This window comes from Phytophthora infestans, genomic scaffold, assembly GCF_000142945.1.
Source record: "Phytophthora infestans T30-4 supercont1.10 genomic scaffold, whole genome shotgun sequence".
In the NCBI taxonomy this organism is placed as follows: domain Eukaryota; phylum Oomycota; class Peronosporomycetes; order Peronosporales; family Peronosporaceae; genus Phytophthora; species Phytophthora infestans.
This window is the reverse complement of record NW_003303749.1, coordinates 2,209,147-2,275,634: the sequence shown is the minus strand read 5'-3', so window position 1 is coordinate 2,275,634 and position 66,488 is coordinate 2,209,147. Positions and strand designations below refer to the sequence as shown.

The following is a 66,488-nucleotide window of genomic DNA, read 5'->3' as shown; positions in this document are numbered from 1 at the left end:
CCACCGCCTAGGGATACCGTCCTTCGCTAACCATCGCCCGATCTCCTCATAATGGTCCAGGAATAGTCTCTTATCGCTGACGTTCGTGACCTGGAGGTATTGTGATCGACCTGGCCCCTGAATTACGGTAGGTACCCATTTCTCGCCCCGAGTGACCCACAGTTTCTCATGTTCCACCCACTTTAACCGGTCTGGCAGCTCCCAGGTTTCCCCGGGCTCGATCCAGGTTGTCTTATCCGCCCTTATGATCCTCATCTTTGCTCCATACAACGGTCGCCGTCCGCTGAGCTGGATCCGCATCTCGTCAGGGAAACAAAGTGTCCCATCCGCTAGATCCAACCTCACTCCGGCCGGTACCATGAAATCCATCCCGAGGATGGCGTCTTGACCCGCGAGATCTCCAACCCAGATGTCAAACCAATACACCAAACAACCTGCCAGCGTGATTTTGATCCGCGTTCTCCCATTCGTACGGTACACGCCTTCACCAATCCCAACACAGTCTTGGATCCGACTCCCATCCACTTGGCACCCAACCTTACGAGCAAAGGCGGTATCTAGTATAGACACCTCGGCACCACTATCTAGGAGTAGGATTGCTTTTTCATTGTTGATATTGCCCCCTACCTTGGCTTGTCTGAACCACTTTCCTGGGGCATGGTACTTCCAGTATCCACGGGACTCCCCGGTTAGCAGATCCATGGATCCAAACATCCTCAGATCCACGGGATCCAGTGACCTGACAGACCCTAGGTGGATCTGCAGTGACCTCACCCTTGGTAGGCTCAAACCATTCGGCCATGTTGGCGCTTCTCCCAATAACCACGTGCCTCTCCCCTTTGTAGATCCAGGGTTGAAGAAACTTCGGATCTGGCAAACTCATCCACTTGGCGCAAACTAGAGATCTTGGCAACTGACACTTCATGTTTTATCACATGTATTATCGACTGGATCTAGGGTCCTGCTACCTGGATCTAGCGATGTCTTGTTCACAAATGCATAAATGCAATACCTAGAACGCTCGGCTCGTACCGGATTCAAACCCGGCGAGCGTCCTAGTTTAACATCTTCTCGGCCACTTCTGGCAACATCCCTCGGTGCTTGGCTGGATCAAACCATTGGCGGATCTGGTTGTAGAATTCTTCCATCGGGCACTTGCCGACGTCGTGAATCTCGCCACACCCGCGACACACGTAGAAGCAATGATCCCCGGGATGACCTTTCTTGCCACACTTCTCACAGACCAGATGTTTCCAGCATCCAGATTCGGTGTGCTTCCGGGATCCGCACTGTGAACACCTGACTTGTGCTGCCCCGTCCATGAGATCTCGGGATCTGTACATCCCACGGTCCCCGGGTACGGTATCCCCCGGTCGAGAGTTGTCTCCTGTCTTCGCCGTTCGATCGTTGGACGCAGTGAGACAGACCCGACGGTAATCTTCAGGGTCAGAGTCCGAACCGTCGGATCCTGATTCAGTTCCTGAGTCAGGCGCCGTGACTTGGTGGACACGTCGAGCTGGGGCCGTAGGCGTCGGAGCCTTTTGGTGATACTTGCCGGATCCGACCGCCGCTTTCTTCTGGCGGTGTTTCGCGCGATCCACCGCCCGCAGCACTTCCTCAAGCTCGTCTGCGTCGGGAAGTCGTAACAGGGTCAGCCTGTCGGCCAGATCCACGTTCCCCACCGTCTCGATGAAGTGATCCACGTGTTCCCGCAGTACCTTGGATATCCCATCCTTGATCTTCAACTTGGCCCGTAGACCGGCCACATTTAGTCGATGTAGGATTCATCCGATCTGCGGCGAGCGTGGTAGTATTGTCGTGCCATTGACACTCCCAATCCACAGTACTGGGTCTGGAAGCTGCGCAGCAAATCTGGCCACTTGTTCCTGGTGGATCTGCCCAGCTGCCGATACCAGCTCCTGGCTGGCCCCGCTAGCAGATCCGCAAAGGTCAAACACTTCTCAGCATCCGACGCTTGATCTCTCATGAGGGCCGACTTGACTCTGCTGATCCATGTTCTCGCTCGGTCCTCATCTTAATCCTTGCCCGTGAACTCCTTTAGATCCGATATGGCTGAGATCCGTACCCTCTGGATCATGGACGATCCACCTGCCCCGGCTGTGGCTGTTGCTACCACTGCTGACGAAGTGGATGGGCCATCCAGATCATCTGGGTCGAACTCATCATGGGAGTTGTCTCCCTCCACGGACTCCATCTTCACGTCTCGTGCTCCATGTTCGTGGAGCACTTGCACTTGTGGCCCGGGCGCTCTCATACCCTGTTCGGCCAGGAAACGACATCGCAGCTTCGAAGTGTCGCTGCAGGGTGCCCGAGGAAGTGTCAGAAGAGCCTGTGGCCGTCTGATCCACTGGCGAGACCGGATCCGTGAGGCGATTACCTTGAGCTCGATCTGACGATAATCCCACTGGCTTCTTGTCGGATCTGGCTCGATCGTGGCTGGATTGTGTCAGATCACGCGTGGGGCCTACTGGATCCCGAGCCTTCGCGCTCACAGGGACTTCCTGTCCTCGGCTCCTCGCCCGCGCTTCCAGCATGGATGCCCCGGAGGGTCCTAAAATCATGCGTCGGGGCTCGGACGACGTGTCGGAGCCATCTTCCGCCGCGGATTCGTAGTTAGAGGACGCAGCTTGGCTGATCCTCGGTGACGACACTGGATCCATAGTGCGCGACCTTTCTCCGGTGATGGACTTAACTCTGGCAAAGAGGTCCCGCGTCGCGGATACTATGAGATCCAGGTCTAGCTCGAAGATATCCTCTGCGTCGAACACACCAGCTACGATGCCTGACTCCGTAAGCAAACGTAATAGATCTTTGACTGCCACCAACTTGTTCGCCGTTTTCGTTGGTGCTCTTACTGGTTCCCTTGGATCGTCGATCTGTCGTGGATTCAGGATCTGCATGACAGGATCTTGATGCAGGAAGTCGCGTAAAGCTTGGTGGCGATACACAAACTCGAGATCCTTGTCTGACCAGCTTGACCTGGATCCAGCTTGGTCTTCTTCCGACTCTGGAACTTGCATCTTCTTCCGCGTAGTCTTACTCGTTTTCGTCTTCTTTCTCGTTTCTTCGACTAGCGGGGTTGGGTTTAGGTACAGTGTTGGCTTAACCGGTGAATCTGCAAATGCATACCGTTTCGCCTTCACTTTTCCTTGTTTTGTTAGCGGATCTTGACTTGCGTCAAGATCCGCAGGGGTCCCCGAGGGGACCTGGGGGAGGATAGAGAGGTTTTTCTTCTAGATCCGGATCCGGATCACCTCTCTTCCGTCGACAGAGTTCCTCCCAAAACTCCATCGATCCGCGGATCTTGTTTCATTCAGCAGCGTCTTCGTCGATCCGACTTCCGACGACGCCTCTTCCCCTGGCTCAATCTTCACTTGAGCATCTTCTTGGGACTCACGGTGAAATCCCGAGTCACCAAAAGATCCGGGCACGCGCACCATTGTGGTGTAGCGGGATCAGCAAAATCTGCGAGATTGCCAGATCCAACTTACCAACTGCGCCCAGACACCGACTAACGGAGGGGGTCCCCCGATGATCCGTGTTCTGCTGAACTTTCCTCACCTTGTGTACCCGTCGGTAGGGCGGGATCTTGCTCTCTCGGTAACTTCCGAAGAGTTCAAGTGGTGAAGCTTGAGTGTCTTGGCGAGACGTGGAAATGGGGTGGAGCAGCAGTGGAAAATCTTCACTCTGCGTCCGTGGATTGTTCCGAATCCTAAGCGAATATTCGAGCTTATGGATCCGGGGCCTAGATCGTGGATCTGGCCGTAGGGTTGCCTTACGGGTGTGTTCCCTTGCCTTTGTAGTTCCTTTGCGTCGTACTTGCCGCCTCCTGTGACGGGATCTTGAAAGTTGGGAGCCTCTAGGGTGTAACCGACCAAGTAGTAAATTCGGCTAGCCTGTCGGATCTGCACAAGTAAAGGAAAAGCTCACTAGGTTGTAGGATCTGGCCAATGTATTATCTAGTTATCACTACCAACACTAGATTCGCAATTCCCAACCTTCTCCGAGCTCGTACGGCCAATGTAGCTCCGGTTCTTGAGGGCAGGAAGGCACTTGCGTGATACTGTGCAAATTGAGGTCTGTATTGATATTTAAGCCTATACCTGCCTGGATTTCTACCTTCTATGTCTTTCATCTGCTAAATCCCTTACCGGGCTCGGCTGCATGTCCCTTCTTTCCTTGACCCATCATCCCAGCTGTGTTATCTGCAGATCCACCGGATATATGACGTAATCATCATGGTCACCCTGTTATGGGTACACTCATCCGGATCTAGGTCGCTTGGATCCACCTCGCTGTAATTGTACACTCGCCGTGGATCCGAGCTCTCCAATTATCCAACATCATCTTGCAACCTTCTGTGATCTCCCTGGTCCCACGAAAGCTCGAGATTCACTGCATCCATCATCCCTATACCCTGGATCCAGGTCCCTCAAGGCGGGATCCTTCCTCCATGGATCTGAACTCGGAGGTATGGGATCCGGGGTACCTCGCGGTGGATCTTGACTCCTCGTTAGCCGTGGCTATTAGATCCACCTTCGGATGACACCTACCACCATTCCTTCATAGGATCCCCACTCGATCCACTGGTACATAGTGTATCCCATATCCACCTAAGTGAATCCAGGTAAGGGTGGATCCGAGATAAGTCTTGGTGGATCTTGTCTTCCCGTACATCGCTCATACTAGATCCATCGTCATTCCATACGGGGTGCCGCTCGTCATGGCTAATCCACCACAGGCAACTTGCATCCGTGCCACCAACCCAAATCCTCTCTAATCACTTGAAATTGTCACTGATTCGGGATAGTGACCCCGCGTCAGGCCCATTCTCTTATTTCTGAGAAAGCACTTCACCACACTCGTCGTATTGGAACTAAACCGACTAAACTATCGCTTGTAGTTCGAGTCAACCATGTTGATACTGACGGAATCGACTCAAGTATGAACTGCAGTATTGCCTCTCGACAGGTTTTATCGAAAAGTACTGGGACAGAGTACATCATGCTTAAATTCCTTTGGCTTTGCAACAGCCAACTAAACCGCATGATTCTGGAATTGGAGTAGTATTTGGTATTATTGATCGCATTTGGGATGGATATAACTATCTTTACAGAGTTCAGTGGCGGGATGCGTCTAATGGTTTTCGATGGCCGGACTCGTGGGAGCCTGGGCAGTCGTTGCGTGCCGATGGATTTGATGATGCTTGTGATATTGTGGATACTTGGAAACAGTCTCGTACACCTTGCTTTTTTAAATATTGTAAAACAAATGGACAAGCTAGTCGAATTGGAGCCTCTCCTCGTAAGGATTGTGCTTTCTATGGCATCCGAGTCGCCTCTAACTTAATCGGAAGTGCTGATTGGTGTACCGATACTACGGTTGCGTCTTTCCGCGAGCATTGTGAGGGGCGAGGTCGTCCACTTTCTGAGAAGGGGATCTAAAATGGGGAGCTTCGGTACTTTATCAAGTTTGCAAATGAGAAGTGTTTGATACCCGAGCAGAGACTCAGTTTGCCCATTCTCGATAAGAGTATAATGTCTGGGGTGAATGGCCACGTCGCTGGGTCACAACTAGTAGCCCTAACGCTGGAAAATGGTGTTTATATCTGTGCTGCCTTCGATTCCAAACGTGTCACGCATTGCTTTGTTATTCAAGTAGTTGAAACCTTGAAGCGTGTGCACGATTATAAGCATGATGGCGTTACGATTTCAACATTTGATACTACATGGATTTTTGGCGTTAAGCATTGTACCCGACGTTCCCCACAGCGATCCTCATTTTATGTTGCAACAACAAGAGTGACATCTCTCCGCCAGCTCTATATGATGGAACCGTTATCACTCGAGAAGTTAAAATATTATACTCCCAATTCTGCTGCAATGGCGGAAACGCAACGCCTGGAAAGCCTTGAGGCAGCGCAAGATAATTATCCTAGCATATAACTGAATTTTTTTATGACTCTACTAAGCCGCCATTTCAGACGTTTCGTAGTCAGTTTGGGATTTCGATGAAATGAATATCAACCGGCGGCTGGCTGTTCTTACTTCGTTTCATTTGCGTGCTTACCTCTATCGACTTGCTATTAGCATCGTTATAACCTTTGGTGTGCACGTGATAACAATAAACGTCACTTACCGGCATAGCTCAGTTTGCAGACCACTAGCAAGTGGAGCGATGCAAATGCTTGTCCTCATTGCCTTCCAAACGTTGGTCTCTTAGTCCTGCAGGCGGTCAATATCCTCGTTGTGGCAGACACCAACCAAGATTTCGTTCCAGAAGCAGATGTCACGAACGTCACGAAGGCAAAGCTTCGAACCAACCACAAACTTGGAATCGGTCACATCAGCGCCCCACACCGTCACTCAAGCTTTGCTGGTCAGCATGCATCAAACCTTGAAGTCCTTTGCTAGATTGCACAAACTCATCTCTGCTGCAGTCATCGAACACCGTTAGGTGCACTCCTCGTGCAAATGGTGCTTTGCCATAAAGGCGCATGATGGCTCAACCTGGGTCCTCAATCGGATTGGTCGCAATAACGCGTAGCTCGTCAGCTGTCGTGCACTTGCGAGCGTGATCCTCTTAGACTTGAAGCTGTTGAATACGCCGAAGCATCCCATCGAACACCGTTAGGTGCACTCCTCGTGCAAATGGTGCTTTGCCATAAAGGCGCATGATGGCTCAACCTGGGTCCTCAATCGGATTGGTCGCAATAATGCGCAGCTCGTCAACTGTCGTGCACTTGCGAGCGTGATCCTTTTGGACTTGAAGCTGTTGACTACGCCGAAGCATCCCTTCCACTTCTTTCTTGTTAGTTTCGTGGGAGCTTGGGGGAAGGGAAGAAAACGAAACTAGAATAGTGACAGATGAGTGCCTGGGAGCAAGTATGGACCAACACTCTTTTAATGTGTATTGAGGTGTATTGAGGCACACGCGACATAGCATTTCGTCTTGTAATGATTGCAGTATATTGTGATATAATATTATGTTTCCGTGTGCTATCATTTAAAAATTTGACCTCCAGTCAGATTGCCATAACAACTCTGGATTAATATCCTGAGAACATAGCGGTATTAGTTTCATAAAAAACAAGTAAAAAGATAAAATTAGACTAAAAAGTGTAATCTAATATTAAAAATAATAATCACATATTCCCACACCTTCAACTGATACCGGTATGCAGAGCGAGGTATTCTTGTCCAAGTGCTTCGCTTGGGCTGATCGCGATGACAAAGGTGAAAGACCGTACGCCGCAGTCGCAGTTGTGGTTTGGTTTGGTTGCATATTTACTACTTCTAGTTCTCTATTTGTCAATATCTAGGATTCTTGGCGGAGCACGATCTCAAGTGTGGCGTGGCAGCAGCGCTTGGCGTCCGGCCGTCTAAAGTGGGAAACAATTTGGTGCAAGTATCGAGCGTAAAGAACTAAATGCAAAATATGAAGCTGCTGCTGACGCAAATGTTCCGAGGATGCGAGGCTCCGAGTCACGAGCTCCGCGTCACGCAGAGCGAGTTTGTGTCGGTGATGAAGACGAGAGTGGCCAGAACGGACTTGCTGGAGGACGTCAGGAGACTCTTTAAGGCGCTCGACTTGAGAGCCGAAGGATTCATCTCGCTACGCAGCTTCCAGCAGGTCGGCTTACAATTATTTTCTTTAGTAAAAAGCGATCTGCTCACTGTGTTTTCTGCTAGGCGTGCGAGATTGCGCTGCCTCTCACGAACCACGAAACGATGCTACGTGCTTTCCATGAAGCGGATCGTGACGGCGACGGACGGGTGCGTCGCTTTCCGGTGGCTTATGTCTATTAAACAAAGGCACGCTAAGCTAAATGGTGTTATCAGGTGACTTATCAAGACTTTGAGCGAATGTGTCTCCTCGCAATTCAGATCGACGCCATTAACAACAAATAGAAAAGAAACGGATTCTGAATTAACACTAAGCGCGACGGCTGCAGCAACAGCGTGTCGTGCCAGTAGCGTAAGCTGTTGGTCACCTACTACGGTAGGATTACACATTTAGGAGCCAGGTAACAAAATACGATGACCCCTTCAGTCTTGTCTCTGCTCTGAGAACGAAATCTTTGTGAAAGGATCAAGAATGGCTTCCCCCGGGAGCTCCGACGCGCAGCAAGAAGCGATCAAGTCTCGACTGTTCGCTGTGCTTCGACGACCCGAGAATGATCAGTGCGCGGACTGCGGTGCTGCCACGCCGAAGTACGTTTCGAGGCTCCTCGTTCCCGATTCCTTGGAGTTTTTAACTGATACTTTCGCATCAGATGGGCCACAGTGACACATGGAGGCTTCATCTGCACTCAATGCGCAGGCGTTCATCGATCTCTGGGTGTTCACGTGTCATTCGTACTCAGCGTCATGCTCGACAAGTGGACAGATGAACAGGTCGACGCAATGGACAAAGGTGGCAACGTTAAACTCAACAAACTACTCGAACGTACTCTCCCTCTACAACTTAAACTCAACGACCTAACGCCCAAGAAACCCGAAGCACAGACGCCACGAGCTGAGCGCGAACTCTTCATCCGAGCCAAATATGAAGAGAAACTGTTCTCTGGAGGTGTGGCCAATTCCCCTCCCAAGTCTCCCTCCAGACGTAGTCCCACCAAATCTACAGCTACAACCCAAGGAATGGTCGAGTACACTGGAGTGGTAGTGATTGACCTCAAAGAAGCCAAGGAGCTTGCTGGCATGAACATCAGTGGCAAATCAGACCCGTACGTCACCTTCCGCTTAGGTGAACAAAGTATCAGTAGTAAACGCGTGGACAACAGTGTCAATCCTCAATGGAACCAGCAACTTTTGCTCTCGTGGGACGGTACTTCTCCTCTGGAGATCGAGTTGTACGACTACAACAAAGTCAACGCAGATCGACCCATGGGAGCCTTCGCTATTAGCGCTGAGCAGCTCTCGTCTCTACCTGACGCTGGGGACTCGGATGGTCCCTATGAAGATTGGTATCCTGCCATTATGCCTCGAGACTGGGCTACCAACTTCAGTGAGCACATGGTGGCAGGCGCTGAAGGTGTCACGAAGGGAATCTATCGCGGTATCACTGGAGTGTTCAAAGACCCGATCAAAGGAGCTCGAGAGAACGGACTTGAAGGCTTCGCTAAAGGCGTCGGCACTGGCGTCGCTGGCGTAGTTTACCGTCCCATTAAGGGCCTTGGGACGATGGTCAAACACTCGGCTTTATCTGTCGGAGTCGGCAAGAAACACCGCAGCAACAGCGTAAGCAGCGAGCACGACGGCAGCTCGTCACCACACAGTCGAGACTTTGTAGCTGCGGGGTCGGTACGCATTGCCTTATCCCTGCAGAAATTCTCGTAAGATATCGAGTTGTGCCGTAAAATACACTGAATAGCATGGAGACAAAACGTGTAATTTATTCGTTCACCTTGGTCGTGGTGTCCTACGTCACACATCTTGGGTGTTTTGTTTTATCGTGTCTGGTCTTTAGATTCGAGTTTCCTACATGAGGGTTCGGAAGTTCAACAGTTCGCTCTTCACCCGACGGAATTGCTCCAGCAACGTCGATGCCTCTCCGTTTCCATCTAAAAAATAAAAATAAAATACCGTCAGCCTAGAATAAAAAAAAACTTACGAAGACAGTGTACGTACTCTGTGATGTGGCGCGTAGATCCGTGATAAATCCATCGCAGAGGTCGACTAAGTTCGGGCAACAGGCCGCGAACTCTGCGAGTTGGTCCTTCCCGGCACGAGGAGAGATGGCGTGTTTCTTCCAGATAGTAATAATGGCCAGCATCGACTGTAGCAAGTGCAGCGTCCAGCCTTCCCGGTAAAGGCGTTCCGGTTGTTCACGATAGAGCTGTTCGTAGTAGCTGAGCAGTACTCGGTGGGGCACACCGACGTCCAGGAAGAGCTTGAGCACCCAATTGAACGTCGTAGCGTCAATCGCAGCAGCCGACGCGACACTTCCAGCGAACGCGCCCATACCCGATGATCGAATATACCACAGAGAGATCCACTCGAGCACGTCGGCCAGGAAGCCCACAGGGAAGACAAACTCTCCCACACCAGTCGAGCCGCCGTGTCGGTCGTCGCCTTCCAAGTACAGCGATTTGCCCAGTCTCAAGAACTTGCACTGCATCTGGCCAATCCAGTTGCCGCTCTCGAACGAGGAACCGCCTCCAGTCCCGCTCGAGGTGGCCAGCAAGCCAGCCTTCTCGCATTGATCCAATCGCCACGCATTGAACGCTGCGTTGTTGGAGGATTGAGGCAAGAGACTGAAGACGATCTTCCGCCACAGAGTCGCAATCACGTCCGCTTCTTCCGACTTGCACACGTGGATAATGTGCAGACACTCGGTCCACATGTCGTACTTGGACGCGAACCGGTTGTACAGGGTGGAGGCGTCGAACAGCTTGAACGTCAGCAGCTGCAAGTCTGTCTTGCGTTGTCGTAGCTGTTCATCTGAAGAGCGAGACACTTCCAGCTCGACAACCTGCTGCTCCAGCGCCTTGAGGACACGAACCTGCAGCTGCAGCACATCCAGCACGTCGCGTACTTCTTTAATGGCCTCTGACGCCTCGCCCACGTCTTCCAGACTCTTGAGACAACTCAGCGCCTTGGACACGTAGTACTGCCGCTTGGTAATATCCGGGTTGCTCGCCACCACAAGAGCCGACGACGACGCGTACTCGTCATCCATAGAGTCCTCGTGTGCACGTGCCCACCACACTTTGGCCGCCACGAGATACTTGTGCTGATCCATGTAGAGCTTGACGAGCAGATCTTGGTCTTTCTCCTTCAAAAACACTTCAATGTACGGAGAGCGGATAGACGTCAGCAGATGAGAGTGGCCACGTTCATAGAGCCACGTGTACAGCAAGTTGTGGAAGCTGTCGTCTTCCGAAGCCAACGCAAAGTGGAAGAGTTCTTCCACGCACTTGTTCTTCGTCTCATCGTCCAGAGTCACCATCTCCTCAACAGCTTGAGGACTCGCGCTCGCTGTCTCTCCGCCCAGAAGTTTGTGTAGAGCCAGCAAGATGCAGCCAAAGCATCGTCTCTTCCAGGTCTGTTTAACACCGCTGAGATCCGACGCTGCTGCGTCGTGGAAGTGCTTAGCGCAGGCCAGAGAGAGCTTCACGACGCCTTCGTAGTAGTTGAGCAGCGTGTAGTCTTCACAGATGCCCTGGAGGACATCCAGACAGTCCTCGGTATCCCACATGTGGCACGAGTTCAAGAACTGACCCAGAGATTCCTTCAAGAAATTCTTACGTGCAACAGGAGAGCCGCTGAGTTTGGCGTTCGACAAGCTCCGGTATCCTTGATAATGCCACAGATCCGACACGGAGAAGAACGTGGGGCACTGTTCGCGCAGCTGCTTGATCAGAAACTGGTTGTTCTCGTTCCGGCCACGCATCAGAGCCTTCGTCATGGTCTTGGCGGCTAGCGCGCCGTCCGTCGTTGTCACCAAGTCGCTGAAGCTGAGACGGGCTAGAGGTTCCTCCAAGGAGACCTTGTACTCCTGAGCAATCCGCAGCAACGAGATGGCCTCAATACTACGCAGCACCAGCTGGTACAGATAGTACAGAGATCGCTGCTCGGCCTTGAACCGCGTCTCACGTTTAAGTTGATCTTCACTCAGTGATTTTTGGTGCCGCATCACGAGCTCCGACACACGAGAGAGACCGGCCTCCGTACTCTCACCTAACACGCCGTCCAAGCTCGGGTTGTTCTCTAGTGCCGCGCCACCACTAATGGACACGGCGAAGGGGCCAGCGCTCTCCATCAATTGACGTAGCTGGAAGAGAATCTCGCGGATCTCGTCCAGTTTTTCCGTAGAATGAACATTCTCGAAGCTCGTCGCAAATCCAGGAGACTTAGCCGACGGCTTTGAGTTGACGGCACGGGACACCACACGTCGGCCGAGTGTCTTGGAAGTCCAGAGCGGACGCAGCACACGACACGCGAACGCGACCAGGCCATCGTGCTGGTACGACATGCCGAACTCCGTAGTCAGCACGATACGCGTGCTCGAAGACGTTGAAGTCCCGTTGGAAGTAGAGGAAGTAGGCTCCACGGCCACGTTGTCAGGAGGGCCTTGAGCGATCTCGAAGATACCCTGCACAGCGGCCGTGTAGATATAATCATCACTCTTCATACGGGCCAAACCGCCAGGACGCGGCGCGACCAACGAAGCGGCCGTGGACGTCTCGCTTACTAGAGGATCAGTGGGAACTCCACAGGCCAGGGCGATGAGCATACACACCACCTGAATCTCACCGAAGCAACGAACAAATGGCGCCAACACTGCCATCTGTTCATGGCCACGGGACAGCAACAACACACGGTGAAGCTGGTCTAGAGGCCGGATCTTCTTAAACACCTGTATACCAGCGTTCGTCAGACACAAAAAGTGTCGCGAAGGTTGCGAGTACATGAGCGCCATCTCTCCGACGACAGGCGCGTTCTCTGACGCACTTCCAGCAGGGATTCCAGTACTCATTTCGTCGAATGAACGCTTGCTACCACTACTAGCGCCCTTTGTACTGGCATTAGCAGCTGCGATTGCCTCAGCCTGCGCTATCCACGAACTCTCGGGGCCTTCGCTCGAATACGGATCCAGTTCTTGAATATCTACCACCTTTCCGATGCAGGTGTCTAAGGAGACAGCTTCGCGGATCGTAGGCTTCCTAGCTGCTAAGCCTGTCTGTAGCGGTAGTGCTGTGGTGCTAATAGGGTCGTGTGCAACGCCCACAAGTTGGTCCTGCTGGTCTCGTCGTCCTTCAATGCACAAGAAGACACCCTTTCGATGGAACGCGACATGTACTGCGCTTGGGCTCTTGCCCGGCGCGTAACCTGGCTGCATTCCTTCCTTGGCGTGATAGGGCGGTGCATCGCGCAGTGAGATCGCCGGAGGAGGCAGACGGATGTGGAGAATCTCAAGTCTCGATGGACGTTTGGCTCGGCCGTAATTGCCAGCTCCTGAGTACGTGTATCGTCGAGAAAAAGCTGTCAAGTAGAAGCGGATACCGTTGGACGTGACGGCCACCAGCGTCACCACCTTGGACTCATCCGGCGCCACTGAAGACAATGCGACAATCTTCAAAGGATTGGGCGATCCGGCCACGGCCGGTTGGAACAGTCTCTCATCTGGACAGGAAACGCGCGTCCGGCGGTTCTCACGCGCGTACTTGGCCCCGTCGGCCAGCAGGTTCACGGCGCAGACGGCCTTGATCTCGTCTCCATTGGCCCCAAGGTCAAACACGCTCACTTGGGCGTCGTCGTGCAGCACGTAGAGAATGTGTCGCGAGTGGTCCACACACATGTCCACCACTTTGCCAGGCGCACTGGCCAGGCCGGCCAGGAATCGAGGCAGATACTGCGCGTAGCTGAACGTGTGGATCACTTTCCTGCAGCAATCCCACGATCCAACTCCGGGGACATTCGTCAGCGCCGATCCGAGCAGCGAGTTGCGGTCGGCCGCGGCCTTCTGCTCCGGTGCGTATAGGAACTCATACAGTGCGCCGTCCGAGCCTCCGAAGAAGATACGGCCACTGCGCGTAGTCGCAACCTTGCGGACCACACACTTGTCCGTACTGACACTGAGCTTTGTACTCTGCAGCTTGAAGCTCATGGACTCGGGCTGGTTATCGTCGGGCCACGACGGCCAGAAGCACCACTTCCACGGTAGTGGCCACCACGAGCACGTGGCGGACCTTGGGGGTAAACACTCCGGTGGCTGGCCGGGCCACGAGCCCCACGGCCACGATGGCCTGGTCAAACTCCTTGGCGGCGAAGCGGCCGCGCTGCGCGTAGCTCCAAAGGAAGAGGCGGTTGTCCACGGACGTCCAGGCCGAGCGGATCTCCGGCAGCAGGCCGGACAGCGACAGTGTCTTCGTATCGTCCAGAGCGGCGGCCACCACACCCGGCAGAGGGATCACGGAGCCCTTCTTGGCCACCTGTGGGGTCCATTGTGACGCGTACGGCTCGAAGAAATAGTTCTGCGGCTCGGACTGAGCGTTCAGCTGGTCGGCCAAATCGGGAAATGACGCGTCTTCCTGTGTAGCCTGGTCCACGCGCGTCTTGGCGTCCGACAGACCCTTGAACGTGCGCTCCGCCGACTCCATGACGACTATGGGGACGATTGGGCGCGGGTTTGTTTGGGATCAAAAACCTTGAGCGCTATTGATTAGACAAAAAGACAATTTTTATTTTGTCCAATCATATTCATTTTGTTTCGGTAAACTTACTCAAGTACGTGTATTTAATACGAAGTAGCTGTTAGCCATTTCACGTATACAAGTGTAGCCATTTCATGTATACATGTACACCGCACACTCTAAACGCTCACTTGCATTTCTTCACTACAGGCACTGTTTATCTTTCTTGTCTTACTACTCCCGGTCAGTTCGAGATGAAAGAGAACATGGATGGTTCGGGTTCCAGCAGCACGCTGCGCTGGGACTGCGACTGCGAAACAGACGACGAGGCCACAGTCGGTGTCGTGGACGACGAATTGCTGCCCCGCATAAAGCCAAATGCGGTAGGTGACGTCGGCTGCGTACTCGTCGCGCTATTGTCGAACTCCGCCGCGTTGATAGTGGACATAAACCCGAACGATGACCGGGTGGACTCAGTAATTGTCGGGGCTTGATCGGTCGACTGAGATGCCATTGGTGGCCGACCTGATGCCGTCGACCGCAACGAGGCCTCCAGATCGCTGAGACCCATTGGTCGACCATGACTGCTCTTCGTTAATGTGTCGTATAGTGCAGGTGGCGGTCTAGGCGGCTGCTGCTGCGTGTCATCCTTCACCCTGAGGCCAGCAAACATTGGCTGTTGCGGGGTACCGGTACTCTCCTTTAAGCTCAGTCCTGCAAACACGTTTGTAGCCATCTCCACTGCCGGTGCTGCGCTATCTGACGACTGCCTGACGATGATTGGGGCAGCAGCTGCAGGCTGTTGTGCATTGTCACGAAGGAAACTGAAGCCATACGAGTTGTCAGCCTGTACCGGTGCTAACGGTACCAGAACGTTCCCACCATGAACATCCGCCACTTGTGGGTTCGCATTGGCGTTCAGAAACTGAAAACCCGAGTCGTCTTGTAGCTGGGAGATTCCCAATGGCGGGTCATTCACTGTGCTATTCGAGTCTCCTCCAACAAACGCAAACGCTGAGACGGGGTGTTTCTCCTCGTCAGACGCTGCCACGCTGCTGTACAAAGGAGTAGGGTCTGAACTCGCAGTACTCTGGATGAGTCGAGCCAGATCGTCAGCTCTACGCACGAGAGTCGAGCGGAACTGCTTGACTTCCTCGTAGTTTGGCGGGCGGTGATCTTCGAAAATGACCGAGTCGATGCCTTGTGTCTGGATTTTCTCCACTGTGCCGTGAAGTTGTGCAAGTTGGTTGCGCCGGTCCGCAACGGGCTGTCCGCCGTGCTCGCGACGGATGATTTCTTTCAGCTTGGCCTCTATTTCAACCAAGCTGCTGCTATATCCGTTCAAACGAGTCATGAACGCCTCGCCACTGGAGCTTCCGGGTGTGTAAATATCTTCCGATTCGGGTTGGACTTGATCCTCCCCCGTGCTCTTCTCTTCTGTAGCACTGTCTTCCTCTTCTTCCAAAGGAGGAGGGATGTATGGCACTTGAAGCGTCGAGGGGTTCGCAGTCCGGCCTTGTGTCATCAGCTTCTTGAACCGCAGTAACTTGGGTGCGTTGGTTAGAGATCCTAAGATGGGGCCCACCTCCACTAGCCCCTTGTTCTCCACGTAGATGGAGTTAATACTAATCAAAGCGCAGCCAGGACAAATAGCTGGATGTAGCTCGAGATATCCACGTCCACCAGTCGGCAAAGGCACGAAGCGTTCAATCACAGTCATGTCGGTAATTGTCCGGTCCAGCATGACACCCATGGGTCCTGGGGGCACATCAATTTCCAGTATCACTTCACGCAGCGGCTCCGTAGGTTGTGTAAGTTCTGAAGCGTCTTCATACCCTCCATGCACTGCGTCAGATGACGGTTTGTATGCATCAAAAGACTCCAATGCTTGGGTGCCATCATTCGCGTCCAATCCTTCAAAAGCATCGTGGATCGGGTCTGATATCTCCAGTTCTTCTACTTTCTCTTCTTTCTCCGGCTCAATCATCTGCGTAGGCTGCAGCATCGTCGGCTCCGGCAGTGTATCAAACACAGTGTGACGACGTTGAAGCACACTTGCCCGTGCTGGCTGGGTCGGAGCAGCAGCTGTCGTTGTGCTTTGTTTCTGAGGCTGTTGACCGCCCATGAACCGGAAAGCTGACGAAGTTTCAGCAGTTAACGACGATGGAATGCCATGTTCAATCGCTTGGATGCTGTTTGCCGTTGGGTTCTGGTTCATGAAGCCGAAACTAGACGAGTCTGATGACAGAGGCGGTGCGCTGGGCTCTGGGTTGGCATTCTGAGGGATAAAGCTGAACGCTGACCCACCTGTCGGCTGAGCTGGCATCGTCAGTTGCGGTGATGTGTCCATTTCTCCGCCATTAGCAGAGAGGAAGCCAAAGCCTGAGTTGCTGACCGGAGGCGTCATCGGCTCAGCTGCTCTCTGGGCTGGAGCGTAGTCCTGTTGCGTTTGCTGCGCTAACAAGTTGAATGCTGATCCGTCGGGAGCTGCTGGACTAGGGAGCGGCGCGCTGCTACTGCGTGGAGAGTCGTTCATGTCCATCATCAAGTCGTGCGGCGTCTGCTGGGACGCTACAACGGGCGACGTGTGCATCAAAATATTCATCTCTGGCGAGGCTCTAGCCTCAGTCTCTTCAGCTTCTTCCTCCTGCATCCTTCGCATCAGTTCTAATGGAGTCTCCTCATCCGGTGGCACGTAGTCCTTCAGCAACGCGTACACTTTGTCAGCACGCTTGCGCAACATGTCCTTCCTGGCATTGCGCAGGTCCTCCAGCAAGTCCAGACGTCCACTGTAGTATTGCTTGTAGAACTCTGCCTCTCCACTACTCAGCAGAGCGTTGAGTACGGACAGCGCCTTGGCCTTGACCTGCCACAATGGACTCTCGAACTTGTCGTCCAGCAGCTCACAGATGTACTGCAATAAAAGAATCAGTGTCCGCTCAGAGAGTGAAATTCGTATTAATACAGAGATATATCACGCACGTCATGGTCCAATGTATGCAGGTAGCGTAGCAGCTTTTGCAGCACCTCACGCGGCGGAAAAGACGAAGAGCCGGCAGAAGAGCAGAGCTCAGAGACGAGAGCGTTCTCGAGGTCTGTCTGGAGCTGCGCTGGCTGTTGCTGCGCCGGAGTCTTGAAGCCCTGCTTCCATCGGGCTGCCTGTGACGCGTACGTCGACTCGGGCGCGGGCCGCCGCTGGCTGTGCATGAGGAAGGAAGAGCGTCTTGCTGGTTAGATGCCAGTATGAATGGGGGAGGTAGAGAATTGGCATGACAAAGACTTTCCGTCAATCATCGCGCGTAGAATTGAGATGAGGAGATATGATTGGTAGAAACGTGTCTACGCATCTGATACGCAATGATGACACGCGACCTACACTTTTGCCGCCGAACTTCTCAGAAGGGCCCAGTGCCACGCTGAAAATGTGAGTGGTGACTGATGATGTTAAAATTCACGTAGTCTGCTTGGCTCTCCTTGCTTTAAAAAAATTGTATTTGAGTCCCGTTGCGCATGAATTATCAGTCACTTTAACATGGAAATTTACGTGCTACATATAATACTGGGGCACGAGGAGCTGCGAAGTGATGCCCGAGGTTTCGCTAGTATTAACGTGTGCGTAGTATTTTGAAATGCGTTACTCATCTTGATAAGCTACCCGAATTATAAGTATCAGCCTCGCAAAAAAAATAAAAAGTAAACTTCTCAAAAGAAATTAGCCTTGTTAGGACGATCTACGGAGCGAACGTTTGGTTGGATGGGCGGTGGTAGCTGTTTACCGTCTTCAGTTGATCCATTGGGCACTGCACTGCTGACCGCCTCGCCATAATAATTCCGTCGAGGAGTGTCGGTGTCGATCTCCGTTTCATACATCGAAGCTGGTTCGCTGGTACCGTCAAATTCGTCGAAACTCGACTGCGAGAACAGCGTCTGTCTCTGCGAGTAACTGGACACAGAGGACCGACCGTGTCGCTCTGCATCGACAGCTCGTTGATGCAATGCATGCTGGAACCTCGCGCCGTCTTTCCTCCTAGAAGCGTTCGAATCGACGACACTTAGCATGTCAAGATCTTGCAGCAACTGGCCCAGACAGACACGGTGCTTGAGCTGTGCCACCTTGGGCTCTGTAAGTGAAGCGCTACCAACGCTCAAGAAGATATGGTCTCGTGTTACTTGACACGATGTGAAGAAATGGAACCGAAGACTGAAGTAAGGAGACTCCAAATACTCGTCCCAGATGCTGTTCTCCTCTTCGTCGCTAGTGGTAGAAACTCCATTAGAAGCGGTGGTCGGGTTGTCCACTCCTTCGGACTCAACGACACTATCCGTCATTTCCTGTGTACGCTGCAAAAACTGCCACACTGTCCCGCTCAACGTCAAGCAGTCAGCTGTGTATTGGCACTTGCCAAAGTCTCCTGTCTCGACTTTCAGCTTAGGGGGTTGGGTGGGGTCATCAGTGACCACCGACACTGAAAACGGCGTGAGCGTTTGCCCAGGTTCCAGCTGCGATACGTCCGTCGGAACCTCAAACAAAACACGCACTGACGGATTCTTCACTGCAACTTTCAAACGATCACCAGGCAACTCAACTCCACCTCCCGACTCATTGTCCCGAAGCGAGTCAAGCAAAAATTTCGACAGCACCAACGTGCCATTCTCATGTGTTCTGGTCAACACAGACGGTGGAGGTTCGTTCACACTGTGAGTGTTTATTTCTACGCCATCACGTGAGGACAACGCCGTTAAGTGAGTGAGCGGGATCACCACGGATCCGGAACACGGGCCTTTGCCAGAAAACTCTCTAGCTTCTACGAACAGCCGACTCATGAACCCACTTGGGAGCACACCACGGAAAATCACACCCAGCACGTCGACGTTGGTTGTGATATAGGACAACAACTTGGTCGCTCTCTCGTATCGAGCATCCAGTCGGGCCAGCTTATTTTGCAGATACGTCCCATCCCTCAGCTCTGCCAGATTTGATATCCCAACCGAACTTGTGTCCATACTTCTGCGAATGATACGCTGCAACGCCATGTAGTACGTCGCGGCTCCTTCGCATAAATCAAGACGGAACGTAACATCCACGAGCGAAATTGACACGTCCACGGGATATTCCTTGATCTGCTCAATAGTATTCATAATCGACGAGAACGACGACGCGTCTGGATCTCTACGTGACGGTGAAGTTGACGATGAAGACAGCAGATGAATGCTCCGACTCCACAATTCACTCACGAGTGCCTTCAAGTGAGGAGTCTGGTGGAACTGCTCGAAGTAGCTGATCAGGTTGCGGATACACAGTCTGGGGGTCTCTGCCTTACCAAACAGCGTCTTGTTATTGCTGTGGGTATCAATAAACGTCTTGAAGATAAGGTACAGAACTTCAGCTTCGTCGTCCGAGATAGCCATGATCTCCCGCGCTGTCTCCGATAAATCTCGATCTCTTTCCTGCTTTTCTTTGGTGTTGGCGTTGTTCAGTGCTGCGTCATACACCGACAGCTTTCGTCCACTGATCTTGATGTCTCCTGACAAGACAACCTGAGCTTCACGACGTTGGAGGAGTGGCCCAAGCTCGACACAGAATAATCGCTGAGCTGCGCCTCCCACCACGGATGGAAGCATCCGGTTGATGAACATTTTCATGATCGTATCGTGGTCTTTGCCGCGCTTGGTACTGTTGGTTTCTCTCTCGTAATATACGAAGCTCATGAGCTTGACGCCCAGCTCTTCCGGAGGAACCGTCCACCCGGAGATGGAGTCGAATACAAGGGGAATGTCGGCGACGAGTTGAGCTTCTACGTTCAGCTCGTCACAATGGAAGCTCGGGAGCCGTCCCTCTGTCGCTAGTGTAAAATTTGTGACTCGGATTTTAAGGCCATGAGCTGATGAGGTCGAGATATGGAGCGACAAATGAGGAGCGGTCGATCTCGTCTCAATGGAAAATTTTGCGAGAAAAGAAGGGATCCAGACATCTCCAACACCGACGTAGATCCCGTCACTTCCGAACCGCAGCGAATACCCTTCAAAGTCCGGTAAATAATGCTCTTGTTTCGACTTCTCGACGTTCTCGCTAAGCTGAGTAAAGAGATGACGCAGCTCAATGTACTCGGACCATAAGCTGTGGTTCTCTGGCCGTAGCTCTTTCTTGTTTTCACGCATCTTTTCGAGTCTTTCCTTGATACTAGCGCGTTGTCGAGCCAGGATTTCAATGCGTCGGTAGTTCGAGCTCTTGGCTGCATTCCACGCCTTCACCTGCTTCTTCTTCCGAGCGTCTACACGCTGATGAATCGTCTCCATAACCTGTTTGATCTGTTCAAACTGCTGCTTCCTGTCACTCGCAGTGTTTGTCGATAAAATACCCAACGACGGCAGCACCACATGCTCGACGTGGTCGATATAGTCTTCTAGCGATACGGTCGACTTACTCTCCCCAAAAACTTCAATGCACGCTTGAACCAGCAATGCCGCTTCCTGAACGCCACGTACGCTGACCAACAAACTGTCCTGCAGCACTAAATACCGTGCAATGTGCTTGTCAGTGTATTCACCGAGCGTTCCCTTGGTCACCAGCACGCGTCGGAACATCAAAACCGTCGGCATCTCCACACTCGCTAGCGTCATCTGAGCCATCTCCAGCGTCGAGAATCTCCTCATCTGTCCGTTCACGCCCACCAAGACATCGCCAACTTGGACAAGTCCTGACTTCTCCACATCTCCCGGCGGTCCTATCTTTCCCTTGTCAACGCTGCGGTCGAATCCGTGCACCACGATCTGACCCTTTTCCAGCGCCAATCGCACCTGGAAAGGTCGTGAATTGCACTGAATTCGCACCAGAGTCCTGTCTTTCGCTTTGTCACCGTCGAAATCTTCGTCGGACAGCGCCGATCGACGCCGTATTGACGGTGTACGCCTCAAGGGCGACGCGGGGTTTGAAGTCTGAGAAAGGGAGAACGGAGATTGACTCTGGACTTCCTCGGACGGCGTTCCGGGCTCTAAAAATCCGGCGAATCGACGTCTTGTGGTCGGAGACAGCGCCTCGCTCAACATACTTCGCCCACGCGCGAACAGCGGCAGCTTGGACGGGTCCATCTCGCCGGTACGAGCTAAAGCTCTAATTGCGATTTTTTCGAAGATGTAGTTGCAATATTTTTGTAACGGCGAATCACTTGCGATTTGTAACAAATTTCACGTGAGTGGTAGACAAAGATGGCGGAAGTGTCAACGTATTTGCTGCTGGTGTTGCGTGGACTGGAGTTCCTGGTGGAGGAAGAGATCCGATCCAAACTGCAGGTGGAGAGTCTGGAGATATGCAGTGTGCAGGAGAACCCACGACCGCCTTACATGCAGGTGCTACAGGGCCAAGCGGCTGTGGGAAGGATCATCCTGCAGACAAAGTCGTCGGCTGCAAAAGTCCAGGAACTACAGTCCGTGCAGGCGACACTTGCGTTGCTGGCTAAGAGCGATGATATCGACACGGAGAGTGACGCTGGTGTGAAGCAGATCGGGGTGGGTTCATGCTTAAAACTGATAGTAAGAGGTTCTGAGCTGACGGATACATTTGATGTAGCAATTGGTGCAGAATGCTGACTGGGACTCGGCTGTGAAGCTGTGGAAACAGCACTCTGTACGTCCAGTAGAGGACAACGAGATCAAATTTCGAGGCTCATGTGTGCGCGATGGCAAACACAAGTACAACTCGCAAGTTGTTGCGGGAGAAGTTGGTGCGAGAGTGGTGGAAAAGTTCGGCTGGACTGTGAACCTGACAGAGTTCGACGCGGAGGTGGTGGTGATCATCTTCTATAAGTTCATGGTCGCTGGCATTGCACTGGCAGACCCACGTAAGATTCAGTTCCGCAATCGACTGGCGAACGAGAGTCGCAGTGCATTAGCAGACAGCGACTACATTTCGACGCTGCGTCCTAGCACTGCCTACCTCATGCTACAGCTCGCAAAGCACAACTATGGTGATGTAGTACTAGATTCAATGTGTGGAATCGGCACTCTTCCAATCTGTTCGGCTGATTTCACGAACGACGGAGTGTATGCTCTTGGAGGCGAGCTGGATGAGCTTCCGTCGGGCAAAGCAGGTCAGAACGCGGTTACTCGGCCACGACCCGTGGATATTGCGCGCTGGGACAGCACACGGTTGCCTCTACGCAGCCACAGTGTCGACCGAGTGATGATCGACATGCCGTTTGGCGTTCGCTGTGGCAACCAACGCCAAAACAACAAGGTACACAGCTACCTCGCTGTTCCGTGATATTTAATTACGTATCTAACGCAAGTTTTCCTCATTGCGTCCCATTTTCGACGTTCAGATGTATCCGAAAGTGTTCAAAGAGCTACTCCGTATTCTACGTCCTGATGGTCGAGCTGTGCTGTTGGTGATGTCCAAGAAGTTGTTCAAGGGAGCTGTCAAGGATCTACCCTGCCGCGTTGTGGCCGAGCACATGGTGAGCATCGGTGGTCTAGGCGGTGGCATCTACGTCATCGAGCCTTCTGCATCCATCCCATCTCAACCTACAGAGGTAAAACCCTCCACCATCGGCCAGAAACGCAATGCTAGCAGCGTCAGCACCTAAGAGTTTCAAAAGACAAAAAAACATATGGCTACATTCTGCTCAATGGCTACACTCGTCCCAAACCCGCAAAACCCGGGTTCGGGCCCAACTGCCACCGCATTCCATGTCGACTATGGTGGGCAAAGGCCGCGGCAAGCGGCTGACAGATAGCGAGCGTATGGAGATTATCGCACGTTTAGAGGACCCTTCTAGCCAATTATCCAAAGCGGAGTGTGCTCGCCAGCATGGTGTGACGCCCGCAGCCATCAGTAAACTCATGAAGGTCAGTCAATCGGTCAAGAAGCGCTACTCGGATGCAGGTGCGGATTCCAGTGGATTCCGCGACAAGAGGCAGCGCGGCGGCTTCTCCAAGAATGTACCGTTCGAAGACGAATTGTTTCGCTGGATCTGTAGCGTCCGGGCGCGTAAAGTGCCGCTGCTGGTGTCGCACGTCCAGTCGAAAGCCAAATTATTGGCCACGCGACATAAGATGAAGGAGGACTTTAAAGCTTCCAACGGATGGTACTACCGCTTCTGTAACCGATACGGCCTCTCTCCAGCCTCACTGCATACAGGGAATTCTACATCACCCGGTGACGAGACACAGCAGAGTTCTACGGGGGAGATGAAGAAGGAGGGGGCCGAGACGACCCGTGAATGGACCAATCTCCGGGACAAAATCAAGCAGTTTGGTCCCGAATTCGTGTATACGCTGAGTGAAGCTCGGCTGTTTTATCAAATGCTGCCCAGAGCTCTGGATGTGGTGCCGGAACACTTAGGAACCAGTCAAGAGACGACGGGGATGATAGCTGATGCTGTGGAGAGGAATGGAGCGCCGGGGAAAGCTGCACGTGTATTGGTATTAGTGTGTGTGAATGCAACGGGTACACATAAAATCCCGTTGCTGGTTGTAGGGAAGGAGAAAGTGCCTGCTTGTTTAGCTGCGTTACACCCGCAGCTTCTTCGTGGTGGTGTCAACAGCGCTGCTGGAATAGGTGCATCTTACCATAGCCAGCGCGACATTTGGTGCAGTGATCGCACGTTCCAGCATTGGTGTGGACGTGTATTCCTCCCAGCAGTCCGTCAACGCACTACACAACCTGTGCTGCTCATAACAGAGAACCCAGGAGGTCGTCTTGCTGGATTCCAGCAAGAAAATGTGTCCACAGTGTTTCTACCGTTGCGTACAAGCAGTGGGGGCTGCGAAGTGAATCTTTCGAGTCAGCAGCATGCTCACCTGGCCAAGGGGAACGCGTTCCAGCCCCCTCATGCTACTGTCGTTCGTGATTTCAAGCGACGCTACAAGATTGGGCTGTTCCAAGAGCGATTGAACTTCATTGAGACGCCAAACGACGAGAAGTATCGACTGATACAACGTGCAGCTAAGAAGCCAGTGGGTACTGCAGGTGTCGCTCTCGGACGCGTCCCGAACCTTCTTGACGCCATGAGTTTACTAAACGAGGCGTGGGCTGCGATCCCCCCGTCACTTATTCGAAGTGGCTGGATCAAATCCAACTTGGGCAATACCTCTATCATTTCTCCTGACTCGCTGATTACTCGGGAGCAGAACGATGACGCTGTGGTGATGGAGTGCTGTTCAATGCTGCGTAACTTAAATCTTGTCGATGATATGAACAAACTGGCCAAAGATATCCGTCTTTGGCTCTGTGTCGACGATGATTCCAGTGAACAAATGCAACAAGAGTTGCTGTACGACATCCAGCAGTTGCTACAAGAAGAGGAGCAGGAGCAACAGAGCAGTAACCAATGCCTCCAGCAACAAGTTCCATCGTTTCAGCAGCAAAACGCGGCAGCTTTCATGGATGCCACTAGTCTGTCTACCGGTTTTGATCCGAGTCAATCAGGCTCGTATGTGTATCGTACAGCTGCGCCAGTACTGACGATGGATCCGAATGTGGTGCAGGCAGAAAAGCGTAAAGCCATCGAGTTAGCTCTGCGTGCACTTGCCGGGGCAGAGGAAGCGCTGGATAACGCGGATGTGGCCGAGTTTTACGGTGATGAAGCAGCTGGTCAGGCGATGGAAAGCATCTCGCGAGCACTGCGACGATTGCGCCGTATTCAACGTGGTAAACAATCAGCTCTTGTAGCTGCTGCTGTGAATGCTGCAGCCAATGGTGACGCAAATGACAGCACTGGGGGTGCGTTGAGCACTCACGAATATTTTTACGGCAACGGCGCTCTAGGCAGGAACGCGTAGACCCGCCAGTGGTTCTATTGATCGTCAGTGGTTAATACTGTGTTGTTATCAAGGAAGATTCTAGGTTTTCTTTCACAATATCGAGCAATTGCGCGCTTCTTCCTGTTCGTTGGATGCTGCCACATTTTGAGCTGCTGCCACTTCACCTGGCTCCCACGAATGGCGACGTTCAAGTTCGGGGATATTAGCCTTCGAAAAGGGGTCTTTAGGGGCTTCTGGTGATGTTGATTCGCGTCGAAACATGGCTACAAACGAGTTTCTGGAGCCTCGTGTTGGAGACGCGTTCCTATTCAAGCGCTTCCCAGCTTGTTTGAACTCGCGCTTAAAGTGCGATGGTAGATTCGGCTTGATCTCTAGAGCCCAGCGCCAATAGCGCTCTTCTTCCTTGCCTGAGTGGGGCAAGATAAGTCGGATGTCCGCCATACACACTGGACATGCGCTACAAGATCGTAGAAAGTTAAAAACTGGAGCAAGAGAGACGTTATCGCAGGGTGGGGATCAGCTTACCACCAGTTTGTTGATGACAACTCATCTGTGGAGATTTTGCTGGACTTGATGCAGTCGTTGCACACGCACATGTGCCGACAAGGGAAGAAGACTGATGTAGGTCTTGTGTTGGCGCAGTAGACACACAGGGTGTCGGCTGGGTATGTGCCATCAGGGCGACGTGTAAATGGCTGTAGTTGGCGGAAATCTTTGACAAGCTTCGTGTAATGTTTAGAAAGCTCCACGGCATGTTGTTTCTGTACGACTGCAGATTGGGAGCGTTGCCGTAAGGATTTACCGATTGCTGGAGGGCCAGGTTCGTGATCTGGTGCTTCAGAACGTGATTGTTCAGAGTGTTCTTCAGTGGGAGCATGTCCGTGGAACGCAGCTTGGAGATACTGCTGCGATTGGACTTCCGCTACAGATGGTGCAGAAACATCGCTCTTTGCTTCTTCAGATGCAGTGGGGACTACTATGGCGGAGGTGCTGCTCCGAACCATTTCCACTAAGAACCCAGCAAGCCAATGTGCAATTTCCGGTTCAACTTGATCACCCAGGAATAGTACTTGTTAAAACTTCAACTTGCTGTATTTCAGCCAATCAGCGTTCATTTACGAGCTTAACCTCCTAGCCAGCCACAGCCACATCAATTGGAGCATCATGGTGCTCATGCGTCGCCGCGACAAGCGGCGCGGCAATGAGGCCGAGGAGATCATTGTGGCCAGCGACTCGTCCATTGTGGCCAATAAGGGCGTGCGCTCTTTGGGCGGTGCGCGTACGGGCCGCTTCGCCGCTGACATGCGCGTGAGTGTAGGCGGCTATGGCCGCGCGGACAAAACGTGGGGCGTGGACCACCCGTGGCACTCTACGGAGGAGGGCGATCTGTTCTCCCAGTTGTGTGCTAAAGACCGCATGGAGGAGGGCGATATGACCCACGAACTGACGCACGAGGAGCCCGTACTGGGTCTCAGTCGCGCGCAGCTTAAGAAGCGCAAGGCGAAGCTCAAGAAGCAGGGACTGACAGCCAAGCAGGCGGCTGAGGAGGCTTTGAAAGAAGCCGAGGAGGCCAAGAAACGTCACGAAGAAGAACAGATGCTGAAAGAGCAGCAGCAGATTGAGAAGCAAGAGGAGAGGAAGCGAAAGAGACAAGAGAAGAAGAGTCAAAACGAGACGCAGGAGACGGAGACCGAGAAAGAGCAAGCAGAGGCTGAAGCTAAGAAGGAGAAGCGTAAAAAAGAGAAGCAAAAAAAGAAGGAGAAGAAACAGGAAGCCATGGAACAGGCAGAACAACAAACCAAAGAGCAGGAACACGAGATGAAAAGTCGAGAAGTGCTGGCCTCGGCGTATGAGGAGAACGTGGGCAGCGAAGTGACGACCAAGAGTGGACTAGTGCTTCAGGATCAGCGTATCGGACAGGGCAAACTCCCTTTTGCCGGCGAGATGCTGACAGTCAAGTACCGTGGACGTCTCGGACGTGATGGTCTTGTGTTTGGCAAAGGAATGCTCACCACAACGTACGGTACGGGTTCTGTCATTGCTGGATGGGAAGAAGGACTCGGTACGATGCGTCCTGGAGGTGTAAGATTGCTCACAATTCCATCGGAACTGGGCTACGGTGAGAGCGGCAAAGGAGACAAGATCCCGCCCAATTCGACGCTCTTCTTCGAGGTGGAGCTCGTACGTATTGGCAAGCGCAAACGCGAAGCTATTGGTGACGACGACATCCCGCTGCCCAGTTCTTTCCAGCGCAAACGCATCAAACAGAAACCAGGCAAGAAAAGCGGCGAGGAAGAGGACGACGGCGAGGTGAAGCTGTCCAAGAGCCAACTCAAGCGACGACGTCGGAACCGGAACAAGAACCGGAGCCAGGAGGACGACGCTTGATGGGTTCCTCTACAGCGGACGTACCATAGTTTTATACCGTAGTCACATGCAATAGCACGCACATTGCTATGTTTTCAGCCAGTCAAATAGCACGTTCCTGGCCACGCACGCAGTGACATCCTCCTTTCATTGGTCGAAAATTAGAATCCACATCCCCTATTGGCTAAAACAACCTTTTGACAAGTTTCTGACGTTGCGTGCCGCGAGCATTTCGCTTTACCTCTCGCTGTCCGCAATGGTGGCGTCCATGGACGACGTTCCTACCCCTGTGTCGGCCACACAGGCCTCAATAAGCCCCAAGAAGCCTCGTCGAGTGGTCTCACTACTCATCGACAACTACGACTCGTACACGTACAACATCATGCAGATGCTGGCTCAAGTGAACGGAACTCCAAACAGTGTCACAGTCATCAAGAACGACGACTTCGACGGTCGGTTCGACGCTGCATGGGGCCATTTCGTGGCCCAAACGACTGCGATTACCGCTCAAGAAGACGTGGAATTGGAGTTCAACGTGGTCATCTCTCCTGGCCCAGGCCATCCGTCAGAACGTAAGGACTTTGGAATGTGTGCCGACGCTATTCGACACGCTACGGTGCCAGTGCTGGGTGTGTGTCTAGGACATCAGGGACTGGCTCAAGTCTATGGTGGACAAGTAGTCGAGGCCAACGAGGTCATGCACGGACGCACCAGTCGTGTGTTTATCGAAGGAGACAGCTCTCTATTCACCCACATTCCGAACGGGGTTCAGGTGGTTCGGTACCATTCGTTGGTAATTGACCCTCAAAATACTCCAAAAGAGCTCGAGGTGATTGCCTCGACGCAGGATGGCGTTATCATGGCCGTTCGCCATCGTACCAAGCAGCAGTTCGGCGTACAGTTCCATCCCGAGGCCGTGTGCAGTGAGTTCGGCTACCAGCTCTTCCAGAATTTCAGGGATGTGACGCTGGCTCAATGCGCGACAAAGTGCGAGCTGCACCATAGCAACCACCCCGAACAGAGCGCCGCGTTGCATGTTGAAAGCGGTCAAAAGTCGACGAACGTGCTCGACTATCGCGTTGTGATCCAGCGTGCATCGGCGGGAGTCGCATCGCTCGAGTTTGCGGAATTTGTGTTTGGTGAGCTTTATGGAGCCTCGAAGCGGTCGTTCTGGTTGGATAGTAGCAACCACGATACAGTGGCTGGTACTGATGCAGCAACTCAGTCGCGGTGCTCTATGATGGGCGACGACAGCGGGCCTCTGAGCTACTGTGTTGAATACGACGTCGCCAAAGTGGAGCTTCGCCTACGACGTCTCGTCAGTGATGCAGAGGAAGTGAAGGTGTATCCAGGACAAGATATCTTGACTCACGTGCGCGAAGTGATGCAAGCACACCGATCTCATCAAGTCGTGTTTAGCGATGGTGACGAGCTTCCGTTTGCCTTCCGCGGTGGCTTTGTGGGCTACTTTGGATACGAAGTGCTGGGAAGCGAACAAGAGGGTAAGAAGCTGTTCAACGACAAGGTCCACGTACAAGGAGAGCGTGCTCCAGACGCGTCGTTTTTGTTTACCGACCGTACGTTGGTATTCGACCACCGGGACGACGTCATCTACTCGCTGTCACTAGCCGACTGCAAGGCCGAAAGCGAAAGTGCTAGCCAGATGTGGCATGAAACAATCAAGAGCAGACTGAAGCAGCTATCTGAGACTTTCAACGAGAAGCCTGGAGCTTGCACGCCGCTGTCTTCTAGCGCTTCTAGCAAAGAAGAAGTGATCTTCCGTCCATCACGAAGCCGCGCTCAATACGTGGCTGATATTGAGGAGATCCAACGTTTGATCCGTGCAGGTGAGACCTACGAAGTGTGTCTAACCAACCACTTGCGAGCTGATTATGCTTTACGAGATCCACTGGCATTTTACTGTATGTTGCGCCGCCGAAATCCTGCTCCATTCGCTGGTTTCTACGTGAGTAACCCACGGAATCGCTTCCAGACGCCAAACGCTTTTAGTGGAGCTGATACACAAGACACATACGCGCTGTGCTGCTCGTCTCCTGAACGATTCCTAAGGGTGGGAGCTGATGGCTGGATGGAGTCCAAACCCATTAAGGGAACACGTCCTCGTGGCCGTGACTCGACCGAAGATGCAGCTATTGCCGAGGAACTTGCCAGCTGTGAGAAAGACCGTGCTGAGAATATGATGATCGCCGATCTGGTACGCAACGACTTTGGTGTCGTCGCTCGAGTCGGATCCGTACATGTACCGCGTCTTATGGGCGTGGAGACCTACGCCACTGTACATCAGCTGGTCACCACTGTTTGTGCTCAGCGTCGTCAAGACGCGGATGTTGTGGACGTGTTACGCGCTACATTCCCCGGTGGTTCTATGACTGGAGCGCCCAAGAAACGCACGATGCACATTATCCGACAACTTGAACGTGGCCCGCGTGGCGTTTACTCTGGCGGACTGGGCTTCCTATCGATCGATGGTAGCTGTGACTTGAACATCATTATCCGCACAGCCATCGTGACTCCAAACAGCGTGACACTTGGAGCTGGCGGCGCTATTGTAGCACTCTCTGATAGCGATGATGAGTACGACGAAATGCTGCTCAAGGCTCGAGCGCTTGTTGCAACAATTGGTGCCTACGCCACAGGAAAAGACAATGGCGGTGGAGCTCGAGTCGTTGTGGACTAAATTCGATGATGCTAGTCAAATGCTAGATAGTTGGAGCCCGTGGTGGAGCCCAAACACGCTTCATGTTCATCACTGTTGCCTGTTTGCGCGTCCAGCCATGGCCTTCACCTCGCCTTCTGCCCCACAAGCGAACACATCAACGATTAGCTCTGTTGCGCAGATCTAGCAGGCAAAGAAGAGTTAACTTTTCACTCATTTTGAGCTGAAAATACACGGTCTGTAGTCGCCAAGAATAAAGTTCTTTGCTGTGCAAGTTCGTTGCCAAGCTTTAGCTCCAAAGGATGGAGCTCGCTAAAGAAACAGATTCTCGTCAAGAAGAACCGCGGAACGAGCTGGTGCATCTTGTGTGGCGACGGTCATTTCACAAAGATGGCCCCGAAAATGATGCCGAGAGAGCAGTTTATCAACGTCTACTGGCTCTTGTAGCACAAGACGAGGACGGCAACGAAGCGACGTGGACGTCGCTTCTGTTACGTGAAGTCAGCGCCAAAACGCAATATCTCGACCCCGAGTGGGGCTTCGTGGATGCCTCCAACATCGGTACGGGCCTTATATCACTCTCGGCTGTGCGTATTGTGCTCACTGATCGCTGATTTGAGTAGTATCGCGTGTGGATGAGTGCATTATAGCTCTTCAGGGGCAGCCAAAGAAGCATTTCCTTGATCCGCTGTCCTGGGATATGTCACCCCACAGAGCGATCGTGTCGGTGGTCGAGGCTGTTCTACTGCTCTTCGATGTGCCACTACCGTCTCAGCTTAGCGATGAAGACATGTGGCGAGCTTGTTGGGGGCTCTGGATTGTCAAGAACATTGAGGCTCATTCAAGCGGCTGGGAGTGGATGACACACAACGAACCGATAGGGCTCTTCACCAAACCGTACGCATTAAGCGTGTCAAACCTCGACCGAGTCTGTGAACTACTTCAGATCACGAGACATGTAGCTCCTCTAGAGCATCGTTGTTGGCATCATTTACCTGCTTACGCAAGGCTAAGAGACTGGGCTGGAGCCTGTGCGGCTTATCTACACATGCTGGATCATTGCCTACCTGAGTTCCACGGCTACGAAGCAGTGCGAAAGCTCGTGACACCTCCGAAACGTACGCCAAAAGAGAACGTGTGGTTCCGCTGTGAATCTGAAGACGGTGTCGCTTACTTCTACAACCGACTGTATCAGTCTATCACGTTTGATCGACCACAAGACTTCGATGGAGCGCACGTTGCGCAGAAGAAAATCCCGAGTGTCATTCGAGAACTTATAGCTGAGACCTTACAAGCAGATGTATCCACGAGACTCGAACTGGAGCGACGTGGCAAGTTAAAGATTCACGCACAATTGCTGGATCAAGATCAATGGGTCGAGTGTCTCGACACACGCACACAGACGAGATACTACTACAGCATCAGACACTACAAGACGTCTGCCACTCCACCAGAACATGGCGTCTTCGAGTCCTACCGCGAGAGTTTCGCATACGCTTCCGTTCTGCGTCTTCAAGCAGCTTATCGTCGTCGTCGATTAGAACACAAAACTCAAGTGCGAAAAGCAAAACGAGGAACTTTGCCAAGTTTTGCCACTTTTGCAAACAAAGGGCGTGCCAAAGCGCAACATTCGTGAAGTTTTTGACATTGATTTTTATAGAGAAACAAGAGAAAAGATCACTAATATGCAACCTTGATACCACCAGCTTTCGTCTAGAAAGCGGTTTTGCACTCATCTGGCGAGCAAGCTCCATCGGAAGCTTTCGTGAGCTTAAGCTCTGGGTGGTTGCAGCTAGCGATGTTCAACAGACACTCGTTGCTGTAAGTGACGCCATCTGAGCCGCACACAGGAGCGTAGATGGCGGGGCAGATGTCCGGGCATGAGGAAGCTTCGGTGGTTTCTTGACTCGAGTCAGTCGAATTGTCTGTCTCGTAGCCCCCTCCATAAGTGGTGCAAGGTCCCTCGTGGGCTTGAGCGATTCTCGGGTCTTCGCAGCTGGCGAGCCCTAAGAAACACGAGTTGGCGTACGTGACACCGTCAGAGCCACATACAGGCCTGAAGATCTCAATGCACACATCGGGGCAGCTCGTACTCTCACTCGAGTCAGTCGGAGGGTTGGTCGTCGCGTAGCTGCCTTCACCACCAGTGGAACCGCAAGCTCCATTGTGAGCTAAGGTAATGCTGGGGTCGTGGCAGCTAGCGATACCAAGGAAGCACGAGTTGGCGTAAGTGACCCCGTCCGAACCGCAGACAGGTCTAAATATCTCGATGCAGACGTCGGGGCAGCCGGTACTCTCGCTGGAATCGGTCGAAGGGCCCATCTCGTAGCTTCCCGGGTCGACGCCACAAGCTCCATCATGAGCCAGCACGATGCTCGGGTCCTTGCAGGTAGCAATCCCGAGGAAGCACGAGTCGGAGTACGTGACCCCATCAGAACCACATACGGGCTCAAATACCTCGGGACAAACTTCCGAGCAGCCAGAGCCATATCCAGATGAGGAACATTCTCCTTCAGACACTTTGGTAATGACACCGCCACTCGTGCATTGGGCATATTCGAGGGTGCAGTCGTTTGAGTAGGTTACGCCGTCCGACCCACAGACAGGTTGGAAGTTCTCGGGGCACACGTCGTTGCATTCTTCGCTGCCATCAGTCGAGGACGGCGTCGTCTCAGTGAGGCACTCTCCGTCGTAAGCTTTGGTGATGTCATCAGAGCATTCACAGTCGGCGACTCCCAGTAAGCACTCGTTCGGGTACGTGACCCCATCAGAGCCACATACGGGCTTGAGTATCTTAGGACACACGCCCGAGCATCCAGAACCAGAGGTGGGACATTTTCCATCGGACACTTTGGTGATCCTCGCTGCGCTTTCGCAGTCTGCGAGGAGCAGATAACAGTCGTTCGAGTACGTGACACCGTCGGAACCGCACACAGGTGCGAACAGATCCGTGCACAGGGACGGACAAATGGTGAGCCCCGACGATGACCCATAGTCCGCTTTTGTACTTGCGACGGCACCGAGTAGCAGGCACACGGCGAGCTTCATAATGGAGCAGCTTAGGCGATGGGGACTTGTGTAGCTCGTAGCAAAATGGAGAATGACGAAGCTTGCACTGACGGTGTGTGCTCTATCATTTGGTAGAGGCATCTGAAGACAAACATGGGTGCGTGCCTGAACCCACTTTATTGATTTTAGAAAACGCACGTTTGTTCACCGGACTTTCCAGCTAACTTTGCTGTTCGTGCTGCTGGTTTCACGATACCTTGTAGTCGGCGAGGTTGCGTAGCCTGATTCACATGAACCGGAAAGGCCACACTCACCGATGACGCTAGAGGCCATTACAACATTTCAAACGCTATCAAAAACCTTTTGGACACCTTTTACCGGCGTTGGAAGAGGAGACAAAAAACGGCTTGCAACTTCAACGTGCTCACACGTCACAGATTAGCATATATTTGAGCATCGGGTTGAAATCGTTTAGATACCAAGTCATGGCGAGTCGCCACACAGAGCCTCTGTGTTACTACTGCAACAGCGACAGTCCGTCGACTGCGGCGACATTCCTTTTCGACAGAAGTGGTTCGTGCTTCAAATTATTTTGTCCAAGGCCACCTTATAAATACGATCGCAGTCATGCTGCCTGTGGGTGCGCTCTCTTCATACCTGTGCGCAAATCCGCCTGTTGCTAGCAGTTTGAGGTGCGAGAAATGAAGCGTAGTACATGCCGGTATCATGCAGATAATGACTGCACGCGACGGGATATGGCCATAAGATTACAAAAGGTACGCAAAGTAATTTTTGCTTACACACAGGATAAATGGACACATGAGTGTCTTCAATCATATCGCAAGACGTAGAGCTTCTCGTTGCGTACGTGCCTTCTTGCCACTCTTTTCACACTTCGCCATCCGCATCTCACACGCATTCGTGTACCAAATGCCGTCGTCGCCCAAAACGGGGGCATCCACCTGCATGCATGCTCCAGCGCAATCCATATCGTCAACGTCGGCTGATAGCGAAGAACCCGATGCGGACAAAGCCTGCGTCGGTGTATCCATTGAACCTGACGTCGAGTCGGTGGAGTGGTCAACGACGGAGCCGGTGACTTTCCCGGGACTGTAAGCGCTCGCAGAAGTGATAGCGAAGAAAGCAGCAACGAGACCAACAATAGACTTCATTTTGATGTGCGTTTCGTAGACGAAAACGAAGACTGGGACTCGAAGGCTACTTGTTAATTGCCAAGGCGTCATTGCAGCACTTACAAAATTGTTGACCACTGACTCCAGCCTACGATAAAACAAGTCCCATCCAAAATGATATCGTACGCAGAGAATACTCGATAGTTTTACCATTAAGATTAATATTACGCTGGTACATCAATTGATAAAACACTCAAGCGATTGCTTTTTTTTGCTACTGAACATTTCCAGGAGGTGCTTTTACAAAACGAAGTACTAATGAGGAGAATACTTGCCTGAGGTCAATGGAAAAAATGCAAGGCAGTCAATGTGGTACTGTACACGAGGATACGGCCAGGAGAATAAATGAACATCAAAGCTTGTTATTTTTGCTTTACACACGGAGCAATCAACCGCTTTAGGTCATCCTAAAGACGATTCTAAACGTCTGTGGACACATCGCCCGGCGTTTCGCCGTTCTTCTTGCTACCACGAAGAGCAGATAAAAGCTCATCGTTTTCCGAGTGACGGGAGCCGTAGAGCTTCTTGTAGCTTGCATACCAGTCATCTTTCTTGCCGCTCTTTTTGCACTTCGCCATCTGCATGGAGCATTCATTCGGGTATGAGATGCCGTCGTCGCCGATGACGGGGGAGTACACATCCAGGCATGCATCGGGACATTTGATGAAATCAAGGGCTGCAGAAGACGAGGCCTGTGTCGGTGCGTCGCTTGAGCCTAGTGCCGAACCGGTCGGGAGATCAATGGGAATCCCTATGCTGGCGGCGTTGACGGAAGCAATAGCGATGGCAGCCTCAAAGACAAAGGTAAACTTCATTTTCGATATGCGTAATGTTGGCGAAAACGAAAACGAAAACTGAAACTCGTGGAGCACTTGCAAATTGGCAAACCTGCGTTGCCGCGTTAGCAAATATGTTGACCACAGACGCTGCATACGACAAACGACCCCCATCCGAGCTTGGTCTCCGGCCCGGAGTCCGGAGTCCGGGAGCACGCGCCACTTTTGCGTAATCCTCGCAAGCTTCAACAGCTTCAACGTGCACACGTCACATATTCATGTACAACACACCATCCTCCGCACCACTCATTCTAATTGGTCAGAAACGAGGCAGTCGCTCCACTCCAGTCAAGAAACCTTTTCATTACCAAACATGGTCGCGTTCTGGGGATGCGAGGTGACCGAGACCAAGGCGGCGGTTGTTGATGTGCCCGAGGGCTTCGTGCTCAACGTGGTGAACGCCACGTGCGGCGCATCCTCTGTCGATGCGCAGGTCGCGCTAGGTCTAGAGACACAGCAGCTTGATGGCAAGGTCTGGAAGGATGCAGTGGCTCATTTAGGCGCCAAGCAGCCTCTGCAGGTCAAGCTGGACCTGGTTTTCGGCCACAAGGTCAAGTTCTATTTGGCCAAGGGCTCTGGTATCGTGAACCTTAGCGGATACTTCCAGCCAGGCCCTTTAGTCGATCTGCTGGAGGAGGAGGAGACATCAATGCCTTCAGAAGCCCCCAAGAAGAGCAAGAAGCGTGCTCGTGAGGAGAAGAAGGAGGCTCAGAAGAGCTGGGATGAGGTGAGTACGGGGAAGAGAACCGTAGGATTGTATGAAGAGTTTATTCTCCCATCTGTAAATTACCCCCGTGGTCCTTTCATCGATATCATGGGGGTCCAGACCAGATGGGATAGGAAAGTGTATGCTTTTATGACGAGAGTTCTTCTCGTCTCAATACTCACGCATGGTCCTTAAGGCTGTCTCCGTGCGGACGTAGGGCGAGGTGCTGTGGCTGTCTCATTGTGCTGGGTGCGGCTGTGATCCAAACGACTGCTGCTCTCTTAGGGGAGCGGCGGAGTTTATGGGGGAGGTTTGCTCCGGCGAGGTGGCAATTTAAGTGGCGCCTGTCTATTGCGTCTGTAAAAGGCTTTTGTGGTCTTTCCTGTCGGAATCATACGAGTCATAACTGTGCAACATCCATATCATTTGCATGTGTAGTGAACCTGGACTAGTATCGACTGTAAATACTGACTATTTTCTTGTTATTTCGTGAAGGTTTCTCCATCGTCTAGTGACTCAGAGGAAGTGTCGGAGAAGAAAGTCAAGTCCTCGATTACGACACCTGCCAAGAAGGAAGACAAGAAGCCCAAGCAAGCCGAGACTCCTGCCACTACAGCTTCAAACTCTGTCACTCCAACGGGCACCGCGCAGAAGAAGAAGCGCAAGAAAAGCAAACAGAAGAAACAAGCTGTGAACGGCTCGGCCAACTAAACAATCAAAATTTATGTATTTGCAATCCTTTAACGCTCTAGTTATCGTGTCTATGGGCTTTGTGTCTGTGTTGGCACCCACGCTCCTGACGCTGTACGTTTGAATGCTTGTACTGCAGCATGCCCCCAGTCGACACTTAATATGGAGATGAAAAGCACGAAGCAAACGTACACAACCCACGCCACGTTGAACATCTTAAAGGCGTACATGTTGTCTCGACCGATACATTTGCCCATCCACGGACAGTGGTGATCGTATCCGGCAATACACACGCCGCAGTCCTCGCAATGGTCCGTTGAACGGTCCTGTTCGATGCCGCAGATATCGCAATATCGACGCCGTGATGGGCGGCGAGGGCCAAAAGCCTCAGCAGAAAGCATCGCCCCTTCAGCTGCTGGAGCTTGCCCAGCTTCCAGCCCTATGGCTTCACTCTCGTCTTCTGTTTGCAAGACGTCGTTCTGTCTCGATGGACGAATAATACCCGGATCTGTGCATGTTGTCTGGAACAGATAGTACAGCGTCACGCTGCAGAGTCCCAGCGTGATCAGCGTGTTATACCACGCCATAGTCTTCACATGTTGAGAGAGGAACAAGCCCGTAGACACCACGATAATTACCAACGTGACCAACACTCCGATCCAATGCGGGCCTACAATCACCAGCTTGGTCTTCACGATACCATCAGCAGAGACTACACGTCGTTCATGGAGGATCTGCAGAATGTTTGCGTTAACCTTTACGCTACTTAACTCATCTACTCGTGCACTTACGTAGCTATGTCCGACACGCTGGAACTTACAGCAGCAGAAACACGAGAGCGGGTCAGTCGTGCCCACGGGTTGAGCGAGCGCCAGCAGCAGCAGCGCATCTTCGTCGTCTTCCCCGGCCTGAATCTTGTCCAGATGCTCCCTCAGTCGTTGCACCTCGGCGCGCTTGGCCGCACACTCAGCGGTGGACGCCGTCGATGCGTCACTGTCGCCTAGCTGTTTGCTGTCGATGCTCATGGTTGAAACGGCTATCCATCGATGAGTGAAGCTTTTTTAAAAAACTGAAGCAATCCAGTACTCTGACTGTCCGGTGTTTGCAATTATTAGCAGTACTACATGTATTGTAAATTCTGACCAAATTTGCCGCCCGTGGGAATTAATTGTTTTTAATCCCCAGTATGGATTTTTTTTTAATAATATCGACTGACATGTCCTTTACAATTCTCAAGGAAATCGTCCAGCTCCAAAACATATGGCGCCGCATGTACAATCCTAACTAAAGTAAATCCTTTTTCGTACTTATACAGTCCCTGTTTTACTTGCCCAATCACGTCGATTTCGCGGCCATTTGACACGTCGGAAAGTTCGAGTAGAACGCACAATAACAAGTTGCTAAATAATTTAGCAATGTACAGCTCTTCAGTACACGCTAAGCTCGCTATGCGAACCTTAGGCCGTGCTCGACTTCAAAACGCTATTTGGGCTGGGATTCGCGCAAATACCGTAGCTGGTTTGGATGGGTGGCGTTAATGCGACGTTATTTAACCCTATTACAACTTCGTTTTAGCGCAACACTACCGATGTTAAGCTGGCTTCTACTGGTATATCGGATTTCGAAGTGAAACAAATTAGACGACATATTTTCACCAAAATAGAGACAATCGTAGACGATCGTTACCCGGACATAGCTATCATTTAAACTACCCCTAATTTTCTTTGATCACAATCTACTTAGAGACGCTGAAGGACTGCGCAGCCGCTGACTCCAGTGTGGGCCACGAGAAGCAACCCGACCCTTATCGACCCCGCGGATTGCGCAACTGCTTGCTTGTTCTCGAGTCCAAAATAGTGAGCAACGATTCAGGAGAAGCCACACCGTCCACGCTAAATAGGCGGCCTCTGGCTAATAGTGGTGTACGACCTCAGATTCCCAAAAAATGTACGACTAATCGAGGTAAACTACTAATTGTGGTGTATGACTATTTATGGTAGAATCCTAGAAGGCTAAAGCTGAGCCGACTGCCCAGCTTCCGCGTAGCCCTGCTAGAACTCATCTTGAAATTTAGCGACGATGTCCTACATTTCTCGGCCAAGCTAATCGACTTTCCAGTAACCACGAGAGCCAACATCGAGTCCCCCCATAAGCATGGCCTTCTTAGCCTAGTTGAGACCATTCTTATCTCGCTCACAATTCACCAGCCGTACGCATTCTGTTGCAGTTTCTAAGATGAATCTCTTTCCTGGGTACTGCAACGACCCGGACTCCAATCTTCACGTCGGATTGCAGCCATATTTCGCTGCTCACAAAGCCGTCGCCAGTGCTTTTTAATTTGTTTAATAGGAAGCCGATCAGCCGGTTGTATTAGGTCTGTAGCATCAGCTGAAAAAATCTGCACTTTTGTGCGCAATTCTTTCGCTACAGCGGCAACATCGTCTCCACTGTGACCGCTCACGTTGTCCATCCACACTGAGTGCTGATTGACGAAATGTCCTCCTGGACCCCAACAACGGACTTCATGCAGCCATTGCCGCATCAAACTGCTGTTTATGAAGGCTGTAGGCGAAGATCGATACGCCACCCCAGGAGTTAAATCAGGCAAGCCTTGGATTGGTTAATTTGCATTCTTATTTTTGAAGATGAGCATTGGGCACTCTATTTGTGCATTGGTTCCGCCACGAGGAAGCACACACATTGTAATCCCTTCGCGTCCTAAAAAGCGCATAAATATTTTAAAAAGTGACTTTTAAAAAAAGTGATTTTGAACTTACCAGAAACCACGCTACCGTACTTGACCTGGGAGGCGCCACGGAAAGTAAGAGTCTTGCCATAATCTAAGTCAATAACGAAATGACTTTCATCCATGTTGTATTGCAGATCGGGGTCAATGAGACCGTCGTCGAATTGACGCTTTAGACAATCTAGATGCTCTGCAACAGACGCGTGGATGACGCGCTGCTTTTCGCTGCTGACTTGCTTTTTTCCCGTGAGGCGGCGGTAAACAATATTGTGTCCGTCTGCGAAATCTTGGATTCGACGAGGTGTAGCTATATTAGTAAAGTTCTTACCGTTAAACTGGAACACTTTGTTGTACACTGGGTGGACACTGGCCTCAATCAAAGTCACCACAATGTCGAATGGCAATCGCGATGACATTTTCACCCCCGCTTTGCGTAAGCGAGCAAACTCAGACAATAGTATAGAATACAGCCAGGCCCAATGCTCACCCAGTTTAGGACCCTCCCGGCAGCTGTCTTCTTGACAAATTGGTGACGGTTGCCAGTTCTACTGCGAGCGAACTTTCACTGGCGCTCCCCCTCAGGTTGCATCAGAGCATGGCGCTTGCTTCAGCAGTCTCGGGCCTTGTTCAGATTGACGCGGCGGTCATGAGAGCGGAAGTAGTCTGGAAAGGCTTCGATGGATTTGGCAGGGAGGCCCTTCTCTCCGTGTAATGCTGCTGTCACAGCCGTTTACTCCACAAACTTGACGCTGTCCCTGACAGCGACAGCATGCTGCAGAGAACGCTTTTCGTCGGTGCTCATGGGCAATGCTAAAATACGTATAACTGGCAGTTATTAGCTGCACAGGATCTTGACAGCGACTGAGTGGCTGTGAACAGCTGAACGACTAAATCTGGTGTATGACTAAACGTGGTGCACGACTAAAAGTGGTAATAGTACTGTCTTGTCCTTTATAAGTACGAACGACTATATTCGAACCACGACTAATTAGCGTGAACGGTGTAGTCGAGATGGAGGAGTACACGCGCAAGCTGGCGGCAGTTCAGGGCGAGCTTAAAGATCTGCTGGACCAAGAAAGTAAATGTGCGAGCGAGCTGTCATCCATGGCGTTTTACGAGGCGTCTTTGGTCTATAAATACGCCCCCTCGTTATCGGTACTCCTGACCGAATGCTGCAAGATGATGCAAGACAAGTAAACCCGCTATAGTTAAGTTGACGTTGCTCGGATATAACGTTGCTGAATGTTAACGTCGGTCATATAAAACGTCGTCTAAATGAACGTCGTTCTTCTTAGTCGATAGTATAGTGCACTTCACTGCAGAGATCACCAAGCGAGCACGAAGCACCTACACGGACTCTTTTAGTCGGATAATAGTGCAGAGTGATCTCGACGCAATCGCTTACAGTAAACAAAGAAAAATGTCCCCTCGGGACGTTCCAAGATGCATTAGGAGCGCTCAGCGACGCCGAACGTGTCGGATGCAGCCGCAGCGTGGTCAGCGTCCACCGACCCAAGCTCAAGCTGTCCAAGCTCAAGCCTGTCCCGCTCAAGCTTCAGTCAATGTTATTGACTTGTCTCGAGAGGGCGTTCTTAGTTTAACAAACGATTCGAACCAAGATTAGGATGACAACATTAAGAAAATACGAGTTGATGTTGAAGTGACATTGAAATCTATAACACACAGAATATTTCAATTAATTCCAGATTTTTGTTAACTTCCTTTGCGAAAGCACTGGCCAGCTGCTTGCCTATCTGTTTAGCTTTCTTCTTTATCGACCACCCCTACAGGTGCGTGATCTGGATAAGATAATCCACATCAACCTTAACCGCATCACTTTAATAACGTCTGTCGTTCACTGAGAATGCCATTTTTGTAGATATGGCAGCATCTTACTCTTCCGTCCTTTCTCCATATCTGATCTGTAAGATGTGGTATATATCGGATCGTACATGTACACCGCCTTCGCACCATGTCTGTGCACTGCTACTACAATGTGCGTCCTGTGACATCCCTCGATGCTGACGGGCTTAGCGATGAACTTCATCGAGAAGAGCTTTGATCGCGGTGGAGACAAAAACTTCTAGCTGCCGACCATAATCGACGACAGTGCATAAGCGCCTATCTGGTTGCGTGTCATGACGTCCAAAGCGTAGTTCAACACGGCATCGTTCAGCCACGCACGATCCGCAGCATAACCTACCACTTCCTCAAAGTAGATTCCCTTCATAGCGTTTTGTGGTAGAATTTAGTGCGCAGACACACTGTATCAAACACCACATTGACCCCAGAGGCTAGATGCGCTGGCCCCTGCTTTGATTTAGCTACTAGCTTACCCGACGAATCCGTCTCATCAGCAAAAAGCTTAGCTGGCCGTCCTGTGACCTTCGCCCAGTCCTGTTTTATCCAATCCCGGTCTCTTTCCCGGAGTGATGTTTTTTGGGTCAAACTCTGCGCAGATCAACTCACGCGCAACCCGTGATTTGGATCAACTCATGCGCAACTTGCTCATATTTTGACCAATAGAAAAACTACTTTTTGTATAACCTAATAACTTAATAGTGTTGGTTTGTGATAAAATATAGGTTAGAGCAGGTGACGGTTTAAGTAGGGTCTGTTGCATGTCAAATTCTAGTATGCCCGTAGTGTAACAGGGTAAGAGATACCGTCGCTAGCTTACACTATAGTGTGGAGGAAGCTCGCAATAGTAAAAGCAAGTCTTAGATTTGTGTCAAGTTCAACTCTGATTTATTGAGGACCAGGGCGGCTACCCCTGGCCTCGTGTGAGCCACTCAAACACATGTCGATACCTGATTGGTCAATAAGTGAGTACTATCAACCAATCAGATGATGACACCTCGGCACACGCTACCCGTGTGCCACTTCACCTACTTATGTAATAGCTAAAGAAATATCGACCTTCTTATGTAATTGGAGTTGGGCCCATTACACGTAGGGCGTGCGCTCGGACAGGCTGTTGTATATCGGGTGGCGTGAGTTCAAATTCTATACCTGTAGGGGAGCTTGACAGCTTGAGGCAAGTCTCGTGTGCAAATCCTCCGTTTTGAGGCATAACCAAGGATTTGGGTCGTCCGACACGCTCTTCGAAGTGAGTCTCCCATGGATCAGACTGACTGAATGAACTGGGGTGATAACCCACCGTGAAATTTCGGTCGTTAAGTCGTTTGGTGGACGGTCAATGGGATCGTTCCCTGGGTACAAACGTTTTCGATTAGCAAAAGCGACCTAACACTTTTACTAAGTTTTGTAGCATACACCTAGTTTAGTATAAATAAGTCATTTTTAGAGAAGTAAAATATTTTGAAAATGATTTACGCAAATTTTGACCAAATAAAGAAGTTGGTATTGTGTGAGTTTCGAAGATATTCTATGCAAGTTAACATGGAAATATTAGTACTCCGGAGACATTGACGCCTCTGGATCATTGTCTGAATCGAAGTCATCTGAGTCGTCTAATTCCAAATCTGTATCAAAAACTATGTTCGATTCCGATTCAAATCTTGGTGCTTGTTGAGGCTCAGCGTGAGCTGTTGCTGTTGCACTTCGATTAGAAATGTCGTTGATCAGAAGAACATTTTCGTGGCTCTGCTTCTTAATAACACTGATGAACTGTATGATGTCGGGGTAGCGGACGGAGAAATCGTCGTTGAGCGTGCGATTGTATCGCTCGAAAGGATCGTTCGTATTTCTGGAACACAGTCAGATTTGTGCCATCCCTTGGACGACGACACCCATTCTTGACACGTACAACTTGGCTAAGCAGTAGGCTCGCCTATACGCGCTGCAGCGGTAGTTCATGGTGAATCCACCATAATAGAACGAGTAGGGGTATCCCTGGTAGGTTACTGTCCGTGAACCTGGAACAGCTTCAACACCACTAGGAAGTGCAAACCCAGCACTTTCGTCGATAACTTCAACTTGATGACCATCATTATCTTCCACATCCAAGCTTGAGGACTGACTCAGAATAATCTCCGTGTGACCAGATAAGACGTCACTCATGCCTTCACCATCGTGACTACTTGTCCAGGGCATGTCCAAGTCGGACTGATTCGAATTGGGGTGATAGGGGTCGGACTGACTCTGAATGGTAGACGTCAGAATTGTCGGAACCGGAACGGTCCGAGTCAGGATGGTAAGCATAAGAGTGGTGCGAGTTGGAAAGCGTTTCTTCGGAGAACGAGGTTTCTGGCATGGTGTCGGAGACGAAAGTTGGGGGTGAAGGAGGGGGGGGGGCTTTGGCCTAAGGCAAAATTGAAAGTGAGGACCACGTAATGGCCCGGTAAACACCTTTCATGCGATGTTAAGATCTTGGCAAGCCGCCATCTTATCACTAAGCTAAGAGTTGTGCTGTCTTGCTGGGTGTATACGCCCTCATCATCCCAAACTTTAGACTTTATTTTGGCGCAAATACTTACAGTAAGATCTTTTGTAAATTTGGTAAGGAAATTTAATTGTTTAAGATATAATTAGGTCAAAACGCTGTAACGACTTTATAGGGCTACATTTAATAAGATTGAGAAGCCATAGTAATTATAAATTGATTAAATAAAAATTCGAAATCAATACATAATTGTTTAATCTGTCCAATTTGACCGTTAGTTGACCCAAAACCTAGTTGCACAGGAGCTGACCCGCGCAGAGTTTGACAAAAAAGGGGATATCCTCTTTCTCACCATTTGCAACTTTTCTTGATTCTGTAGAAAATCTTCATTATCGGTACGCTATCACTGCAGCAACAAAAAGGAAACGCCAGCTAGTAACTGATACAATAACGTTGCTTATATAACAGGAGTATTGCTAATACAACGTTAATGTCTATCTAGCAACGCTAACTTCTGACGATTCCGTGAGAATGGTTCCAGCTGTGGCGTTACCCTACCGCGAGCGTCTATCGCCTGCAGCGATGGGCGTTGAAGTTAGATCCACCCCTCCGGCATCTCTCCTCTGGTCTTTCGGTCCTCGTTTTGACAAATCGTGCAGCTATTTCGTGCAGCTTACAATGAGACTATTAAGTCTTCCAGAATCACGTAGCTATATCAGTATGATGATGCAGCCAGCTAGATCACCTCTCCGACGCGGCGCACGCGGCCACGCAATGTTCGCTCATTCATAATACACAGATGCTTTTTCCAATACATCAGAAACGGCGTTCAACCCCACTGTGTGTTGCGCCCATTTCACGACATCCGCCACTTTTGCTGTCAGTCCAGTCGGATACTCGATTGCGATGTTCCGATCTTGAGCAGCGACCTTCGATCAATTTTGTCGCAGTTTCTTTCGTGTCTTGCCTTGACGGGGGTGCGGGATGTCGAGGCTTACTCCTGTCTTCTTTGTGTCGGGTATTTTTATTCCCGGACTCTTCTTTGATGCAATCCGTTTGACATGTGACTGCTTTGTTTTCTTGTCCAGATTCAGATGACGCAATAATGCGCTGCAAGGATTCGAATAGGTCGAGGTCTCCTAAAGAAACTTGAAGTAAAGAGGCATCTTCGAACGCGGTGTACGTGGACGGTGCGAAAGCTAATAAGGGCATCTCTACCGCTGTAATATCGCTGTCATTTGCATGATCAGCCATCGAATTGGATGGTTCTCGACATTTTAACTTTGCTACATCTGGTAACACTGCAGACGAGGGCGACGTATTCGGGTTGAGCGACGTTGTAGACCCTGTTGTAGGGAAGACTGTGTTGCTGGACAGCTGGTCATCTCCGTGTCATATACGTGATTCACCATCAGCTTCATTTTCCCCATCAGCGTCACCGTGACATGATAATCGGTGAGGTCCACGTCGTAGCTCTTCTTGTCTGCACAAGCGTCTCTGTGACTTGCATCCGTAGACGTACCAGAAGGATGCACCAATACCTCGACAGGATGTTGACATTTCTCTAGAGATTCGTAGAAATCAGCGCTAAAACAACACTGTAAATGATTCAATAGAGGCTCAAACATGATTTTTGCCATGACATGCTTCTCCTCAGACGGCAGAACAACCACAGTATCGCTTTCCCGGCCTCGGAGAAGGGCGTAGACCACTCAAGACTTTGAAGCTGGTTTGGATCTGATGGTTTAACATCGCTAACACCCTTTAACGTTGCAGACGCTAACGTTGCGGAGGTTTACGTCGAGACAGGTGAATTGCGGAAACACGCAACCTGCTTCAGCTTGATGGAACTTGTGACTGCTTCAATTGATGCCGCTCCATCCTTCAAATGACGATACACTTTGGTGGTCTCAGCCATGCTCCAACAAGAGCAATCGTCATACTTAGTAGCTCATCGAACCCATGTCCATCCCGAGATACAAGCATCACATGCTGACACGGCAGCTTTTGACTTTTCGAAAAGGTACCCGTGTAATGGGCCTACTTTAAGCCTACTACTTCGGCTTACTCGTTAGCGCACGTGTATGAGGAAGCGTAAGCTGCATTCACTTAGATTAACTATTCTTATGTCCGAAATATTTACTTAAATAGGAAAACAAAGCCGATTTTCTGGCAAGAGATGATAACTGTTTATTTGTTTGTTTGGACTTTCCTCCTAATCTAATATTCTTAATGAAAGGTATTTGTCAACGAATGGCTGACAGAATCCTACTATTCTAATTGGTTGAAGATACTGACTTTCAGCTAATGAATGCCCTAAATGCAAGGTCTACCAAATGTAACCATTGGTGTATCTCACACCAACGTCATTTCGTAACCAAGTGGCTATGTGTAGCCACTTGCGTGTAACCTCGTTACAACACGTGCAAGTCCAGTCGATGTCATTACACGCGTACGTCTTTCCGTTTGCAGCTATGTCCCACATCCAGGGATCACTGCTGCTTTTTCTGCACGAAGCGTCCTTTAATGCAGCCATGAACAGGTCCCATTGCTGCCGAACTTTCCCTAGCACATAATCACTCAGATATCTGCAACGCGGCGCAAAAACACAGGTACTGTGTCCGGGTTTCTTGATTTACAGCTATGTTGATGAAAAGACTGCAACACCTGACGGGTGATGGTAGCTTGGTGGGTCAACACGCCGCATCTAATTGGACTCGATCCTATTTGTGGTAGTGTTCCCCACGGAGAAATAGTTGTCCCGCAAATAATTCGACCACATTTCTAAACATTCTTTTCAACTTTGGTCGAAGTAGGAGCGGACGGTTTTGCATTTCTTTTCATAGAGCGCACATAACTGCTTGTCGAAGTCAGAAAGAGAAGGGATACAAAAAGGAAAACGCAACAAAGCCATAGTATAAAACAATAATCTTGCTATAAGCCAATAACGTCTCCTATACCTATACAAATTAGCGCTGTACAATGACCTGCAACCCTAAACCACTTCTCACCATCTTTTTTCAATAGCGTAATAGCGTGGAATCGGCTTAGGAGAACCTTCGCATGAGAAAAGCAGTCCTCCAGAACTCTCCACTTGACGAAGTCCTTGGCAATTATAATAGTCTGGATGATCATCCAAGGGGACTTCTTGCTTTTTAAGAGCTCAAAATGTTTCTGCAGCGTCACAGCCTTATAGTTCAACGACATAAAATCAAGAACGGGAAAGCCTCGCCCAGTCGGCGTGGTTGCAACGAGGCTCCCGTTACGCTAAAACACCTAGCAAAATAGTTAGTCTTGAACTGAAATTAAATGCAAGCGGTTAAGGGTGCAAAAAAATAAATTACCCAGATGATATCCAACGTTAGTGGCACCGTACGTCCAGTCCATTGCCAAGGTGTCTCCCCAATTCTCGAGCGCTAATTCCTGTTGGGCACTCTGAATGATTATACCACACGTAGCGCCAATTTGATTCTCGATAACCGTGGCCTCGCAGTTGTTTTCTTCTGCAAGCGTGTCGAGCAACAGTGCCGACCGCGATTGAGCGGTACTTCCGCCTTGAAGCTGCCTAACGAAGTTTCTTACAACCTGAGAAGTGACAGGACAGCCTTGTAATTTCAAAATAATTAAAATATTACATAAAAGCGCTCTGCCCAGAAACCTACTCACCCATCTTCTCACTTATGTATCCAGCGATCTTGCTGGGCGAGGTGTTGCTGTCATGCATTACAGCCACTGCATCGACAACTGCATCGCGTGTTGGTAGGTCCTTCAAACCAGCTGTAGCGGCCGCTTCCTCAGACGCATAATCGTGCATGCGCCACTCACTGTGCGCAACGAGGCAATGACGTGGGAGCTCACCAGCTGAAGCCACATTCATGAGCTCGAGGTCAAGTCGAGCAGGACAACCGGCGAAGCTCACGGTGGCATTCCATTAACCTAGGCCGCGGCGCTTTTGGCGGCACCATGCTTGTACCGGTAGCTCGAAAAGTTCTTTGACTTCTGACTCGACACCATTTTTACATCCTCTACTGAAGAGCACAAGTGTATTTGAATGTCACGTCACTGAAAGTACTAAATCTTGAAAGCTCACATCGGGTTCATCTCGATTCAATTGTCAGAATGTTTCAATAAGTGGCTCATTTTTCATTTTTCATTTTAAAATTGTCCGGATAGATAGAGGCTCGATCGAGCTCATATTTCAAAAGGAAGCGGCTTTGGGGGAGAGCGCGCAAAAGGGAAAGTGCCGCCCCCACAGCTCATACAGATGGAAGCTTCTAGAAGCTTCCACCGCCGCCCTACATCTGCTGTGTTCAATTAATAGTATCTTACTATGTCATACTAGATCACAGTAATTCCTAGACTACACCTTACTGAATATAATACCACTCACATTGTTGATACACTCACCCATCCCCGAAGAGTTGCGCTCCGCCTATCCCAGCTGTCACTTTGGAGCTAGCTTGGGTGAACCACAAGTGGCTTTCTGGCTTGGTTGTCTAGGACTAGCGCTAAAGTGCTATGGTTTTGACGGAGGCTTCGGCTGAAGCAACGCCTTGCATCGGAGGTACAGGTCCTGCTGATAGACTTCCTCCTGTCATCGCCATGGTCCAGCAGGTTGCCCCTGAAAGGACGTCGGTATTGCCGCTCCTCCAAGGAAGAGTGGCGGCGGAACCTGACTTCGGCCTTGTGCCCCATCTCCTCGCGGCAGCTGAGTCCCTGATTCCGCCTGCTACGTCAACTTCGTCAGCCCCCGTTGCGCCAGCGCATCTTGAACTTGGAGGTATTACTCTCGACGAGCTCTCGGAGCTGCTACCCGCTGGATCAGAGCTCCCGCTCGAGCTCGACGCTCCATGGGTACCGCCAACACCACCATCTTCTGCTTCAGTAGACGCGTCCGCTTCGCTCGAAGTTCTGCTGGCTTCACCGTGCTCGTCTCCGGCGTTGCCTGTGGTCCCGTCATCGAAACTCGGCTGCAATTAGCGAGACCATGTAGTCAATACATGTTGGCCTTGAGTTCCCCTTTGATGATTCCGTGTTCTTCGTCGGCGCTTCGTACGGCGCTGGATTTCCAAACTCGCGATCAAGTCAGGTACTTGACCAAGCTTCTCAACTTCTTAAACTGGGCCGTCGTAATGCTCGCATTGTGTTTGAAAACAGCTTCACAATTAATAAAGTGTTAATGACCACAAATAAAAAATTATACCGATTGTAACTCGTCAACGTCTTTCGATATACAGACGCGATAGTAGACGCGTTGCGCACGGCATCATTCGGGATACGCAGCTTTCTAAGACTTCCAGCTTGCGTAGCCCCTCCGTGGAACTGGCCCGACGTAGTCTTTTACATTAAGAGCGGCAATCACCTCCTCTCGCTCCTTCTTCGTGTTGCCGCACACGTGGTTGCTTTGATTCTGCAAACGGGAGGTGTGGGGGTAGCTCCTCGTTGTTACGCTCCCCCCTCTTGCTCTTTTCAATGCAGATCTCACTTCTCTCCTCATCCTCGCAAGATGATGAAGAACTTCTTTCAACTTTATGGGGCGAATAAGTACGAAGCTTTTTCGTCGGCTGCGAAGCGGGACCGGCTTTTGATGGTCTGCACTTGCGTTCGCTACGAGCCGCCACAATCAACGTTAACAAAAGCAACGCTAAAATAAAGTAACGCTAACGGACAACAAGCACAACCCTTGACTTGACGTCCAGCGTTTCCGCGCACCTGGTCGCCCTTGTTACCTTGGCCACGCAATCCAGTATCCGCGCGCGTGGAAGCACCACTCATACCACCAGCGTTCATGCTGTTAGCTGCATCAGCTGCAGGCTCTGGCATAGGTTCTAGTTGATGCCATTGAGTAAGCAACGTTGCAATTTAGCGACATTAACATGAAATAGCGCTAAAATGCTAACAGCGTTGTCCCCTTTAGCATAGCGCACCGTTGTCACCCCCGCCGCCATTCGCACCTCCCTTGCTTGCAACGTCCGTGCTTACCGGACCCTCGATCACGGACTCGTCACGGCTGTCGCCATCACTCGTGTCACCAGACAACTCTCGTGCACGTGGGACTATGTAAACAAACACAGCAATCACAGCCACACCGTTAATGACACAACGATATCCAAAGGCGAGGGACAAACGCAGTTTTTCGCAGCACACACCCTCGTAACCTCGATCCTATTTACACCTCCGACTGTCGGCGTTATTAAAAAGTACGATACAAACCTTCGTATTTACCAGCCCATTCATCAACTTGATGTGCACCCTCGTCACCACCACTAACTTTGCCTTTCGAGGCATCTCCGAGCGGCGAATCTTCTCCGTCTCCGTCTTCTCCCTCGCACACACTCTTGTCATTACCACCCGAGTCGCCGCCCGAAATCGGCGCCGTTTTGGCTGTGTTATACAATATAGGATAGCGTTAATAAAGCAACATAAAATAAAAACAACGTTAGCGTTTAAGCAACGTTTACATCTAGTACGATACGAACTTAGTTATTTACCGTCGACCACCTCATCGACGTGACGCACAGCCGACACAAGTTGGTCCAGGCATGCGCTGACTGCGTTTCTGGCGACAGTGGCGTCGCTTCCCGCACTAGCAGCGAGAGCACGCCCTCCACGTTCTTCGCTAGCGCCCACATCGCCTTTCGAAGACGTATCTATAGCGTAACAATGAAATGGGCTAGATGACGAAAGGATTTTGGGATACGCACGCAAAGCACGAACCGTTGTCACCCGCATCTACTGCGGATTTACGTTTAACACCGGATCCACACGAATGTTAGCGGCATTGGAACTGTCGCTTGGAGTGGCGGCTCACTATCGTGAGCTGTAATTCCTCCAGTGTTAGCATATAAACGTTTATCGAACCATTGCAGGACCACACTTGTTTATATAGTGAGAGAAAGTTTACCGCAACACTGCAGCCACTATTTGTCTTTACTCGACATGCGCACCAGTTTCGCTTTTGACAGCGACAAGCAGCTTGTCCATCTCGCCCGGACTTATAACGATAAGGGCTCGCAAATCTCATGGCACGACGTCGCTCACCGTATGCGATCTACAGGACACACAGCAGCTGTGCTTCGACAGAGACTTCAGTCGCTCTTTGAACATGGTACAAGGACATCTCCCATTTCCATGTACCATGTTCGAAAGAGCGGGGAAAATGGACATCACCGATATCCCCGCAAGTTTTTTCACCGAGGTCCATGCTTTCCACGTGAACGTCCTCCAGCCGTGACGCACCAGCTTCGGGATCCTCGCTGCGAGATCAACAGCTCCACCAGGGACAGCCGCGGTTGCTGCAGTTGCAGCACACCCGACTGGAACAGCAGCATCTACGTTGCGTCCTTCGTGTCCACAGACAGTGCCAAGTTCTCCTTTACCGTTTGTGCAGTCTGCGCCAAGCTCGGTTGAGGATCGGGGTAGCATTACGGCTCCAGCTCGTCTGCTCAAGCTGCGACGAATCACGGCGACGGTCCGAGATGCTCCCTTCCTACTCGACGGCAAGTCTCATCCGCGCATGTGTCGACCGGTGCTGTTCTGTACACCGATAAAGACAGCGAGAGCGATAACCAGTCCTGCGAAAGTTTGGAAGCTGACGTGGCGACTTCTACTACGTCTCAGTCGTCACCACCTACGCCTCCACTGTCGCCACAAAGTGAAAGCGGAGGCGTCGAGTTTTATGGCGGCTCCACCCGCAGTGATCAGGCACAGCGGTAGCGGACCTCACCTGAATTTGGGGAAGTGCTACCTGCGGGGAATGCTGCAAGAAATTGGAAAAATGTGAAAATGATATATTCATGGTTATTGGCGCAGGACTAGGCAACATTGTTGTTCACGTCGTGCTCGCTACCAAAGTCTCGAAGAATATTGGCGTTGAGGTGCACCAGGACGTCAAAAGCATTGAAAATGCAGAGATTTCGAAAAGCCCTTACCACCGACGGGTTGAAATTAGGGCTGAATTCGTCAGGATGGATGTTACCGGTCTCAATTTCGCCAGTATTTCTGCGTACGACCTTTGCTACGGTCGAGTTCTGGAACAAGAGTTTGTTTGAGTCTGCTGCAGTCGAGTACGGGAAAGCGAGCTTAGCATGATGGCTTACTTGCGAATCTTTGTCTGCACCGTCCCTATTTGCTCATGACCCCCCCCCTTCTCGTCGATTTGCTCTTCATATAAAGAGATTGGTGTAGCTTATAAGATGAACATCAACGAGCGTACTTCTACCGCTCAATCTACTTTAGTTAAGTAATATTTTTACAACTAGTTTAATGAAAGCAAAACAAAAACACACTTCAAAACGGAGCGATGGTCATGTTTATCTTCCAAACAAGTAATATTCATACTAAGATCAAGATACATACATATTTCAAACTTGGAACGAAGATCTCGTATTGTTCAAGCAAAAATGGGTCATAATGAAAACAAGATAGACGTGCACTTCAGATTAAATGACGGTTAAGTATTACTTCAACATGGCGACTCTTCAACGTCTGTTTTCACACTTACATGTTCGTTCAAGGCGCGCTACTTTTAAAAGCAAATGTTAAGCTTGTTGACTACGAATTGGTTAAGTGAACAGCGCTCTGACGAGTCTCAGCTGGCGCTTCGCCTTCTTGATCAGCGCCGGTACTGCCGATGGCTGCACACTTTAGCTGGTACAGCTCCGAAGTGGATCGTATCCTACCTTTGGTCGAAAACAGTTTGCGTGGCAGGTCGAAAAGATGATACCTCTATCATCACGTCCACGCAGTCTTTTTTAGACATATGTTGGACTTGGTAGCTATGAATACAGACAGACACTGTGCCGCATGCAATCGTCAGTAACCTCTGTGGAGTACCTGTTCTCCCACCTGCAGACGACACACCGTCGTTGCTTCCTGTTTGACTCTGGCCACAGTTGCTTTGATGAAACTGCAGAGTACTGCTTCTGCGGACTACCAACGTGTAACGGGGTACGTAACTCCAAGGGTACCCCTGGATACACGAAGTGTTACACGTTTGCACTCCAGGATAGCTGGTACATGGTACCAGAGTCGTCAGAGACCAACCATTGGCTCATGCCATGGCTTTACCATAGGTGACTTAACTTTTGTTTATTTAGCTCAAGCTTAGCCTACCTATAAATATATTCAGCTTACAATTTACATTAAATTGGTCACTTCGCTCCCTTCGACAAAAAGGACCTGTGAATTACTGTTCACTGAGAGTTTGTATACTCTCGGAAGCCCACTTCCTCCAGCATAAGGTGCTGTGTGATTTAGTCACACTTGGTAGCAAGGAAACGGTACACAGCTAGAAGGTGGACTCGCCTTTCTCGCAGACTGCGTCCGGAAGACCTGCTTGCTGCAGAAGTCGCAGGCCACGTCCAAGCAGCTGTGCACTCCGGCCCAACTGGCGGCGTTCCAAGTCTAGAGTGGAACGCCCGGCCGTCGACAAGTGTGGGAATTTATGTTGGACTTCCGCGTGGTAGTAGCTTACGGAAAGGTAAGGAGCCTAGTGCTCAGCTTGGAGATTTAGGTAGAATTTCAGTCGTGGTTTTCTTTCCCCAAGAGAAGTGCTCAAGAATACAACAATAGCTTTACAGCTAATATCAAATGCCTCGATACGCGGGAACGTGTCCCAGGGGCATTCTGCAGCGGGTCTGCCGTAGCTTTAGCGTCAGAGGAAGACGTTCGACTCAAAGCGTCACTTATACTAAGTTCCTTATCCAAAGGACACTTACAGCCCAAGACCAGGGCTCAAAGTTAATACCTTAACTTTTATGCTTCAAAACCAGAAGTGTTTTATTTACTATTATTGCGGCCAAGCCGCCTAGGGGTAAATGTATCTGTTTAACTATCTAGCATAGTTAAACCTAATCAAAAGCATAACGTGTGGCTTTCAGCCAACGTACTGAGAGACCTTGTTAACTCTCCAGCTTATGTATTGAGAGTTTGTTAGCTCTCCGGGTACTTCGTACCCATGTGTGTTCCACACCATGTAACCCCGTTACACTCTACCCCACTAAGATGAGAACATTCCGTTCTCGAAACTTTTCTCAGCGAGGTAACTCGTCTTGTTAAGACGGCGGAGGATACTACACCTCACACCAGCGTTGTACAGCTCCGCGAGCTCACAAACGCCTACGCATCGCTGATGCCCAACTTTTCGTCGTCAGCCCACGGCCCAATGTTCCAAGCGCACCGCGTATTTTGCTCTCAAGCAGTCTCAGACCTACGCTCGCGCTCCGCACCTACTCCAAGAGCTACAAACCGCTTAGAGCTATGCTCTTGACTCACCCGAGTCGTCGACAGCAGCTCAGCGGTTGAACACTCGCTTCACAAGCGATAGGTCGGTGGTTCGATCCCACCACGGCGTCACCCTCTAGTTCCATGAACGGACAAGCTTAAGGGCAACACCCTTTCAGCTCAGTGGTCGAGCGTTGGCTTTGGAAGCCACAGGTCGGTGGTTCAAACCCACCCGGGCGCAGCCCTCTCATACCATGAGTTGTCCGTTCTCGGACTGACGTACGGGCATCGCCCTTATAGCTCAATGGTAGAGCTCCGGCCTGGCAAGCCAAAGGTCAGTGGTTCGATCCCCGCCCGGGACACCACTTTCGCTGTTACAGCGCATCCACATTTGGATCATGCTCATCGAGCAAGTTGTTTCAAAACACATAAGTGTCTATCGAGACGCTTGTGCCTGAACCTTGTTCAGCACAACACGAATCACCTGCTTCCTTCGGGACCCTGTCCCTAACACCACGAGGTCTCTCCACCGCCTGCTACCGCTGCGAGCACCGCTCATACGTACGAGCTGGCTGGTGCTGCCACTGGTCAGGGCCTGAGCTCAGCTACTGACCTGATCGCTCTCTACTCTAGTGGAGGCGCCCAGCGCCTGGCGACGCTGTCGCACGCCATGGTGGTGCTTCGGCACATGATGTGCCCGGTCGTAAGCGTCAACGACGTCAGGGCAATCTTGCCGGAGGATAACCTCAAACTCCCATGAGTTCTGTGAGTGAGGGTAACCCACCCACTTCACCAAGTACTGGGTACGACCCTGGCGTCTACGCCGCGCACAAAGCGTTCCACGTGAAAGTGGAGCTCATCATGCTCATCGAGCAGAGTGGGAGGAGGCCTTGCCTCAGCTGGGCTCTCGCGGGGAGAGTCAGCACTTGCCGGAACGGCGTCTGCGTCGACGCCGGCGTCCACGTCGCGAACGTTCACGTTCACCGCCCATCGGTCGATCTCGTAGAGATGATCCACCTTATGGATAGGTTAGAGACATTACTGTTGACTCACAACCAGCTCTCGGACCTTGAGCGTCCAGGCGCTCGGCCGAACGCTTGCCTTGCTCCTGCAACTCGAGCACTTCGCTCCGCGACCTGTGGCTCTGCCACATGCTGTTGAACAGCCATCTGTGGGTCCACCACTTGCTGTCGTTCAGCCTTCCGTGGCTCTACCACCTGCTGCCCTGCAGCTGTCCGTGGTCCACCCATCGTTGGCGCTAACGCCTCCGCGCTCACCTGAGCAGGGTCTTGATATGGCTTAAGCAAGCCAACATAGAAGACCGGATGCGTGCGCATCTTCTTCGGAAGGTTGAGCGTATACGCTAGGCCTTTCCTGACCACGACCTTGAACGGTCCTATAAACCGTGGTCTCAGCTTCGTCTTGAAGATTGCCGACACTGCATGAGTAGGTAGGGTTTTAGCATTTAATAAAACTTGGCCACCGACCTCAAACCTCTCAACACTGCTTCTGCCCTTGGCATCTGCATGTTCCTTCTGCGTGTCCTGGCTTTCAGCCATAGCGTCGCGTACTTGACGCATTACGCTCAGTCTCAAAGAGACAAAGTCATCGACTTGCTTGCGAACCGCAACAGGGCTGACATCAGCTAGCCGCTCGGCTATCCCTCCCCCATCAAGCCCTGAGCCACTGCGTGGCGGCGTCAGTGGGACGCGAGGGTTAACCAAGCCGTTCACATAGAACGGAGTGTAGCCTGTCGAGGCGTGCACTGCATTATTTAATGCGAACTCAGCGAGTGGGAGCATCTGGCTCCAGCGTTTTGGCGCCTCAGCGCATACGCTTCGGAGGGTATCCTCCACAACGCGATTCACGCGTTCGGTTTGACCATCGGTCTGCGGATGGTCCGCTGTGGACATGTCCAAACGAGTGCCGAGCACTCTGAAGAGGGACGTCCAGAACTTCGCGGTGAAGCGCGGGTCTCGATCCGTAACAATTGCCTCAGGCAAGCCATGTTGGCGAAAGACTCGGTCTAAAAACAGCAAAGCTGTACCTTCACCATCAATGGTGTCCGGCACTGCCGCTAAATGAGCCATCTTGCTCAATCGGTCTACAAAGACCACTATACCTGTGTTTCCCGCCTTATCCTTGGGAAGGCCAAACACAAAGTCCATACTCATGGACTGCCAGCATCCCTTGGGGACGGGTAAACTCGCCAATGGCGTTGCCGTGCTCGGGGCGGACTTTTTCCGTTGACACGTCTCACACGTGCGTACATAGGTGCCGACTCACTTATACATCTTGGGCCACCAGTACCTCGAGCTCACCGAGCCATAGATCGTCTCCCGACCTAAGTGCTTGCCCACGGGCGTATCATGAATCTCATAGAGGATTTGATACTTTAGATCCTCATCATGAGGAACGACTACACAAGGGTTATCCTCAGAGCCGGTGCTGTAGTACAGCAGGCCGCCATCGAGCGAGTATCGATGCAGCCCCGCGCGGAAGCGCCCAGACAATTCCTTGTCAGACTCTTTAAACTCTTCGCTCCCAAGAGCCCGTAGCAGCGCTACGCACACATCGTCTTGTGCATACGCTCCGCGTATCAAGTCAGGCACTGACGACGTCACTGTCGTGACATGAGCTAACTCGTAGTCGGGCCTGCGCGAGAGCGCATCGGCCACTACATTAAGCCGCCCCGGCTTGTACTTCACCTCGAAGTTATACTCGGCAAAGAAGGAAAGCCATCTTGCCATTCTCTGAGAGAGATGAGGCGACTGTGTCGCAGTGCGTAGCAACGCATGATCAGTAAAAATCACAAAAGGCTTAGAGCCTAGCAAGTGTACCCTGAATTTGACTAGAGCATACTTTATTGCAAGTAGCTCTCTGTCATGAACTGGATAGTTCTTCTCTGCAGCTTTGAGCTGGCGAGACTCAAGCACAATCACGCGTTCACGCCCTTCGGCATCTGCTTGTAGTAAAGCACAACCGATTGCAAAATCGAAGGCGTCACAGACGACGCTAAACGGACTATCCGGGTCCGGTAGCGCAAGGATTGGAGCCTGGAAGAGGCTCTCCTTCACAGCCTCAAAGGCCCCGTCGTGCTCGACGTTCCAGCACCATGGTACGTCCTTCTTAAGGAGATCTGATAATGGCCGAGCCATCTCCGCGTAGTTCGCGCTGTACTTGTGCAAGTAATTGGCTAAGCCTAGCCACTTGCGTAAGTCTTTTTGGTTCTTGGGAACTGGCCAGTCCACGATGGCCTTGACTTTGGCAGGATCTGCCCTTAAGCCTCGCTTCCCAATGAAACACCCGAGGAATAGTATTTCCTCCGCGCCAAAGACGCACTTGACCAAGTTGGCATACAACTTATTAGTGCGCATGCACTCGAGCACCGCTCGCAAGTGGTCAATGTGGTTATCCACGTCTGACTTTCCGTGCTCAGCACGACTATGGACGAATATATCGTAAAGTACGTTTGAGCGTACGCCCGGTGGGGCCTAAACAACTGCGGCACAAGACGATTGAACGTTGCTGGTGCGTTCGACAGCCCCTGGGGCAACACCAGCCACTCCCAGAGCATACCGTACCGCTCGGAGTACTCACCGCTGTCAGCGGAATGTCGCTCGCTCTCATGAGCAATTGGTAGTAACCATCGACCAAGTCGAGCGCGCTGTACAACGTACAGCCTACCATGTTGTTCTGCAGAACATCCTTGCGAGGAATCGACGTTTGCGCTGGGATAGTGGCCGCATTTAGCTTGTTAAAAGCATGAACATTGCGCCACTTGCCATTCGGCTTTCTGACACAGAACGTGGGTGTCGAGTGCGGAGACTCACTCTCACGCACCATCCCTGCCTCGTGCTTCGCAAGGAAGAATGCGTCAATGACGTCACACTGCTCTCTCGGCAAAGGCCATTGCCTTGTCACGCAGTATTTGGTTGACAGGAACCATGTCAATCTCATAACACACGCCTCGATTCGGATGCAGGTCCATCGGTGGGGCTTTCGAGACAACGTCTCCATACTCCTTCACCACAGCATAGAAGGGAACCGAAGAATCTTTAAGGATCGCCGATCCACTTCTGGCGCTCAGCGCCATCTTGGTGTCCTCTAGGACAGCGTCGTCTACGACAGATGAGGAGTTCAACTCCTCCTCAGGTCCCAGCAGGACCACCTCGGCTAGCTCGCCAGCCTTTAAGGCTTCGCCAAACTCGGCAATGGACATCTCGTCCAGCTCTAGCAGAGCATCTGCAGCGGGGAGAGTGCCAAGGCTGATGTCGCCTTCAACCTCCCCCGTTACTCCGCTCACGAGTGTGTACAGCTGTTCACAGCAATCACGTGGAGCATCACCGCTCGTCACGTTGGACACATCGTCCGACGTCGAAGACGTCACAGACGCCCTGCGTCTTCTTCTCCTCTCCCTCCGCGACCGAGCCCGGCCGGATGAGGGCGGTGTGGCGCAATCCTCGTCACCACCACCGGGTGCAGCAGCACCATCACTCCTCGAAGAGGATACAGTGTCTCGCAAGACATTCGGCTGATAGCCAGGAGGTCCTTGACCTTCACACAGGGAACTAGGTATCACTTTACCTGCATCGCCTGGGCCACGCCCCATGACGCCTCGACTCGCAGTCGACCACGACCTTGGGGCCACGCAGTGGTAGGTCATCGACCAGATTCGTACCACTCAGTGGATTACGCGCCACTCCGCGCTCGTCCTCGCCAGGACCCAGCAGTTGGTCATTGACCTGACCTGCACCGCTCAGCAGATAACGTGCCGCACCACGTACGCCCTCAGGGCAAACAGCAACCTCGTTGCTAACAATTTATGACATACCAATGCCCAGCACTACGGCCGCCTCGGCCTCGTGCTCGCGCCAGAAGCGCTGCTTCCTAGCAGAGGTGGGTTCATGACTCACCAAAGCTCCACTAGGAGCAGGGTGCGACGCACCCAGCGTTTTCGACTTCCAGTCGATCCATGGCTCATGGCGTTCCAGCCATGCCATGCCAAGGATGAGGTCATACCTCGAATCCAGGTCTAAGACCAAACAGTGTTCCACGCTTTCGAAGCTCTCAAACTTCACTCCAAGGTCGACAGAGACCTTCGACACAGTTACCAGTGTCCCCGTCGCGAGACGGACAGAGATCGTATCTCTCGTTGGCACTTCCAGTGCTTCAGCATACAGCTGACTCCCTTCCAGGGTGGAGCGACGAGCGTAGTTGCCCGAGGCTCCCGAGTCAGTTAAGACTCTCCATGGCTTTGTAAAGCCCTTCACGTTCGCTTGCCCGACCAGCAAGCCCGGCTTGCACACACGCTTCTCGTAAGAGAGCTCAGCTCTCTTCGGGGCTGAGCCCCGTTGCCCTCTACCTCTTTGAGGCACAACATAACTCAGTTCTTCCCCAGTAGGCCGCCCCGTGCCTACTGGGAGTTGCCGTTCTCCGGCGATGACCCGGAGGGTTGGCTCGCCGGAGCCCCGTGCTTCTCGCGCAGAGGGCAATAGGCCATTAAGCGCTTAGTGCTATTGCACACAGAGCATCGGCGGATGCCGGCGCGCTGCTCCGCATCAAGAAGCCCCGCTTCTTCATCTTCAGCATAGCTGAGGTCCATCGGCTCTGGACCGCTCGAAGAGCTTGCGCTACCAGCGCGCCGACCTGAAGTTGTGATCGGCATTCAATGCCACATCCACCGCCTTTTCGAAAGCGTTAAGGTGTACACGCAACACTTCTGTTCGAGCTGCGCTCACACGAAGTCACTTTATGAACACGGTCACGCTGACTAGTTCCGGAAGAGGGTCCGCCGCCATTCCGGCGATAAGAGCCCTCAACTCTTGGACATAGTCCTATAAATCCTTCTTACCCTGGCGGGTAGCAAGGAACTTCGACCAGATACGGTACGCCTGATTAGGCGGCGCGAGCACGACCTCCAAGCCTGGAGATAGCCAGCGCCACGCGCTGATGCTCAGACTGGAGGAGGGCCGATCCCATGGCCATCTCGACCTCACGGGCCCAGAGAAGGAGATTCTCTCCATCCTTCCCCTCGGAGATTTGTACGCTCACCATGAGCGGTTTCAGTCTCATAGACTCTTTACGCGTCATCGACGCCGCCACCGTTGCGGCACTCATCTTCTCTTGGACGTGCTCCAAGAGCGCGTTCTCGTAACGGGAGAACGATTCCAGCCTGGCGGTGACCGCCTCTGGACCTTGCGATGCAAGATGAGCCACGCCCTCCGGGTTAAGCAAAGACATAGGCTTAGTAAGCGCGTCCTGCTGCGCCGGGGGAAAATTCGCGAACACGGGGTGTTCCATCCTCGCAGAGGATATAGTCAACCGACTCAGGAGCGGGATCGACTACAAGTGCTACCAAGTGCAGCGGGTCTGCCGTAGCTTTATCGTCAGAGGAGGATGCTTGACTCAAAGAGTCACTAATACTAAGTTCCTTATTCAAAGGACACTTACAGCCCAAGACCAGGGCTCAAATTTAATACCTTAACTTTTATGCTTCAAAAACCAGAAGTGTTTGTTTACTATTATTGCGGCCAAGCCGCCTAGGGGTTAATGTATCTGTTTAACTATCTAGCATAGTTAAACCTAATCAAATGCATAACGTGTGGCTTTCAGCCAACGTACTGAGAGACCTTGTTTACCCTCCGACAGATGTACTGAGAGTTTGTTAAATCTCCTGGTACTTCGTACCCATGTGTGTTCCACACCACTTAACCCCGTTACACGAACTATAAACGTTCCTGTCGTGCCGTTGCAGTTCATCGAGACCGTTCTCCACTACTGCCACGCTGATATCTTCTCTTCGCATCTCGGCAAGACGAAGACAACCAAAGTGAGGCGTCACGCCAACGGCATGGATAAAGAAAAGACGTGGTCGAATAAATGCGTGAGTGTGCGATCTGCAGCGGAGGCAAGGGGCATGGACCCTGGAGAGCTGGCTAATGCGCGCATGCCGGTCCTAAGCTGTCAGGGACCTTCTCGTTGTTGGCGGTGGACGCTATATATGCCATTGGTCATTACGCCAAGGGGGAACCGGTATATCTTAGTGTTTGTGGACTACTTTACGCGATGGGCAGAAGCTTTCGCGGTCGCTTCGCTGGATACCATCCCCTGCGTGAGCGTAATGATTGAAGGCGTGATCGGTCGACATGGCGTTCCAGAACGCCTACTGAGTGATCGCGGAGCAAACGTCACGTCGGACCTGGCCAAGTCGCTGTACCAGATGCTAGGTATAAAGAAGCTGTCTGGTGCTGCCTATCACCCACCGACACAGGGCCCTGTAGAGCGATATAACGGAACGCTGATGGGGATGTTAAGGATGCTCGTGAACGAGACACATACTGATTGGGACGTGTACCTGCCTCGAGTCCTCTTCGCCTATAGAACGGGCTACCACGAGGGGCTCGGGGACACGCCGTTCTTCAGCTTATATGGGCGTGACCCAGTACTGTATTACCGATTGACTTGGCTTTCCTGAATACGGGCAAGGCAGGAAGCGTGATGAAATTGCGGCGTATCGAAGGAAACGCTATCTGTCGCTGCGCGACTCACGTCGCCTCGTAGAAAGGCAGTTACGTAAGGCCCAGGACCGGCACGAACAACGGTTTGACAAACAGGTGAATGTATCGTATGAGGAAGGAGATGCCGTTTAAGCGTACCGGTTCTTCCGAGCACGCGCTGGGGAACGCCGGACGAAGAAGCTGGCGTTCTCTTGGCACGGCCCGTACCGAGAAGTTGGTTAGGTCGGGGAGAACGCCTATACGATCACGACCCCCACGCACCCCAACAGGATCGTCACGGTGAATGTGAATCGCCTGAAGCGCTTCCACGGTCGTTGTAGTAGGCCGTTCGCGGATGAGCGACCTGAGGAAGATGATGATATGCGCTTTCAGCGAATGGGAACCGAGTCCACTGCAGCAGTGGAGTTGCTTCTCCAGAGAAAACGGTACCGCTGTTCAGTATCGGAGCTGACCGGTGCACTGTAATTTGCTGAGTATCTTCGCCTCAAACGAGCGGAGTACCGGCCAAACGCCCTGTCCAGCTGCTCGTGCTTATGACCGCCAATGTGATCACGGCCTTGCTACGAACGATGCTGAGTCCACGTCAGCAGGCGGGTTGCTTCTCCGACCGAAACGATTTGATGTCATGACGGATAGGTGCAGTGAAATTACGCCTTTTCGCGCCTATAACAAGCGGGGTCGCTGAAAAAGCTCGACCCTGGTGCTCGTGTCTATGATCACCAATGCTGATATGTACTATCACCGAGATGCTGTTCGAACAGGGAGAGTCCCGTTGGGATGAATGAGGTCTGGGACAGCTCGGGAGACGGATTAGAAAAGAGTGCGAGGCACTTGCGAGGTCTCTGTGCGCTGCGTGACGTGTTTGTGTTTTTTATTTTTACATTTTTGGATTATTTCAAGTTGATTCGCTGGTAGAACAACTCTGCAATATATAAGGGAGAACGGTGTGATTTGCCGGTGGAACGGATGTGAATCTCGAAAGGAGAACGGTGTGATTCGCTGGTGGAACGGAGCTGCAATATCTAAGGGAGAGCGGCTCTAGACGCAGGTGGAACAATGAGGCACGAGCGAAAGAAGAAGGAGGATCTAAAGAAGAGCACCCTATCTCACGCCGCTACGTGATGGAGCGCTATGAGTAACGACGAGCGTGCGAGAAGAGGCGTGTGAGAATGTGAAGTAGATCGGGCGTGTGTAAACAAGGAGGAAGATCAGGTGATGCAGAATGAGAAGTACGGAGAACATGAACACGAGGTTCAAGAAAGAGCGCAATATTAAGTGTTAAAGAGGGAACAGGTCGAAAGACGCTAAGTATGAACGTCACGAAGCTACTTGCTGGAAGACGCCAGGTCGTCGTCATAATATTCGACGTCTTCGGCATCGATTTCACCCGAGACTTCTTCCTCCTCATCTTCTGCGTCTTCAAGATCTGCGACCTTTTCGTCCGGAGCTTTCCTGCCCGCGTAGAAGATGGTAACTTCTCTTCATCGCCGTCCTCGAAGTCAGACCAGTCGTCACGCTCGATCTCCGCTCGGGTTGGTGCGCGCACACAAGGGAGTTCGTAGGAGCCCTCGATGATCTGGGCCGTTATTAGGTCCTGGACCTGCTTGACGGTGCAGCTGTTCACAATCGACTTCCACGGATCAGCCGTTCGGAGTCCTTGGGCCGTACGCTGGACAGAATGTCCTTGCGGATGCGTGCCAGCACCGCGATCGTGAGCCGATTCTTCTCGTCTGCGGCCGGGCTCAACGCTTCAGTGGACTCCAGGAAGACGCGTATGCTGAGGTATCCGTAAGCGTCGGGTCCAAGGCGTTCTCGAGGGTAGCGTCGCACCTCTTCCGATCCTTCTCGCGAAGAACGGCTAGGTCGCCCGCGACCGGCCATCGTACTTGCCCACTTCGCGAGAAAAGCGACAGGGTTGCCCTTTCAACAAGGATATCTCTGGGTGCTTGTCCAGATTCTCCATGAAGGCGTTCAAGCCCCAGGTCTCAATACACGTGCTGGTGAAGGCGAGTCGAGCATGGGTGGCGCGCACCTTAGGCTTGCAGCGATTCGGGCTCGCGTAGAACATGGAACACCCACTCCCAGAAGGCGCGGCGATTTGCCATCCAAAACCGCCTGTGAGCGCGGAGCACGTGCCAATATTTCTTGGGATCGTAGAAGAGCGTCCGAGCCAACTATGGGAGCGCCAGACACCACGGTTTCTTGCCTGCATCTGCAGCCTTGGTCAGAGCTGCTAGTATCGCGTTGGGTACAGGGGCCGGAGCCTTCGCGTTCAGCTTAAGGAGGTCGCTGACGTCCTCGGCGGGAGCGCGAGCCGCCTTCTTGCCCTTATCGGAGGAACGCCTCTTCTTATACGGCGACCTCGTGACCGAATCGTCGCTCACCTTGCGCTTGGAACCTTTCTTGAGAGACGGGAGGATCACCACGGGGCCTCGGAGAGTGGTCGTCGAATCTCCGTTGAAGATGACCTGCGCCAACTATTATAGATGCTCCAGGCCGACGACTGCGGGTTACCACCGAGACACGAGACCAGGTCGTCGAGGAGCGCATCGTCGAGAGCCCAGCGTCACTGCTGAGCGTGCCCAGCTCGTCCTGTTCTAGGACCGCGTCGAGAAACAGACGGACCTTCTTCCGCTCTGCCGAAGTTAAGCGAGACGGCATGGCGAAGAAACGAGGTGACGAGGGAGAGAAGTAATGTCGAGGAAGAAGATTGGGAAATGAGAAGTTACAGGAGTGAAGTTTCAGCTTGGTGGCTGACTTTGGATAACGTGCGGGTTGCGACCCTGGGAAGTGGCGCCGAGAAAGGAACGGTCTGATGGAAAGTGACCCAAGTAGGAGCGGTCGGCCTTTCGGAGAATGGGGGTTGCCACTTGAAGATCGTCAGGACTGATGAGCAACTGGATTGCCTGGCTGGAAGTGACGTCTCCTCTAGCAAAGAGCGAGGATGGCGTCGAACTGAGATTCATCAACAATGGTGGGTAGTGGGGAAGTAGGCATCGTCACGTGGGTGATGACTACGCTATTGCGGAACGTCTCGTAGGCGTTCCTGGCGGGCCTAGGGCATAATGCTCAAGCGGTCTACTTATTCCGCTACACGTGCGGTAATCGGTTCGTTGGAGCTGCCCGCGACACGCACGCTCTCGCCTTGCCACCATCAGAGCTCGCGACTTCCCTGTTGACCCTGGCTTTCTTGATACTGATGACTGTACTGAGAGACTACGAGGTACGCTTTCGGATCGTAGGGTGTCTCTGCTTGAAGTGGTGCGAGGTCCTGGTGTATGTTCTTGCCTGAAGCGGTACGGCTACGGTAGGCGGCTACCGGGAGATACGCGCGTGCTACGAGAGAGGCTACCGTTGCTACTGCTGACAGAGAGGGTGTCATCGTGGTAGGTGGGTACCTATTGACGATGCTGCTTCTTTCTATCCTGATCTACGTACCATGGCTGGTATATGAAGCCACTGAAAAGGTGCTCCATGACTGGATGGGCGTGCCTTTGGTCGTACTGATTGTGGATGTCTTCAGGGAGTTCTCTACGTGGTATTGCTACTGAACCGCGTCGCTACTGATGGTCGGCTGTTACACCCTTCGAAATTGCAATTATGGGAGGCTCCGTGTTGATAAGGAACGAGGGCCTAGAGTGAGAGCCAAGCAAGGCGGGGGGGGGGGGGGGCTCACCGGACAGATAGGGCGACGCAAAGAGCGCGAGCGTGCCCGTGTGTAGCGATTGCGTGGGATTAAGGATCAAGGAACGTCTTCGCTCGGTCGAGAGCGCGAGTCCTGCGCATATTGGAACACCTCGGGGAGGCGTTCCTACTAAAGTGGCTGATGATACCGTGGAACCCGTGTCGGGCAAGGAGCTAAGGCGAGGACACCGAGTGGTAGTCAGGGAGAACTGTCACGGTACACAGCTAGAAGGTGGACTCGCCTTTCTCGCAGACTGCGTCAGGAAGACCTGCTTGCTGCAGAAGCCGCAGGCCACGTCCAAGCAGCTGCGTCCTCCGACACAATCGACAGCGTTCCAAGCCTAGAGTGGAACGCCTGGCGGTCGGCAAGGGCGAGAATCTACGTTGGACCTCCACGTGGGAGTGATTTACGAAAAGGTAAGAAGCTTAGCGCTCATGTTGGAGCTTTGGGTAGAAGTTCAATCGTAATTTTGTTTCTAACAAAAAATGTGATCAAGAATATAACAACAACTTTACATTTACGTGATTAAAATTAGTTCCTACGTCGGCCTGCTAGATACACCACCCCGACCTAAGGAGGATTACCGCGACAATTTGGTGGAGAAGAGGGAATCTTCACGCCGAAGAATCGTAGGAGCGTAAGCGCGGAGTAAGTCACCCCCTGGTAACGGAACGCCAAGGCGGAGGAAAAAGGAAATGGGAGCGCTATGAGTGCCCGCGATTGTCCCGGTAGGGACACGGCGGTGAGAAATGAGAAGAAGGCGGAGGATGATCGTCTTCACAACTACCCGAGTCGATGCTCCAAGCCGAGACCTACGAAGAGGATAAGCGTACGCCAAGTATCGCCAGCGGCGACGCACAGAAAGGGGCTCGCGTTGGAGGTGCTCCCTCAAAAACTGGAACGCCTCATTCAGCCGATTCTGGAGACCGAAGCGACACTGAAGGGAAAGGCGTGGCTCATCTTGCATCGCAGGGTCCAGAGGCGGTCACCGCCAGGCTGGAATCGTTCTCCCGTCACGAGAACGCGCTCTTGGAGCACGTCCAAGAGAAGATGAGCGCCGCAACGGCGGCGGCGTCGATGACGCGTAAAGAGTCTATGAGACTGAAACCGCTCATGGTGAGCGTACAAATCTCCGAGGGGAAGGATGGAGAGAATCTCCTTCTCTGGGCCCGTGAGGTCGAGATGGACATGGGATCGGCCCTCCTCCAGTCTGAGCATCAGCGCGTGGCGCTGGCTATCTCCAGGCTTGGAGGTCGTGCTCGCGCCGCCTAATCAGGCGTACCGTATCTGGTCGAAGTTCCTTGCTACCCGCCAGGGTAAGAAGGATTTATAGGACTATGTCCAAGAGTTGAGGGCTCTTATCGCCAGAATGGCGGCGGACCCTCTTCCGGAACTAGTCAGCGTGACCGTGTTCATAAAGTGACTTCGTGTGAGCGCAGCTCGAACAGAAGTGTTGCGTGTACACCTTAACGCTTTCGAAAAGGCGGTGGATGTGGCATTGAATGCCGAGCACAACTTCAGGTCGGCGCGCTGGTAGCGCAAGCTCTTCGAGCGGTCCAGAGTCGATG

At 51.8% G+C, this 66,488-nt stretch overlaps 15 protein-coding genes across 15 annotated transcripts; 7 read left to right on the top strand and 8 right to left on the bottom strand.

The window, feature by feature from the left end:
- Positions 1 to 7,199: 7,199 nt before the first annotated feature.
- On the top strand, positions 7,200 to 7,954 carry PITG_07105 (uncharacterized protein; the record flags this gene model as incomplete). The annotated part of the gene is made up of 5 exons (XM_002905023.1): positions 7,200 to 7,256; positions 7,343 to 7,407; positions 7,465 to 7,653; positions 7,713 to 7,796; positions 7,863 to 7,954. 3 exons carry the CDS (start codon positions 7,480 to 7,482, stop codon positions 7,929 to 7,931), a joined length of 327 nt encoding a protein of 108 aa, XP_002905069.1.
- A 164-nt stretch (positions 7,955 to 8,118) lies between these two features.
- Positions 8,119 to 9,362, top strand: PITG_07104 (ADP-ribosylation factor GTPase-activating protein, putative; the record flags this gene model as incomplete). The annotated part of the gene is made up of 2 exons (XM_002905022.1): positions 8,119 to 8,234; positions 8,297 to 9,362. The coding sequence occupies 2 exons, from the start codon at positions 8,119 to 8,121 to the stop codon at positions 9,360 to 9,362; spliced, it is 1,182 nt and encodes a 393-aa protein (XP_002905068.1).
- A 141-nt stretch (positions 9,363 to 9,503) lies between these two features.
- On the bottom strand, positions 9,504 to 14,128 carry PITG_07103 (nuclear pore complex protein Nup155; the record flags this gene model as incomplete). The annotated part of the gene is made up of 3 exons (XM_002905021.1): positions 9,504 to 9,586; positions 9,654 to 13,623; positions 13,667 to 14,128. 3 exons carry the CDS (start codon positions 14,126 to 14,128, stop codon positions 9,504 to 9,506), a joined length of 4,515 nt encoding a protein of 1,504 aa, XP_002905067.1.
- A 277-nt stretch (positions 14,129 to 14,405) lies between these two features.
- On the bottom strand, positions 14,406 to 17,611 carry PITG_07102 (uncharacterized protein; the record flags this gene model as incomplete). Its single annotated transcript, XM_002905020.1, has 2 exons — positions 14,406 to 17,075; positions 17,144 to 17,611. The coding sequence occupies 2 exons, from the start codon at positions 17,366 to 17,368 to the stop codon at positions 14,406 to 14,408; spliced, it is 2,895 nt and encodes a 964-aa protein (XP_002905066.1).
- Positions 17,612 to 17,863: 252 nt separating this feature from the next.
- On the bottom strand, positions 17,864 to 21,250 carry PITG_07101 (uncharacterized protein; the record flags this gene model as incomplete). Its single annotated transcript, XM_002905019.1, has 1 exon — positions 17,864 to 21,250. The coding sequence occupies one exon, from the start codon at positions 21,248 to 21,250 to the stop codon at positions 17,864 to 17,866; it is 3,387 nt and encodes a 1,128-aa protein (XP_002905065.1).
- Positions 21,251 to 21,338: 88 nt separating this feature from the next.
- Positions 21,339 to 22,743, top strand: PITG_07100 (uncharacterized protein; the record flags this gene model as incomplete). The annotated part of the gene is made up of 3 exons (XM_002905018.1): positions 21,339 to 21,667; positions 21,729 to 22,394; positions 22,480 to 22,743. 3 exons carry the CDS (start codon positions 21,368 to 21,370, stop codon positions 22,741 to 22,743), a joined length of 1,230 nt encoding a protein of 409 aa, XP_002905064.1.
- A 3,343-nt stretch (positions 22,744 to 26,086) lies between these two features.
- On the top strand, positions 26,087 to 27,310 carry PITG_07099 (uncharacterized protein; the record flags this gene model as incomplete). The annotated part of the gene is made up of 2 exons (XM_002905017.1): positions 26,087 to 26,585; positions 26,664 to 27,310. 2 exons carry the CDS (start codon positions 26,087 to 26,089, stop codon positions 27,308 to 27,310), a joined length of 1,146 nt encoding a protein of 381 aa, XP_002905063.1.
- Positions 27,311 to 27,545: 235 nt separating this feature from the next.
- Positions 27,546 to 29,987, top strand: PITG_07098 (para-aminobenzoate synthase, putative; the record flags this gene model as incomplete). Its single annotated transcript, XM_002905016.1, has 2 exons — positions 27,546 to 28,325; positions 28,380 to 29,987. The coding sequence occupies 2 exons, from the start codon at positions 27,546 to 27,548 to the stop codon at positions 29,985 to 29,987; spliced, it is 2,388 nt and encodes a 795-aa protein (XP_002905062.1).
- A 281-nt stretch (positions 29,988 to 30,268) lies between these two features.
- PITG_07097 (uncharacterized protein) lies at positions 30,269 to 31,602 on the top strand (the record flags this gene model as incomplete). Its single annotated transcript, XM_002905015.1, has 3 exons — positions 30,269 to 30,527; positions 30,590 to 30,894; positions 30,940 to 31,602. 3 exons carry the CDS (start codon positions 30,269 to 30,271, stop codon positions 31,600 to 31,602), a joined length of 1,227 nt encoding a protein of 408 aa, XP_002905061.1.
- A 77-nt stretch (positions 31,603 to 31,679) lies between these two features.
- On the bottom strand, positions 31,680 to 33,014 carry PITG_07096 (protease inhibitor Epi11; the record flags this gene model as incomplete). Its single annotated transcript, XM_002905014.1, has 1 exon — positions 31,680 to 33,014. The coding sequence occupies one exon, from the start codon at positions 33,012 to 33,014 to the stop codon at positions 31,680 to 31,682; it is 1,335 nt and encodes a 444-aa protein (XP_002905060.1).
- Positions 33,015 to 33,808: 794 nt separating this feature from the next.
- PITG_07095 (uncharacterized protein) lies at positions 33,809 to 34,147 on the bottom strand (the record flags this gene model as incomplete). Its single annotated transcript, XM_002905013.1, has 1 exon — positions 33,809 to 34,147. One exon carries the CDS (start codon positions 34,145 to 34,147, stop codon positions 33,809 to 33,811), a length of 339 nt encoding a protein of 112 aa, XP_002905059.1.
- A 440-nt stretch (positions 34,148 to 34,587) lies between these two features.
- Positions 34,588 to 34,983, bottom strand: PITG_07094 (uncharacterized protein; the record flags this gene model as incomplete). Its single annotated transcript, XM_002905012.1, has 1 exon — positions 34,588 to 34,983. One exon carries the CDS (start codon positions 34,981 to 34,983, stop codon positions 34,588 to 34,590), a length of 396 nt encoding a protein of 131 aa, XP_002905058.1.
- A 334-nt stretch (positions 34,984 to 35,317) lies between these two features.
- PITG_07093 (uncharacterized protein) lies at positions 35,318 to 36,421 on the top strand (the record flags this gene model as incomplete). The annotated part of the gene is made up of 3 exons (XM_002905011.1): positions 35,318 to 35,731; positions 35,928 to 35,959; positions 36,223 to 36,421. The coding sequence occupies 3 exons, from the start codon at positions 35,318 to 35,320 to the stop codon at positions 36,419 to 36,421; spliced, it is 645 nt and encodes a 214-aa protein (XP_002905057.1).
- A 50-nt stretch (positions 36,422 to 36,471) lies between these two features.
- PITG_07092 (uncharacterized protein) lies at positions 36,472 to 36,801 on the bottom strand (the record flags this gene model as incomplete). The annotated part of the gene is made up of 1 exon (XM_002905010.1): positions 36,472 to 36,801. One exon carries the CDS (start codon positions 36,799 to 36,801, stop codon positions 36,472 to 36,474), a length of 330 nt encoding a protein of 109 aa, XP_002905056.1.
- A 46-nt stretch (positions 36,802 to 36,847) lies between these two features.
- On the bottom strand, positions 36,848 to 37,425 carry PITG_07091 (uncharacterized protein; the record flags this gene model as incomplete). Its single annotated transcript, XM_002905009.1, has 3 exons — positions 36,848 to 36,852; positions 36,894 to 37,134; positions 37,192 to 37,425. The coding sequence occupies 3 exons, from the start codon at positions 37,423 to 37,425 to the stop codon at positions 36,848 to 36,850; spliced, it is 480 nt and encodes a 159-aa protein (XP_002905055.1).
- Between the last annotated feature and the right edge of the window lie 29,063 nt (positions 37,426 to 66,488).